General features: G+C 42.4%; 6 protein-coding genes across 6 annotated transcripts; 5 read left to right on the top strand and 1 right to left on the bottom strand.

The window, feature by feature from the left end:
- Positions 1–7,513: 7,513 nt before the first annotated feature.
- LOC102715196 lies at positions 7,514–10,380 on the bottom strand. The gene is made up of 5 exons (XM_040523177.1): positions 9,877–10,380; positions 8,642–8,776; positions 8,483–8,555; positions 7,886–8,391; positions 7,514–7,530 (listed from the first exon to the last, which is right to left on the bottom strand). The coding sequence occupies exons 1-4, from the start codon at positions 10,378–10,380 to the stop codon at positions 7,889–7,891; spliced, it is 1,215 nt and encodes a 404-aa protein (XP_040379111.1). The 3' UTR covers positions 7,514–7,530; positions 7,886–7,888.
- Positions 10,381–22,888: 12,508 nt separating this feature from the next.
- LOC121054185 (protein XRI1-like) lies at positions 22,889–24,944 on the top strand. Its single transcript, XM_040523176.1, has 8 exons — positions 22,889–23,006; positions 23,107–23,217; positions 23,298–23,434; positions 23,519–23,597; positions 23,696–23,777; positions 23,879–23,931; positions 24,265–24,345; positions 24,436–24,944. Exons 1-8 carry the CDS (start codon positions 22,889–22,891, stop codon positions 24,687–24,689), a joined length of 915 nt encoding a protein of 304 aa, XP_040379110.1. The 3' UTR covers positions 24,690–24,944.
- A 1,994-nt stretch (positions 24,945–26,938) lies between these two features.
- Positions 26,939–35,035, top strand: LOC102711696 (eukaryotic translation initiation factor 3 subunit H-like). The gene is made up of 19 exons (XM_040522979.1): positions 26,939–27,068; positions 27,173–27,282; positions 27,870–27,986; positions 28,099–28,202; positions 28,488–28,554; positions 28,969–29,102; positions 29,181–29,229; positions 29,309–29,380; positions 29,482–29,583; positions 29,673–29,740; positions 30,086–30,238; positions 33,045–33,097; positions 33,198–33,308; positions 33,389–33,525; positions 33,610–33,688; positions 33,787–33,868; positions 33,970–34,022; positions 34,356–34,436; positions 34,527–35,035. The coding sequence occupies exons 1-19, from the start codon at positions 27,059–27,061 to the stop codon at positions 34,778–34,780; spliced, it is 1,836 nt and encodes a 611-aa protein (XP_040378913.1). The 5' UTR covers positions 26,939–27,058; the 3' UTR covers positions 34,781–35,035.
- Positions 35,036–37,034: 1,999 nt separating this feature from the next.
- Positions 37,035–40,902, top strand: LOC102699561 (eukaryotic translation initiation factor 3 subunit H). Its single transcript, XM_040523682.1, has 12 exons — positions 37,035–37,159; positions 37,264–37,373; positions 37,961–38,077; positions 38,190–38,293; positions 38,579–38,645; positions 39,059–39,192; positions 39,271–39,319; positions 39,399–39,470; positions 39,572–39,673; positions 39,763–39,830; positions 40,176–40,328; positions 40,523–40,902. Exons 1-12 carry the CDS (start codon positions 37,150–37,152, stop codon positions 40,578–40,580), a joined length of 1,044 nt encoding a protein of 347 aa, XP_040379616.1. The 5' UTR covers positions 37,035–37,149; the 3' UTR covers positions 40,581–40,902.
- A 4,508-nt stretch (positions 40,903–45,410) lies between these two features.
- Positions 45,411–47,245, top strand: LOC121054273 (nod factor hydrolase protein 1-like). Its single transcript, XM_040523608.1, has 2 exons — positions 45,411–46,752; positions 46,850–47,245. The coding sequence occupies exons 1-2, from the start codon at positions 45,495–45,497 to the stop codon at positions 47,074–47,076; spliced, it is 1,485 nt and encodes a 494-aa protein (XP_040379542.1). The 5' UTR covers positions 45,411–45,494; the 3' UTR covers positions 47,077–47,245.
- A 3,974-nt stretch (positions 47,246–51,219) lies between these two features.
- Positions 51,220–56,263, top strand: LOC102711151 (3-oxoacyl-[acyl-carrier-protein] reductase 4). Its single transcript, XM_015835932.2, has 11 exons — positions 51,220–51,394; positions 53,215–53,357; positions 53,683–53,736; positions 54,439–54,519; positions 54,608–54,653; positions 54,735–54,829; positions 54,909–54,941; positions 55,252–55,386; positions 55,469–55,562; positions 55,736–55,818; positions 55,914–56,263. Exons 1-11 carry the CDS (start codon positions 51,241–51,243, stop codon positions 55,944–55,946), a joined length of 951 nt encoding a protein of 316 aa, XP_015691418.2. The 5' UTR covers positions 51,220–51,240; the 3' UTR covers positions 55,947–56,263.
- Positions 56,264–65,063: the final 8,800 nt, after the last annotated feature.

Genomic DNA, 65,063 nt, shown 5'->3' with positions numbered 1-65,063 from the left:
GATTGCACTGATATGTTGGTCACGAATCCTCACATAGTGGCCAACCCATATTTCCCACATTATTCATGGAAGTAAATACCATTAGTTACAAAACCAAGCCATCATAGCTAGTTATACACGCATCTAGCACACGACCATCATATATGGTCGAATAGTCGATGCTCAAAATTTCACACAACCATGTGTCTAAATACTGGACTTCAAGGGAAAAAAATAAACTTTTGCATGTTTGCAAATATATGATGCTGCAATTATCCACTAGCCATTGAGTTTTGGCCAATTCGTTGTGATGACACTCGTTCAGAGATGACATCGGCATATTTGTCACATCTACTATGCTAATAGCGTTTGATTGATTATATATTTATCGATATCTTATTATTGTCACTCTCTCGGACTATAAGATATCCCGATATCCCCTCATGCTAGACACAACTCTAGTTCATTAGTATGGTTGGTGGGAGTTCTTAATTTTATGGAAGATCTTGAACTTTGATGTTGATATTATTTTGAGCTAATATATAAAATCTCCCTTTCTCGATAAAAAAAGCAGCCTTTCTCACAGTGACTCATTTCTCACATTATAAGGGAACAATGTTAATGACATTTCCCACAATTTCTCAAAGGAAACAATGTTAGACTCACATTTCCACACTATTTCTTAAAAAAAAAACCAATCTCATCATTGCAATCATTATCATATGGTGTAAAAACCTTTTGCAACAATATGCCCAACTGAGTTTACAAATTCATTGTTGCCTACCCAATAAACACAAGACCCAATCAAACAATGGTGCCATCCATTCATCCTAGCACAACCTCAACGTTCATCCCTGAACCAATTAACTCCTTCCACACAGGATATATGCTTGTTGGGGAAAGTGTTCTAAACTCTCAAGGAACATCTACTCATTTATTGCATGTTATGTTATAAAAAATTAAAAAATTATGAAGATAGATTAATACTAAAATACAACTTCACAAACATGCAAGTTCAAATATGACTTCCATGATACATAGCAACAATAACAAATATATGATTGTGAGTACATGTATACTATTTATAATTTAATTTATTTATTTTTGTTATGGATTGTAGAAGTTATATTTTAACTTGCATGCTTGTGTAGTGATATATCTCATATTAATCTATTTTTATATTTTTTTATTTTTTAATGACTATTTAGATAAGTGGACGTCAGAATTTAAAAATCCACTCCCTGTTACTCATGTAACTTTTCCCTCGTAGAGTGGCCGATCCACATTTCCACACTATAACAAAACAATGTTACTCACATTTTCTACCCTATTTCTAGAAGGAAATAATGTTAGACTCACATTTCCCGCACTATCTCTGACAAGAAACGTCATCGATTGTCAAACCAAGCCATTGCAGTTATACATGTCAATCATATGTAGAGACAACCTCATGGTCTAAAATCCTTTTGCAACAAGAAGCTAAACTGAGTAATAAACCCTCCCAGAACAATAAAAAAAAGAGTCCGCCTAATCAAACGTTTGAAAATTTTAATTCCATCAATCAAATTTAGTCACTGCCGTTAGATAATAATTTAAAGACATGCACGCAAGTTAAAAATCTCATACACGCCCTCTCCCCTAAGCCCCCCATATATTGCGCGCGCGTTTAACAGAATAACGTTTGATAGTAAAAATGTAAAAAATAAATTACCCACAAACATGCCATCTATCCTAGCACAACCTCGACGTCCTCCCTGAACCAACTCCTCCCACACAAGATCTGCTTCTTGATGCCAGCCTCCTCCTCCCTGCTCCAATGGCGCTCTCCTCCTCCTCCTCCACCTTGCTGCTGCCTCACCACCTCCCACTCCCACGGCCCATCGTACCTGACGCCGCCGCGCCGGAGCAGCTCCACCCGCCGCAGCACCCTGCACGCCCTCACCACGTACCTCACGAACCGCACCTGCGCCAGCGTCCGCCCGAACCCGGCCAACACCAGCTCCTGCAGCCTCCGGTGCCGGAACGTCGCCGGCGGCCAGATGATCTCTCGGCCCGGCTCCACGTGCTCCTCCTCGTCCTCGGACGTCGTTCGGCGCCGGGCTTGCGAGGCGACGTGGATGTGTAGGGTTTCGAGGGATGGCGCGGCCTGCAGGAGGAGGCGCGGCCACGAGACGTCCCAGGTGGGCAGCACGTCGGCGACGAGGAGCCGCCTGAGGCTGAGCAGCCGCGTGGTGATCCGCGCCGGTAGGATCCATCTCTCCGGCCCGGTGAACCGGACGGCGAGGCTGGACATGTGCTCGCTGCGGACGTGCCAGCTGAGGTTGTACCTGCGTGGATAGATCAGGGGAGGGTACTGGGCGTGGTCGCCGACGGTGCCGCCGCCGGAGCTGGCGGAGAAGCTGAGGTGGACTCTCGTGAGGCGCGGCGCGTTCGTGAACTGAATGAGCACCGGCTTCGCGTCGTCGATGCACGCCAGGTCTTCCAGCGCGGCGGCTTTTCTCAGTTCGATCACGAGGAACGAGCAGCTGTCGACGAAGAGCTCCGTGATCGCCGTCGCCGTCGCCGGCGACGGCGGCGCGCTCACCACCAAGACGAAGCTGTCGCAGCGGCAGTTCTTGAGGTGAAGCTTCTTCAGATGCGGTAAGCCCAAGGTGAAGAGGCGGTCGTAGACGAACGTCTGCGTCGACTTCGGCAGGTCGTGCAGGACGAGCGCGGTGAGCGCGCGCAGGTGACGCAGCGACTCCGCGGGCGGGCAGTTCCGCAGCGTCAGCTTCGTCAGCCGCCGCGGCTCGTCGCCGACGTGTTCGACTTTGAAGAAGTAATGGAGGTTCCGGCGGCGCCGCGGCGCGGGCTTAACGGCGACTTCGAGCTCGTCGACGCCCCACGTGGAGATGGCCGTGTGGATCAGGAGGTGGAAGCAGCCCATGTGGCGGGGCTCCGGCGTGACGAAGAACTCCACCCCGAGCCTCCTGACGCGCCGGCGTTCCAGCTGGGCGGCCCCGCCCTCCCAGTCCCCGCCGTCGGCGTCGAGGACGCCGTCGATCGACTCGGCGAGGCCCCGCGTGGCCCGGCGCTCGTACCGCGCTAGGGAGGCCTCGAGCGCCCTGCTGACCGGCGCGCGGTCGCGCCGGAGGCGGAGGAGCTCGGCGGCGCGCTGGTGGTACCGCGGCGGGAGCGCGTCGCCGACGCGGAAGTCGAGCTCCTGGAGCTTGCGCGGGAGGTGCGCCCAGCGGCGGGACAGCGCGGCGGTGCGGAACGAGGAGCGGCTGTCGAGGCCGCGCAGGACGACGAGCAGGAGGTCGTCGGGCAGCGCGCTGAGGCGGTCCTCGCCGCCCCCGCGGCGGGTGCTCGACGCCGGCCGCGCGCTCCGACGAGCGCGTCGCGGACGTACAGCCATGTGTCGCTGATGCAGGCCCACGCGACACGAGGCGAGGCGAGGCGACGACGTCGAGACGCTATTTGCTGAGGGATTCCCCGATCCCGTGTCGGACTCGAGCCATCGTAGGGACACGTGGACAGCTGGACGTATGCAGTTCACCGAAGCTGCTTCGGATTGTGCTGGCTTGCCACGTCACTGATCAACATTCACCTCAGTACCTTGCCAGTCTTCCTGCAATTGCATGGTCACGATATTTGTTAGACAAAATTGGTTTATCTTTACTTAGAGCAACTCCAAAATTTAGGCATAAATCGTTTCCCAAATCTACTGTTTTAGCAAGTTTGTAAATAATATGATAAATAGAAAATTGTTTTATCTCCAACAGTTAAGGATATTCCACTTGCCAAAACAGATTAAGTTATTAAAACAGTTGTAAGTTGAAGGAGATCGTAGATTGCCGTCTCTGTTGTTGCTCTCGTCGCCCTAAGCAGTGAAAGTCGCGCCGCCCGCGCCTGCGCCCCGCGCCAGCCCTTCAGCGCCACCCCGCGACGCCGGCGCGCCACCGGCCCCGTCCCGCGCCACCCGTGGCTAGCCGTCCCGTGGTGGGCGAGCGAGGGCGCGGTGCGGGCGACGGCGGCGGGCGGCGGGCGGCGGGCGAGCTGGCGTGGGGCGCAGCGGTCGGCGGCGGACGAAAATGGACCTTGTCGGCGGCGGGACTCCGGGCGGAGACGGCCGAACGCCGGTCGGTGGCGGCGCGGCCACTGGAGGCGGACAGAAAAGAAAACAAAGCGCGTGAATTTTTCTGGCGGAGGAGAGAGAAACCCAACGTCATACTTTCTGGATGCCAAGTGAAATCAGGACTCCCATATATGCGCGCAAATGAGAGGATATGACAAATTACCAAAATATGAAAACCCGGATGGCAAACTATTGGAGGCAGTTTTTTACAATTTGCCAAAAAACCAAAGATATCAAGTTAAGATGAGGGATTGTTAGAGTTGCTCTTAGTTTCGTCCATTTGTCCACTGCGCAAACACGCCAACACAAAGAAAAAGAAAAAGACACATCATGGGCTGAGATGGCTTGGTTTGTGAGTAGGTTCTAGATGAAAAGATGGGCCTTGGACCTTGTAAGTCGACTGTAATTGTTTTTTATCCGTGTAATTTTTACTGTTGTCTAGTTTATTAAATATTTTTTTAAAAAAATTATATCTTTATACTACTTTTAAGGGATAGTTTCATCCGTTCGTCCACTCACGAAAAATAAAAACGTATCACACATCACACCAAAAAAAAATGCCATACACACATCTTTACTATTTTAAAAGGGGAGTTTTCGTCCACCCTGCAGAAAAGAAACATCACACACGGCGCACACACACAAAAAGAAAAGAAATAAAGAAAAGACACATCACAGGTTGAGATTCGCTGGTCTATGAGTCGGTTCTAGATGGAAAGATGGGGCAAAGATGAGCCTTCGGCCTCATAGGTCAATTGTAATTCTTTTCTGTCCGTGTAATTTTCATTGGTGTCTAGTTTTAAAATAATAACTTTGATCAAATCTTATCTTTATATCTTTATACTACTTTAAAGTGGGAGTTTCGTCTGTCCGTCCACCCACGAAAAATAAAAATGTATCGCACAACACACTAAAAAGGAAAAAAAATGCCACCCACACATGAAAAAAACACACGCAGCACCCTGACACACTCTACCACCACCGTCCACCGCCACCTCTTCCTCCGCTCTCCACTGGTGCAGTCCGAGGCCTTCTCTGTCGCCTCTCCACCCCCTCTACACCGGTGGGCCCATCGACCTCGCCATCGCGTAGACGCCCTCTGTCGCAGAGTGCAGCGGCATGAACGATAGGTTGTATTGGTTGCTAACATTGTTGTCCTTCTCGAAGGTCACCGCAATGTCGCGACGAATATGTAGGGGGCGTTTTTAAGTTGTCCCATGTGAGGTAGAAGTCGCCGGAGTCAGCTCCCGGGGTGATGGCCGTGTCGCCGATGTTGAGGCGGTACATGGTCTAGAAGGGCTTCTCAGCTCGGAGAGGTGCCTGGATCGGGCGGCCACCGTCAGCGAAAGTGGGCACCGGCGTTGTGAACGCATCCAACGTGGGCACAAGCTCAATGTCGTTCACGAATAGGTAGTAGTCAGAGCCAGAGGCGTCCCCCGACGGCTGGTGCAACGAGGGGGCGAAGGTGACATTGAGGCTTGTGGCGCTGAAGTTGGCGTTCAACAAGAACTCCTGGACGATGTAGGTGTAGCCGAGCAAGGGGGTTTTTAGGACATGTATCCACCGGCGCAGTCCACCACCGCCCTGTCCTAGTCACCGATCGGCATCGCTGCCAGCTCGCTGACGCTGGAGGAGAACGAAGAGAGCTTTGATTGTTTGGGAGCTGTGTTTTTTTGCCTTTTCTTTCCCTATCAGCCTGTCATGCATATTAATGGCATATCCATCTCAAAGTAATGCACATCTTTTTGCTAGAACCAGTAGCATGTCTTAAATCTGTAAACTGATTCATTTTAGCTATCATGTGGATTTTAGTTTTGTTACGAAGCACGAGAATGCAACTAGTCTACCCTATAGTGAACAAACATGTTTTACTCATCATCATCACGTGACACATCTAACGACTCAAAACATTCAAATTCATGCTTCACCTTCATGACCGGTGATTTCTCTAAAGTTTGATATAGGATGTAACAATTATATTGCAAGGTTGAAGGTAGGGGAGAAGGGGATTTTGGGCCTTGGGGACAGGCTGACTATATATTTTTGAGGCCCTATGCAAATTCCACGCCATTAGCCCTTTAGGCTAAATTTTTTTACTTGTAGAATATATTTTATAAACCATACATCCTCTAAAGCGACACAATATGCATTACTAACATGATAAACCAAACCAAGTAGTTCAATACGGTATATAATTCTCAATAGATAATAACATTAATAGTATAATCGAAAAACAAAGCAGCATCTAACACCTGAAATTGCGAAGTAAAATTAAACAACAAGAACAAAAACAAATCCTAATCTGATTTTCATATTAAATAGGTTCTAGTAGATGCAAAAGAGAAGCAACCTCACCTCCTCTCCAGTGTGGGGCACCCTGTTGCCAGCTTGTGTAGCTTGCCTGTCTGTGCCTCTGTGATCACCTCCTCACTGGTGCTACTACTTGTCACACCAAAGACCTAGAGAAGGAACAGTGGAGACACAAACGTGAATCGCCAAATCATGCACAAGGAACAAACCGCTTAGGGCTCGTTTGGCAGCATAAGAAAAAAAACCCTGGGAAATTTTCCCATGAGGGAATTTTTGGGGTGACATGTGCTCCCCTCCACTTTCCTATGGGATCCTTTTTCCCTGTGGAAATTTACCCAGCTGTTGTTTGGAAACAAAGGGAAAATATCCCCAGGAACGTGAAAACGAATTTTAAAAATGAAAAGACATGTACTTTTAGATTAGTGAACTGAATAATGATACGTTAGTGAACTAAATATGGCATAAAATTTTAAAAAACAAAAAAAAAGTCCACTTTCACATGAAAGATTGGTCCATTTATACGCTATATGGAACCATTCGATAATAACATGGGATTACTGTTCTGTTTATATCCCCCAATATTTAACAAAAAATGAACTGAAAACAAAAGAGTACGAGGAAGGAAGGTAAGTTTTTTATATTAGCAACGGTATCAGATCAACAACAGGCCTCTTAAATGTTAATGACGATAATCTGAACAGCAACATCATCAGATCAGAAACAGCATCAGATCGGATCAGCAACATCATTAGATCAGCAACAGCATCAGATCAGCAACAGCATCAGATCAGCACTACTCTGTCCAAAAAATAATGATGATAATCTGTGTAGCTCCAGGCTAAGACTTAGATCCATGCAGTATTGAAAAGAACAACCTCTACATGATATATCATATCAAATGATATCCTTAGAACACACCATGGACAGGAAATATATTAAAATGAAGAGTTACCAGTGAGAATTGAAGACACTAACAAAAAAATTGAGCATCTTCAAAACACCATAATCAAATTTGTACCTCCACTAATGCTTTTAGGATACTTTATTACTCTAGACAATACAAATTCATATATTCTTTCATGCACTGCCAGCTTATGACACGATTTGGAAATCTCTTGCTGAAGCTGAAGAGAGAAATGAAGAATTGCTTAGGAAAATTAGTGATAATGAGTACATGATCCACTTACTCCAAGACACAGCACAAAAGTTAGTATTTGTATCTTGTATATTTTTCTCAACTGCTTGTGGTTCTGCTGAGAGACAGGCTTAGTAGCATCTCCACTAACCATTTATTTTATCTATTATTTAATAAATAATTAGTCCTTTCCAAAACTATATTACTTTCTTATCTGAAGCATATCAGTTCAGCAAGCACAGGCGCACGCTAAGTTTGCTAAATTATTAACCTAACATATCAGCATGAATTTAAGTTTGCTTCAATTATTTGAAAGAACCATATCTAAAATAAAAACAACATACCTTCTATCCAGCAATTTGGCTCTTTAGCCATATCAGGCGCACGCTAGGGATGCTTGTGTTCATAAATATTTCCCTATTGAGTGGACATCTAAAGAGTCCAAGAGCTTTTGCTTTTTCTTCATCTGTTAACTCTTGGATCGATTCAATCGTAGCAATACACTTGGAGATAGAAGTGTCAATTTCATGCCTTGATGCCTCCACTATTTTACCCACTGCCCTTTTTGCTTGCTCTTTTTTGAATTCCAAGTAGTCCTCGAGTACCAATGCTACTTGATTATGCTTGCGCTTCTTTCCAACATCAACTTCTTTTTCTTTGTTTGGTGTTGAGCTCTCTTGTGCCTCCTTTGCCATGTTTGTACTTGAAGTCTCCGGCGCACCCATATTTGAAAATGGGTTTGTCAACCCATCTAGACTTAAAACCTCATGTGTCATTCCCATATTCTGATCACTTGAATGAGATATTTCTTGAGTTGATGTAAAACATAAATCACCTGGTGCAACACTTCCTGTTTGAAATAAAAAGATAGTAAGTTGCAATAGCATAGTTATAATTAGAATTAATAATCAATATGAAACGAAATTGTAAAGTTCAATGACCTTCATACAGTAAGGCCAATTGATTGAAAAGTGGGAATGGTTTGGAGCGAAACTTCTTGACCTTTGGATGAGCCTAATCAATGCAATACGAAAATTAGTTAGTATGATAAAATAATATTTTACTCTATATTATTTTTTCGAAGTGATAAAGCATCTCACCTGAAGTATCCTATCCCAAATAGCTGGTTCAGCAACAATCATACAAAGTGAATCATTCCATCCAACTCCACTTTCTTTTCGTGCATTTTTTATAACTTTGTAGTTCCCCTTGAGTTCCTTCTCCTTTTCTTGGATCTGTTATTTCGTGAAATAAATGTGTGAAAACTTTTCATTGAACTTGGAGGTGATACTTCTCCATCCTTCGGTATTCCAAGCATTTTGAGCCCTGAATCTTGGTAAATTATGGTCATGAAGTATATCGATAAGTCCTTTCTCTAATGCAGAATTCCACGATGCTCTTCCACCTTCCCTCGACATGGCTACAATTTCCATGAATATTTATATAATATAGAAAAACAAAATACAACAATATATAGTAGAGAGAAAGAAAGTGCATCAATATATAATAGAAAGAGAAAGTACAGCAATATAATTATCCAGTACACATAAACATTATTCTAGAAACATAATTATCTAACTAATATAGTCGGCCCACATTTGAATGGCTATCTGATCCCTAAGATTATTCCCATCCATTGAGTCGACATCATCGGGATATATCTCGTCAATCCGGAAGATCGACATAGTTTTCTTCTGGGATATAAATAGGTTGATGATCCAACCACCCCTCGTGACCATTTAGCCCTCTGATGATGTTGTGAAATACAACTGTTGCTGCTGGAATTTTAACTTGATTCTCTATGGTATGATGTGTTCCCACTTTTAGAATTGGAAATCGCTTCTTAAGGACCCCAATTGCTCTCTCAATATGGTTTCGAAGGATTGCATGCCGATGGTTAAATAACTCTTTGTAATCTGCATAGATAATTCTTCGAGATGATCGTTGCCTTGTAAATTCACTCAAGTGGTACCGAACTCCTCGATATGGTGCAATGCAGGATGAAGTATTGGCATATCCACCATCAACAAGATAGAACTTGCCCTCCGGGACACGAAAGCCCTTGACAAGAGCAGATTGAAATACTCCAGCATCAGATGCAGATCCTTCCCATCCACATGAGATAAATGTAAAATTCAAATCAAAGTTGCAAGCCAACATCACATTTTGTGACAAGGTTCCTTTCCTATTGCGATAAGGGGGGGCCAACTCTTCAGCTATAGTTATAGGGACATGTGTACCATCAATAGCTCCAATACAATGATGCACATAAAGAAGGGAAATTTAAGTCAAGGAAAGATTACACAAACCTAGGTTTTTAGTTTGTAAGGCTGACCTGAAAATATGGCCAAAATCTAGGATCCGATGCAATCTTCATATGGGTATGAGTTGAATCAGGAAGTTTGACAAATCGCTCAGCTAGGGTAGGGACAATATGAAAAACTTCATTTATCTTCCTACTTATTGTTTCGCCACTATGTTGGAATGCATTCTGTAGATCTTGATTGCTAGCATTGTGAGAAATCATATACATAAACATTCCTAATTGCTCCTCAACATCAACACCTCGCGTATCACATAGAAGACTCTTCATGCTAAGATATCTTGCTGTAGCTCTAAATATTTCTGGTTCCATCCGAAACTCAGCCTTAGACCAATTCTCATGTCCTTCTAGGATTTCCTTAACCTTTATAGAACCAGTTAGAATTGAGGTGTGCAGAGGTCTTTTTTCAGCTTGGAGAGCTGCAAGTGCAGCAGGGACCAACGCAAAGAAGAGTTCATCATCCTCTTCCTCTTCCTCTAGCAAAAAAATTCTTAATTGCTCCCTTGCAGAGTCCATCACTTCTTTGGTAGCAGATTACTACAAGAACAATGAGCCAAGAGGGTTTTGCAACTTTCATTTAGGAAAATAGAACAAGTTATCTTAGATCTGGGCTAGACCTGATCTTTTGCAATATAAAGATGGTTTTGGAGCTTGATCCATTGTGCACATATTCCACGCTAGCACCCTCTATATTGGGTCCTAGAGAGAAGGTAACCAACCAAACAAATTATGCAGTACCAGAGTTAACGCAGGCCGGCTAGTATATTGTATATAAGTTATAAACTATGCAGTAATAGCACACCATAGCAGTAATCTTAAAGCGCAGCAAAAATAGCATACTGTAAAACCCAAATTATGCCAAAAATAGCATACTGTAAAACCCAAATTATTTAACATTTGAAATAAGGTAAATCAAGATACGTTGTTTGACTATCCAAATAGTATATATGCATTACAAAAGGTATACCTTGGCTTGGCGGAGTTCGTATATCTCCAGGAATAGTTGTTTGAAAAGTTCTTCTAGTGCCTGGACCTCTACTTCCAAGCTTTTGATATATTCTAATAAACAAGTAGGATTTCATGCATATGATCGATAAATAAAAAATGGGGAATAAAAGAACATTACAACATACCCTGCTCAGTTTGATCTTCCTGCACAGATCGAACAATTGTGCCAACTATGTGCTTTAGAAATGACCTGGCTTTTAGTTTCTGCAAGTATTAAATTTTGTATTCAGTCAATCTGCACAGAGTAAACATCAATATAATAACTAACCATGTTCCTTGCAAATTGGCATTTTATTGAGTTAATGTGATCCGATATTTTGCAATGTTTATTGATAGAGCAAACCACCTATCCCTTCAATCACACCATATGTGAGCATTTTTGCATAGTTAAATCATAAGCATCTAGAATCTTAACCCATATTATCAAGTTTCTGGAAACAAAAGGCACTATTATACATTAACATTCCTGCTTATCAACAGTTTATACATTAACATTAACTCCACCATCGACGTTCGGTGTTGCAGCAGTGGCGATTCGATTGATCGATCATCGATCCAACCGGTTGCAATTCGGCACTAATCCATGCTCAGCTCAGCTGCTAGCAGCCATGGCTATGGCTAGCCAGCTTATCAGCATTAACATTCTTGCTTATCAGCAGTTTATATATTAAAATCAAAGCAAGATCATAATCTACTGCCACCTCTTACACAGTTACATAGTTAGACTTAGATCTAGAACAAGGTGTGTACCAAATCAAGAACCGGAACATGACCCAGTCCTAGAAGCATTACCCAAAACCCTAGAATACAAAGAGAAGGAGAGGAGGAAGAAGAATCAGGGCTAACCTCAGATCTCGAAGAGGAAGGTGTCGAGGAGAAGGAGTCCGTCGAGTCTCGCGAGGTATGGTGACCATCGACAGCGCTTGCGAGATAGGAGGAGTGGGGAAGGAGCAAGAGCAGCTCTCGTCGGGAGAAGGAGGAGGCGCAGCCGCCGCCGCCGCGGCGTCTCGTTGGGAGGAGGGGAGGCGGCGGGAGCGAGGACGGCACCGGCGGGGAGGCGGCGAAGACCTAGCACCGGCGGCGTCGCTCGCTCGCGGGGAGGGACGAGACGACGAGACGGGAGAAAAATCCCGACCTCGCGAGGTCGAGTATCGTTCCACGGGAGTTTCACGTGGATTGGGCCGGGAATTCCTCGTCCTATGGGCTTCCAAACTGTAAAATAAGTTACCGCGTGGCATTTTTCCCTATGGGCTGGTTTTCTCGGGAATGGGCCGGGATCCTAGTGGGATCCCGGCCTGCCAAACGAGCCCTTAACGATTGAAGGCCAAAGCAAGACCAAAGAGGAACCCCTCGTGGCGCCTGCAATCCGAATCATCATGGTTGTTGCACCTCCCTCACCTGCTATTGACATGGGGGTACTCTTATGGTACGGGTCCTAGGTAGTCCTACCTTCCATGTAGGCCAAGAACCGGCCCTCGCTGTTCCCAGAATTAAAACCTTCCCTTGGTTTTCCTTAGCTTATAAGGATGGCGATGGCGTGTCACATCCGGAGTTTTGTCCTAAGCCTAAGTTCGTAAAAGAAATCCGTAAATAAACATTGGCTTAATTAACTCAGGAAAAATCCCTCTAAAAGAACTTAATTTAATTAAATCGAGGTTCGCAAATCAACTAATAGGATTTAAACTCAAATTGCAAAAGTATAAAATTTGGCCAAACAAATTAATTTAAAACTCGGCAAAAGTGGGGCTTTCCTTTTTCCCTCCTTTTTCCTTTCCTTTTCCCTTCCTTCTCAAATTGGGCCGAAGTGCAATTTTCCTCCTCTCTCTTTTTCTTTTTTTCCCTCTTCCTTCCCGGGCCGGCCCAGCCGAGCCAGCCCATCTCCCCTCCAGGCCGACCCAGCCGAGCCGACCTCTTCCCGCCGCCTGGCCCGCTTCCTCCTCCCCTCTCCCGCGCGCCTTCCCCCTCCGCCTGGGCCGCCAGCCGCCGGACCAGCTCGCGCGCCCGCGCCCGCCCGTGAAGTCCGCCGCCACCTCCCTCCTCCTTTGCGCCGCTAACAAGCGGGGCCCGCCTGTCAGCGACCGCGCCTGCGCCCGAGCCGACCGAGTCCGAGCCCGCGCCACGCCGCGCCGCCGCCGACTCCAACTCCTCCGCCGCAACCGCCGCCGCCGAATCCGGCTCGTCGCCGACTCAGTCTCCTCCGCAACCGCCGCCCCGCCCTAGCCGGCGCCGCCACCCTATAAAACCCCAGCTCTCCGCCCCGCCGCCACTTTTTGCCTCACCCGTACACCGCCGCTTCCTCGCCGCCGTCGACCGATCTCGCCGTTGACCGTCGGACGTCGCCACCCACCCGCGTCACCACCTCCGCCTCGGCTTCGCCGACTTTCCGCCATCTTCACCACCGCCGGAGGACGTCCGAGTACCCTTGCCGCCTCCTCGCCCTTTTTGCCGTCGTGCCCGACTTCGCCGTCTGCGCGTCGCCGATCGCGCTCGGATCGACGCCGTCCTCCCTTCGTCCGCCATCACCCGTTCCTCCTCAACGCCGACTTGCTGCCGTCCTCCGTCGCCGTCGGTGAGCCCTCCCCTCCTCTCTTCCTCTCTTTTTCCGACGTCGCTGGGTCTCCTCGCCGCCGCGCGCGTGCGCGCCTTGGGCGTCGTCGTCGCCCCTCCGCCTGCCGTCTTCGTCGCCTCACCGTCGCCGTGGTGGCCCCGCCGCCGCCGAAGCGCCGCCGGGCTCGGCGCGTTGTCGCCGCCTCCTCCCCGTGCCGGCGCCGTCCTCCGTTGCCCTCCTCTTGGTGCGGCCGCCATCTCCGTCGTCGCCGCCGGTCGCGCCATCGCCGCCGCGCTCGTCGCGTCGTGGCCGTCGCTGAGCCGCGCCGTCGCCGCCCGCCACCGCCGCTCGCTCGTCGCCAGCGTCGCCTTCCCCTCTCGGCCGAGGCCGCCTCCCCCTCCTCCTTTGCTCTGGGCCACTGACGAGTAGGTCCCACTTGTCAGCCGTCGACCGCCCCTTCCCTCCTCTCTCTCCTCTCCGGGCCCCACCTATCAGCCCCTCATCCTCCCCTCTCTCTCACCGACAGGTGGACCCCACCCGTCAGCACCGCCTCCTCTCTCCTCGCTGACGTCAGCAGCCGCATTAATTGCGCAGTAATTGATTTAGGATTTTTCTGTTTAGTTAAAAACCCAGAAAACTTCTAAAATTCATAAGTAATTCATCTAGTCTCCGTTTAGGTTCATTCATATTTCATTAAATTCATAAAATTTTCAAGAATTCATTAAAAATACTTTCTTTTGCTGTTTCAGTAGAGTTTGTGCCTGTTTTATTTATTTTTGTGCTTTGTCGCTTAGATTCGGACCCCGTTTACTTCGAGATCGTCGCCGAAGTTCCCCAGGGGCCAGAGCAAGGCAAGTGGCACTCATCTTTGATCATATTGAACCTATTAATGAAAATTCCCCGCTTTATTTATTCAAACATGCATTGTTTTTATTAAAGTATTTGCTGTATTTTATTTTTCGGGTAAACATTATTATTATGTCGTTGTTTCTCCAACTTTATTCATGATGGACCAGGGGTAACTTGATTAGAGTTAGGACTAGGTTAATGCTTAGCCGTGCTTAGAACAAGTAGCTCATGGGATCACATTTAATCATGCTTAGTTCTGGATAGCTGTAATAATGATTCATCACCCGGTTCGGGTTAATGTCAACTAAAATATTGATAATGGTGGGCTATGGGTGCATGGTTTTGAGAGTCGCACCCATGGCAATTAAGGACCGGTTCACGAGGAACCCTGAAAGTAATTAAGTGCTAACCACATGCCGAAATGGGTAAGGTGGGATTTGAAGCATGGCTTCGAACTATTTGACGTACCAAGGCAAGGGTAGGCGTGATGGAGTATGGACGAGCAATCGTGGTGTAACGAAAGCCTCTGTTGCTTCCGGATCTACCAAGGCACAAGAAGGGACTGCCCGACTTGGTGTAAAGGAGGGGGTGAAACCTGAAGTGCGGTGCGATTAAATAGGGAGGGTTATGTGACGGGTCCTATCACGGTCTCCTTTCCGGTATACCATGGTGGTATGTCGGCGCACGTTCAAGTGTAGTGGAGTCGTGTCTTGTGAGTACAGTAGTACACCTCTGATCAGAGTATAATCTATTCGAATAGCCGTGCTCACGGTTACGGGCGAACTCCTAGCTTCACTGTGATTAGTGAACCTTTAATAACTTGAGTAAACTGGTTTTCACTCGGGACTACTGCAACGTGGTGTAACGTTGAGTAGGGGTTGGGCCTGTCGCAACGTGGTGTAACGTTGGACAGTGTTGTGGTATTTTACAACTGTTATTTACTTATCCTTTAATTTATTCAATCACCTTTATTCATTTAATCTCTGTTATTTGTTTAACTGCTGCTTTATTGCAACTAACCCTAGCCAGTCCTTGATGATCCCTATGCATCATTTATTACCCTCTTTTCCGTGCTACTTGTTGAGTACGATGGTTTGTACTCAGCCTTGCTCAATTTTCCCCTCCAGAGCTAGAAGTTGAGTCCGATGGAGGTGACTCTCAAGAGTAGGCTGGTCTGCCGTCGAAGCGTTGCCTGTGGACTGGAGCCGTACCCGCTGGAGCTAGTCTACCTTTTTTTTCGCTGCATTTTTGGTAGAATAAGTGTTATTTTCAGTTGTTTCTAAGAACGATGGTTATGTAATCAACATTGTCTTTTTGTGTACCCTGGCTGGTCCTGGACAGGGATTTTAATACACAATTAAGTTCAGAAATTCGTATGAGGAATTTCTGGGCATGACATGGCGGTGGTGTGGTGGTGAGGCAGCGGTGACGCCACCTCAGATGCAGGAGAGGAGGGTGGTGGGTGGGTTTTAGCAGTGGGTGAGTAGTGGTGTGGCGGTGGGCGGCTCGCTGCCACGCGAAGAGAGGTAGAGCAAGGAGATAGGGCGGCGAGGCCAATGGTTGTGGTGGGATCAAGAATCAGTGGCGACATCAAGTGGAAGAAGAGGGTAGGCTAGGGTTAGGAGTATTGCACGTATCTTAAAGCGATTAGACGGTCGAAAAATTGGTATGGGGAGGAAAGTAACCTCATACATGATAGCAATCCCCGCTGGGATTACGCGTTGGAGCTTTGGCAAGATATGAAAGAGGAGATTAAATGAGTTTCGACCAATCCTCGTGCAAATGGAAAATATGTGTGATGTAAGCTATGCAACGGTGATATTCATAGTCGCCACACCATACTTAGTAACCAGTAGTAGCATTCTACCTTGAAGATCACTAATCACATAGAAAATCAATGAAAAGTAAAACGGTAAAGAGTATTAATTAAGGAATGTCAGTTCGTGAGAGTGCATGCCACTCTTTAACCATTGTTTTCCCTTACCCTTTTTATCTTTTATTATGCCATTGATACGATTAGTGGTAGACTAGCATTCCAGTTTGAGCTCTGATATGATGGGTGAATTGGACCTTTCATATGGCATCGAGGTGAATAGGTGAACTAACATTGAACTATGTGACACTTTTACAATGGTAATGAACATTTGGTAATCTATAAATATAGATAAATTTGATGTCCAAGGGGCAATCTCCTCTCTATGATCCACTTAGGATATTCCACCTACACATGAGCAGAATTAGTTAATCACCAAAAAAAACTTCATCAAAGAAGCCACACAAGTGAGCTCTGACTAGATATTTGAGCCTACATAAGATCTATAAAAAAGGAAAAGAAAAACATTCCCACTAGCGCACAATATAAGTTGCCTACTGTCATTTTCAATACGGTCATCCGGTGTTCATGGAACATTCTATTTTTGACAAAGACACAATTGGTTGATAAAGAAGCTTTGACCAATTGACCATCGTATTTCCTATATCCGATTATATATATGGGGTCATCTTTTGGCTTTTTAGGAAAAAGTTAAATGATATATTTCCAAACGAAGAATAATTTATGAATAAAACTTTTATATATGTGTCATTAGCAATCTAAAAGAAAAGACTAAAAAATAAACTATGATTAAAAAAACCTAAATCAACTTTGAATTTAAGACAAATAGTTTATAAGCGTAAGCAGAAGCGAGACAATAAGGCTGATAATCAGATTACTGCGGTGCATTTGTGCATACATTAAATTTAAATTTAAAGAGAGATGAGTGATCTAATCCTAAATTGATTAGAATTGTTGCACGTTATGGTGCTATTTTCCAGATCTCATTGGCCATTGCTGCTTCAAGGCAAAATCGTGTCCATGACTCAGCACACTAACGTGGCACATGCTTGATCGGATGGTCAACAATCACCAAGGGTTTGATCCGATGGCAGCGAATGCTTTGGCACGGCTCAGCTCCCTCCGCTCCTTCTAAAATAAGGTTGTGACTTCAGAGTCACTTATATATGGCCTGTGTGGCATAGCTCTACTCTAACATTTTTAACTCCGCTCTAACTTTTCTCTGCCAGACGCTTCCGACTTTAAAAACTCCGGATCCAAAAAAAATTCTGGAGTTGGAGGTCAACTCCATATTTTTCCTGGAGCTACTCAAGGGGTGCTCCAAAAACCAATCTAATCAATCTAGACATGGAGTTGAGGGATAATTACCCACCAATGTCACCCATTACACACGTACCCCTTCACTAAAAAAAAAGAAAGACCCGACTCTCCTCCCCCGTTCGTCACTGTTCATCATGAACAGTAACACCACCGGCCCTCCCTGCCGCCAAACCCTAGGGCGCCACCGCCCCTTCTGTTGTCAGTGGCCCTCTATGGATGGCGGAATAGATCTTTCCAATCTCCGGGATCCCTCCAATATAAGTATGTCACTGTTTTTGTTTAATCTCATGTCAATTTTTCTCATCCTCTAACATGCTCCAAATCCATGGCAGTCCCTAATACTTCGTCCCGAGGTCGTAGCCCCTTCGTCCCGCCTGCCCCGGCCGAGCTCTACAGTACTTGCTACAGTAAAAGGGCAAATAAGTCATATAACACCAAACTCTTCTTTTTCTAGAGCTGAATACACGAATTTACCGAAGATGTATTTGGGATCCTGGATTTGCTAATCCGAAAGTTGTAAATCCTGGATTTGTGCTGATCTTGGAGTTGATTTTCTAGAGTTGGAGTGGCCCGTAGACCCGTAGCCAAGTAAATATCTACGTGCCATCGATACAAAATTAGGTGGGGACTCACGCATCCTTTCCTACTATTGATTCCTACTATTGAATCTATTCAGCAGGATTAAGACATGTGGGGTGATTGTTTAGTTTTTTGTCAAAGGAAAATTAATTTGTAAATAAAAATTATATATATATTCTACGCAATCTTAAAGGCAATGCTTTTGGTGAAAAAAAACCCTTAAAATCAACTCTAAATTTAAGATTAAAAATTTAAATTTTAGGTTATAAGCATAAACAAAAGCAAAAAGACATGGGGTGATCATGACTTAACTTTTCTCTAATTTGATCATCGACCGGCTCATATATCAGTAACAAGTTCAGGGAAGTTCACGTCCTCGGGGCTTACCGAACCGGTGGCCGGCCGGCGAGACGAAACGTACGCCTTCAGGCTGTCCGGTGACATCACGCGTCTCATGAGCATCCTAGTCCTCCTGCATGCTCAAGATCCACACCACCAAGTCCTGCGCCGGTGTGTGGAGCAAACAGCCGACGAAGCCGATCTCCTCGTCTATTCAGACTCTTTTCTTAAGATGCTTTTACTGTATCGATTCTGGATTGGTTGCTAGCTCAAGAAAGGTTGCTTGCTGCTCTGTAGAACGTACGATATGTTTTTTTTTTTGGGGTTCAGCTTTGGATATTGGGTGAACAGGGGAGGCAATGCTCACTGCTATAAATAATTTAATAGGTGACAGCTCAGATATGCTGGTTAGCGTGAACCGATACCTCTATAAATACCTATAGATGTCGGATGAAAGACCAAACCGGTACCTATACAATATGTGCTGGCTTAAAGTAGCAATTAGCACCTATAAGTATCACTCGGCACTTATTATGTGGAATTCGCAATAGTTGACATAGGTGTCTTGGTTCTTAATTCAAGCCAATAGTTGTTTAAAGAACTGACACCCATAGACGAGCCGAGTTGATAGTTTTTTTAACCCCCGACAATGGGAGACTAAAATTCTCTTAGTTTTCTTTTCTCCTTTCTTTTCCCCCATTCCCTTGCCCTTAGTGCTCTCTCTCTCTCTGCTTGATGGCACAACTCTTATTCTCAATTCCAACTTATGTAGAGTCGAAATTGTGTCAGATAGTCCAAATCCATCATTTTGGAGTGTAGTTGGGAGAGTTGCTAAAATAATTGAACGTGATGGGTGGAGCTAGAATTTTTGCCGCTTTAGAGCTCCACTCAAGACCAAAAGATCCACTACTCTTTAATTTTTTTCACATATTTATAAGAAAATACCGTTTACATACCCCTATCCTACCATATCATTGTCTTCATCCTCCACCAATTGCATGGCACCGCCCTTGCGCATCAACCCAATGACCCTTTCTGCTAGGTCAGTGGCTAGCGAGCATGACACACGGCCGTCTCCCCTCTCGCCGTGTCTGCGGTCGTGCCACACAATGACCGATTGGTCGATCTCCCTACCCCGCCCCGTCCCACCGCTAGCTGTGTTTGGACTTCGGAGCACACGTCGCCCCAACCACCCAAACAAGAGGCGTGTGGCAGAAGGCCTCTCACCTCGCACTCAACCACATACCTCGATGGTCGACGGCTCCTTCTGTTTAGCTGGAGTTAGGGGTGGACAGAAAGCTCGTGGCTCGTTAGCTCGCTCGACTCATGACAAACTCGGCTCGGCTCGACCCGGCTCGTTTCATTTTTCTAACGAGCCTAGCTAGCATTTTAGCTCGTTAGAGATAACGAGCCAGCTCGAGCTAGCTCGTGAGCTGCTCGCGAGCCTAACGAGCTAGACCAAAGACATGCAATTCACCGGCGTTTATTGATTCCACCCCGAAACACATGTGTTCAGAATTTCATAGGTTTATCATGTGATATGTTGATTCAAACTTTAGTATTTAGATACAATTTTATATGATTTTTATGTTTGAACTAAAAATTTGCTTGTATAATCTATTAAAAAATTGTTTAAATTCACTTTCAATGCATGGCTCACGAGCCTAACGAGCCAGCTCGAGCTTTGTAACAAGCCGAGCCAAGCCAGGTTTTTAGCTTGTTACGATAACAAGCCAAACCGAGCCAGCTTGTTATCTTAAGGAGGTAGACCAAACCGAGCCGAGCTGGCTCATTATCCAGCCCTAGCTGGAGGCCTCAAAACCGACAAATCCCGTGGCGCGTGCGAGTGTGACACCCTCTCGTTCAGCCACCTCGTCATCAGCCTGCCCTTGACGACCGGGGAATCCCATGCAGCCCTTATGCAGTAGTGTGCCTCTATAACCGGCGGCTTACATGCATAGTATGTACCATTCACAGAGATTGTACCTCTCCTGCGGTGTGTGACCTTCCACAAGGCTCTACCTCCCAGCGTTGTGGCGTCTTCTCAAGGGCATTCCCTTGTTGCTCTCCCGTCTTGCATTAGAGTATTAGACACATCTTTGCAGGTTCACATGATTTCATATGTACCTCATTCAATTGAAACCAAAGCAATTGACCTACTGAATTGATCATGATTGATGCTCAAATCAAATAAATGAACGATAAGTTAAATTATTGTGAAGGTTTTGTTCGATAAGGACTCAATGTCCCATTTTCTTTAAGGACCATATTTGTTGCATTTGAGAACTATATGAAAGTGTAGAGGAGACACTTGACATATTGAATTTAGTGAACCATTTGTTCGTTCAGGTTGGGAAGTGCACGGGCAGCGACTAGAGGGCACTGAAGAGGCGGCTAGGCGGTGCACATACAATAACAAGAATTGCACACGTCTAGCAGCTATGATATTATTGTCAGCCTATCATCTATCCTCTCTTTCATGAGTTCTTGAGTTGACCAGGCTAGCCAAACAGTTTTAAGCTGCCCTTCAACTTCCACAGGAGCTAGCACACACTAGAGTGGGAGTTTAGAGCTAAGAGTTAAATTTTGTAGTCCTACCAAACGGGCACAGGGGCTTGTGTTGAGTTTATTAGTGTCGTCCAAGGGGAGCCCTGGTAGCAGCGACAACAGGGGTATATGTGTGTTCAAATTCACTAACATTCATACAATATCTTATAATATAAAATAGGTGCAATATAATATATGAAACAAAGGTGTTAGTATTTACCACCCTTCCATTTATAGCATCAAAACTAAACATACGGCCAACCCATCCCATCACCCAAAGAAAGAAACATACCAACCCAAAATAGGGAACAGTGATGACAAAGATTCCCATCGTTCCTCTTCCGCGTATAGGCAACAATTTAAATTTTAAAACATAATTTTGGAGTTTATTTGTGATTTTTTATTGTAGTTTTATACACCATTTGCTTTCGGATCGCTATGAACACACACACATATATATATATATATATATATATATATATATATATATATATATATATATATATATAAAAGATTTACCCTCAACTTATTAATAGATCGTTTCACCTTTTCTTCAAAAAAAATGAAATGATTGGAGTAAAAAATGACAACCCCCACCCCAACACCAAACAATGTAAAACCGCAATTTGTGTGAAAAAGTAGAAAAATATTTACATGTATGTACATGGTTTGAAACAATTTATAAAAATATACATATACCGTGGGACGGGTTTGCGGCACCGCTGGGTGACGCGTCCCATCGTCGTCTTTAGGGTGGTAAAAAGAAAAGGTCAAATGATATATTTGCAAACGGAATATAATTTACGAATAAAATTTTTATATACATGTCATAGTGATCTAAAAGCCAAAACTAAAAAGTAAACATCGGTGAAAAAAACCTTAAAATCAACTCTAAATTTAAGATTAAAAATTTAAATTCTGGGTTATAAACATAATCCAAAGCCAGAAGATGGAGGTGACAATGCCGCACACACACCCCGTGGTACTACGTCCCTGCCAAATTTTGCTCATTGATAATCACACTAGTCTATCTACTTAATTTTCTTAATTGGTTAATTAAATTTTGGTTCGCATAAGTTTAGATGGCCTTTACAAAACATATATATATATATTTATACATGTAAAACGAGACAAAACTATTATATATCTTATAAAAAGAATTCATCAAACATATGCACTGGTGCGAGAGGAGCAATGGCTGGCTGGGCTTCTGGATTAGGAAGGCCATGAATACGAGAGAGATCCACCCATCCATCCATCCGGCCCTGTGCGCGTAGGCGTTGTAGAGAGAGAAATAATGAGGAGAGAGAGAGAGGTGGGAGCGAGGGAGGCGTTTGAGCACGCCAAAAAAATTTTCCATTTCTTTCTCTTTCTCCTCTCGCTTCCCCTTCCTCCGGGGCCTACAAATGCGGCTGCGGCTGCGGCGCAGGCAAAGGAGAGGGCGGAGTAGCGTGGAGTGGAGTCAAAGGAGACGGAGGGAGGGAGGGAGCAGGAGTGTGCGGGGACATTGTTAAACAACGGCTAGTTGTTGTCGTCGTCGTCGACCGGACCCATGGACCCGTGCGGCGGCGGCGGCGGAGGAATCGCCGATGAACAAATGTGGGTGGGGAGGTGTGGGTTCTTGTGGTTCTTGGCGGTTTTTTTTTCCGGGGGTTTGTGGCGGCGGCGTAGATTGGTGGGCGGGGGCGTTTGATTTGGTCGAGACGGCGATGGAGGGACTGGAATCCGCTAGGATTATCGCCGTTTGGGGATCTAGAAATGGTGGAGAAACCTTGCGGTCTGTGGCGATTTGGTGTTAGGATGTGGATTTTGGGGTGATCGGGTCTGGATGATACGCCGCCGCCGTCGAGGAGCACCAAGCGCCACCGAGCAGCCATGGCGAACCGTACGGGAGACAAAAACCCTAGGCCGATTCAGTTGTTCTTGTCGGGAAGGGGGGGCGCAAAACCTTTGGGCATTCGGCTGTTTCGATTGTCTGCAGAACTGATTACTGCCTGAAAATGGCATGCTATTTCACCGTGCTACTTAAGTGCTTTATATCATATTTTTGTAATTGTTGCTGCAGCCTGTGGGACTGGCAAGCCGCGGAGCATTGTGAAAGCAATGTTGCATCTCATGGTATGTCACTCAAAATCAGTAAATCATAACATTGTTTCATAGATTTGTAGTATCTGTTTCGAGTTTCCACTTACTATTGTCATTTCTTTTTTTACATCAGACGCGTCTAGATTCGTGTGGGATTGCCTCAATCAAGATGATGATGACCTACTGGGGTTGCTGGGCAATCAAACTCCTCTAAGGGACTGCCGTGGCTTCTTTGATATTGATGGTAGGAAGTTTCTTGTTCTTACTACTATGAATTGATATTCCTCTGGAATGTTTGCTGAATGGAGCTGTTACTTGAGTCAGATTTCACCTGCAAGGAGACATTAGACATAGAGGAATCTCGGGAATCGAAGCGGCGGCGCATATTGGAGTACCCTTCTGAGTCTAATCGGTCAGAAGATGGTAAACATGAAATAAGTTCCCCCTTGACCACATCCGAGGTAATCCATTAGCACCTAGCTATCTTCCAAGTTAGTGCATTGTGATGTTCATTTCATTTCTTCTTTTCCTGATCCGTGTCTCAGGCATCAGAGATATCATTGCTTTGCACTGATGAACCTCAGAGCTTCAATTGGGATTCACAGAACAGTTCAAATAATTTTGGTTTGTCTTTTGCTTTTCACATTGTATGTTTGACAAATTCTATTTTTATGCCTTTTGTTTTGCTAGCTAACTGAAAATTTTGGCATCTGATACAATAGATTCTTTGGCAAATGGAGCATTCTACCAGCCATCAAATAGTCATATGAATAATTGCTCTGATGAAAGTCAAGTGCATTTCAGGCATGACCAAACGTTAATTCGCCTCTATGTCCACAGAAATCACAGTATTTACTTTATCATTAATTTCAGTCGTAACAAGCTAAGCTTGGATTGATTTTTAGGCTTTCTAGCCAGGAGAGCGTTACGTATACCACTGATCAAGGTGGGATGTCAGGTCAGTGCAGAGTGTACATCTACAGTGTTGTTAAAGTCAATTTTCATTTGTTTTCGGACATAGTTTGTAATCTATGCATCAGCTTCCCATTTCACCACGGTTTGTCCTTTAGTCCCTTGAGATATTTCTAGAGAACATTTCATCACTGATTGTCCTTTAGTCCCTTGAGATATTTCTAGAGAACATTTTGAGTGCTGTGTTTCCTTCAGTGCAATGCCATATTTTCAGTTGCTCCAAAACTCTGTAATGATTGACGGTCATATAGTTTCAGTGTCTTGCTGCAACCAAGATTTTGTAACTTTGGTGGGCAACTTACCAGTTCTTCTATGACAGGAACAACTGAGAATGATTCAGTGACAGAGAGTCTTGTAATGCAGGAGACTAGGAAGCTTTCTACACTTAAAGTATCTAAAGGTATTTCAGTTTGACAACATCTTACTATGTAATCAGCATTTCTTATTCGAACTGACTTGAACTTTGAGTTTTGTCTCTGCTGTTACATAGGAAACTCACAGGTTAAGGTGAAGCAGAACTTAACTACAACTATAGCATACCCTTTTACCCTCATCAAACCATCTTGGGAGGAAGGAGATGTCATCACTCTGAAGGATATAAATCAGCGAATCCGTGCTCCTCCAAAGAAGGCTCCGGAAACACTGGGCACTTCAGCATTCTCTGGCAAGCCAGTCATTGGCAAGACAAGAATCAAAACTGACGGGGGCAGAGGCAGCATCACAATACTAAGAACAAAAGGTTGACAGTCTAACAACTTGTTTCTCAGCCATTACCTCAATTGCTCTCAGCAATTTGGTCTCCACAGCTCTTTGGTTTCCCATCTCAGTTTTTTCCCCATGGATTTGGTATTTAGGATGACTACCAATGGCTAACTTCTTCAAAGATTCACCATTCTTCCTGTGTACATTAGCGGCATGCGGCTAATGTTATATATGAGAGAGTTTTGCGTTCAGAAACAATTTCCCTCTACTGCATCTACTTAAGTCAGATGTTGTTCAGGATTTTCTCCCATTTTTTTCAAATCGCTGTCCATTCTGGAAAGAATGTGTAATCCTGACATTTTATTATTTTTTTTCTTACAATATATATTACACATACAATGGAGTTATTACATCCAGTACTACATTGTGTATACATTACAGACTGGCAACAGGAAGTACCTGAGGTAGTCCAATACTCCTATTGTCAGAAGACAGTCAATTAGGTTAACGATCAGTTACCCCCAGTCCCTGACGCAATCGTCTGAAAGTTGAAACATGTTAAAATATGTTCTGATGTAGCATCACTGTTATCTAAACAAAAATCTTCCCATAAAAGAAGGCAATCTCTTCTTTTTAAGAAGGCAATATCTTATTTGTTAAGAGTCTCATTGTTTTGTTGAAATTAAGCATAAACAAAATGATTTATTAATGATTAAAAAATAATTTATAAATAAAACTTTTACATATGTGTTTTTAACGATCTAAAAACAATATGTGGAAAATAATCTACGGTGGTACATTGAGATAAGGAACACGGTAAAGAAGGCACCGTCAATAGATGACAGAAGAGAAAGACAATCCCTTATTTGCAAGAGAAAATGGTGAAACACACGTTCCTAAAATGTAAATCGTAGTTTGAGATTTCCATTTGTAGCAAATAACTCTCTTGTAATTCACTTTGTTTCGAGATTGCCCTCTATCGTCACTACTAATGTATTTCGTGGTTATTTTCCTCACATTCTATATGACTTGACTTATCTTATGGCCAACGTGCATCAGTACTTCTACTATTGCAGGAGCTGGACGAGATTGTTGCACACGATGAGATGCTCTCTTGTGACGTTCGGATGCTTGAGTTTTGTCCACGTTGTCACACATCATTAGACTCGTGTTCCATATCAACAGTGGACAACGTTGTCCATGAGCGCGCTCGATTAGTGGACCTGGTGTTTAGCTACGATGCTGAGATAAAGATCATCGATGTCAACCTGCCAATGTCATAGCAGGATTTACCTAGCCTACTTTCAGAAAAGCTCGTCAAGAACAACCATAGTCACCTCTAGCTTGTTTGCTAGTATGTAAGGTGGAGACAAAAAAAAAAAACATAAACATTGACAATGGCAACTCTTCTCTTGTATAAGCTATAGGGCATAGTGAAGTTCACAACTTTGAGTTTGGTTAGATATGTTTGATTGGCATGACCACGGTGGGCATTATTTGTTATCTTTGTTGGGCTAAAAGTCTTAAAACCAAAAGCCTTAAATCATTGTGCACCCGAGAAAGGATATTATCATTTACCTCTTGGGAGGCCATAAAATACCATTTCTTTTTTCACGAATGTGTGAAAAACACGACAATCAATTAGAAAAAAGTAAAATGAGTATACGAATTGTAACACAAAGAAGCACACACAAAATGAGAAGGTGCTAGTCGAGAGCTTATGGAGCTATTACAAAAGAAATATCATTAGAACATATATATTATTTGATTTTTCAATCTTAAAAAAGATAAGAAGCAAAGTTTACACTTTGAGTTTGAGTGGAAAAGAAAAATGCGAGAAAAAATTGCAACCCTTGCCACGTAGCCCCAACAAAAATCATCTAGTGAAAAACAAGCTGACGACACTAGTAGAGAGCACGCCGGATGCTAGTAGATAGAAAGCTACGCCGAACGACCGGGGCTACGGTGCCCTCAGCAAGATGCGAGAAGCTTTGCAGAGCGGTCGGCTAGGCCGAGCTGGAGCTGCGCCGCGTACGTGAAGGGTCCAAGCTACTCGACCCGTCGTCACGTTGAGCATGCCCTGGGCGCGTACGTGAAGGGTCCAAGCTACTCGACCCGTCGTCACGTTGAGCATGCCCTAAGCTGGCTTCGCAAAGGTAAAACTGAAAAAGGAAATGGAAAAAAACAAACCATCGCTTAGATTAATTCCGGCCGTTAACCCTTTCATCCGACGGCTCCCAAATGAACACGTACCACTCGTAACACTAAAACCAAACCGGTTTGGGGGGGCCGGAGCAGATCTGCGCCGCATATCAAACCGCCGCAGGCTCGACCCAAAACCCTAGCTCTCGCCTCCTCCTCGACACCCGCCGCCGCCGCCGTCGACGAGCACCAAGCTCCACCGAGCAGCCATGGCGAGCCGTAAGAGAGACGAAAACCCTAGCCCCCTGTCTCTGTCTCTATCCCCGTTTTGTGTACGGCTTCTGACTCCGGTCTGGCTGGACGGTGGGTGGGTGTGTTTGCAGCGGCAGCAGCAGGGGCACCGGCGGCGGGAGTGAGGTCGTTCCTGCAGGCCGTGTCGACCGTCACCGAGGAGGCGCCGTCTCCGCTCCGCGTCGTGCAGATGGAGGGCCTGGTGATCTTTTCTTTTTGTCCCTCTGCTCGATCCCTCCTCCGCTCCCCCGTTGTTTTCCCTTTCGTAGGATTCCTATGTGTAGGCTCGTGAGATGAGATGTAGTGGGAAGCAATAGCTTTCCGACGGATCTGTTTGTGTGGTGAAGTTCTCTTAATTTGCGATTAGTGTTTGAACCAGCCGAGGCGTTTAATTTTTCTAGATCAAGCTAGTTACCTGATTTCCGTGATATTTGATCGGCAACCTTTGGGTTTAGAAGTGGAGGGATTCGTTGAGGTCGTTAGGAATATTGTGGCACTCTTTAAAAAAGATTGTAGTGTCTTTGGTTCTTTATTGATTTGCTGCATAGAGGGTAGTGTATAGACCGGGTTTGACGAAGGACAAGTTTTTCTCCCGTAGCTGATTTATCGTTATGCCAATCATGAAATGTAAAACAATAATTGAACATATAAATTATATTGAACCTTTAGATCAGATGCTATGAGGACCAACCACATTTTCTTTTAGCCTCTGTTTTAGGAAGCACGTTTGGTTCTGGTACTTTTAGGTTCGCACTCTGAAATCTCTCTCTCTCTCTCTCAATCATGCAGGCTGTCCTGAAGATCATTAAGCACTGCGAGGAGTTTGCACCCGCTTTGGTTACAGGGCAACTGCTTGGTTTGGATGTTGGCAGTGTTCTCGAAGTGACAAACTGTTTTCCTTTCCCGGTGAGTCTAGCATATGTTTATACTGGCTTATGTCTTTTACTATGACTTGATTAATTCCAGTATACTTGGGTCTCTTTCAGTTCATAGATTTAACACTTTAATTTTACCACAGATGAGAGAAGACGATGAAGAAGCGGATGCAGATGGTGCAAATTATCAGCTTGAGATGATGAGGTGTTTGAGGGAGGTTAACGTTGACAATAACACTGTTGGATGGTATGATGAGACATTTCATATGATAAGCCAGTGATATTTTTGTATATTTAATTAATTTATGCATAATTCAAAGTGGCCTCTTACATGTGCTTCGACGAATAACCTTTGAGTTTATAAGTGCTATCGCACTCTGTTTTGTGGTCTTTGATCTGCTGGCTTTGATTTATTCATAAAGAATTTTAGGTTTTAACTGCCATTCCTGTTGTATGGCCCCACTATCAGATTTAATACATTATCATAATAAGTTGTAATGACTCTTTATTTTTTCCGTACCTATGCTTACAGGTATCAATCTTGCTTGCTTGGGTCTTTTCAAACTGTGGAACTGATTGAAACATTCATGAACTATCAGGTATGTAAATATATATAAGGTGCATATTGATCATTTTTTTTTCCGTTACTGTTGGAATATCCTCTCCCAACTTTGTTGGCTTACCATAGAAGTAGCTGAAAGTAGCCATTCACATAGCATCAGCGTGTACAGACAAATAGGACAGCAAAAACAGTGTGTTCTTAGTTTACCTTCTTTAATTAGCATTTAATCTTTTTTGGCATGAATCAATCTTTAGTCCATTGTCATCTATTTGCGCCACAGTGTCCGAGAACTCATGTTGTACATCCAATGTAGTATATACACAAGATTACATGTAACAGATGTATGATGGTTACATTATGATCCTATATCAAATATATATGAGTATGTCTAAAGAATCACTTGCTTAATTTTCTTAAATGGCAAGCGGAATATAACAGTTACATGTTACAGGAGAATATCAGGAGGTGTGTGTGCATTGTTTATGATCCGTCTAGATCAAATCAAGGGGTGTTAGCTCTCAAGGCCTTGAAACTCACAGATTCATTCATGGATCTTTACCGTAACAATGGTTTAACTGGAGAGAAGTACTGTTTCTTTTCTATAACTCAATCCTTGTAATAATCTGTAAGATTGTACATACAAATGATTCCATATTTTTACAGGTTAAGAGAGAAGAAATTGTCATGGGTTGATATCTTTGAGGAGATACCGGTATGCATTTTTTTTCATCTTCCATGTCAATTTGAACTGATTTTATGTCCTGATGTGTATTGTCTTATTTGTCTCTTAGATTAAAGTTTCCAACTCTGCACTTGTCAGTGCCTTCATGACGGAGCTGGAACCTGAATCACCTGTTTCACAGGTTCATGGCTGAGAGTTTACCTGTGAAATTTCTTGTGTGGCCTTTGTTGCCGTCCTTCTTTAGCTACTCTGGAATTATATTACTTGTTTTACTTGTTTCAGTGTGATTTTGACCGCCTTAAATTGTCAACGGCTCCCTTTATGGAAAGGAACTTGGAATTTCTGATTGGGTGCATGGATGATCTTTCATCGGAACAGAACAAGGTTACCTTTTGAATTGAGCATTTGCACAAATTTGTGATGTTAATGTGATAAATCTACTTATCTAACTGAGTGTTGTCCTTGCGATGTAGTTCCAATATTACTATCGCAACGTCTCGAGGCAACAGTCACAGCAGCAGGCATGGCTTCAAAAGAGAAGGTGGAAAACAAATGCTTAATACATAATGATATTGATATCCATTAGTTCTTGTACTGTTGACTGTATTGCATATTGTGACCCTTTCATATTCTGTGGCTTTGCCATAGTCCATTGTCCATAGTATAGCTTTCTACACAAGGTGCCCTCATAGAAATTAGCAATACAGCTCTTCGCCATAGTCCATACTTTCTACACAAGGTGCCCTTGCAGAAATAAGCAAAGCAGCTCTTTGCCATAATCTTTAGTCTAACTTTCTAAATGAAGTGGTCTCCTAGAAATGAGCAAAGCATGCAACTTGTGTATGGCCATTTACACCCCCTCCTTGTTTTGTGCTACTACATTCAGGCAAGAGAACATGGCAAGAAAAGCTGCCGGAGAGGAGCCATTACCAGAAGAGGATCCATCTAATCCCATTTTCAAGCCAATCCCTGAGCCCTCACGTTTGGAGGGTTATCTTGTAACCAACCAGATCTCCAGCTACTGCAACCATATTAATGGGTATGGATTCTGTACTTCTGTAGCAATTTCCTGGTGCAGTATGGTACATAAAATGCCCTTCTTTTATGGAATCGCTTAATTATTGGCATTCCAGAGGAATATCAATTCATAGTAGTAAGAACAAGAAACTTCCTACCATCAATATAAAAGAAGCCACGGCAGTCCCTTAGAGGAGTTTGATTGCCCAGCAACCCCAGTAGGTCATCATCATCTTGATTGAGGCAATCCCACACGAATCTAGACGCGTCTGATGTAAAAAAGAAATGACAATAATAAGTGGAAACTCGAAACAGATACTACAAATCTGTGAAACAATGTTATGATTTATTGATTTTGCTTTCACAATGCTCCGCGGCTTGCCAGTCCCACAGGCTGCGGCAAGAATTACAAAAATATGATATAAAGCAACTTAAGTAGCACGGTGAAATAGCATGCCATTTTCAGACAGTAATCAGTTCTGCAGACAGTCGAAACAGCTGAATACCCAAAGGTTTTGCGCCCCCCCCCATCCCGACAAGAACAGCTGAATCGGCAGACGAAGAACGAATTCAGCATGCGAACCTGACGAAAGCACACGCTACACACGCACGCACGACCCATCCAGCCCCGATCACCCCAAATCCACAGCCTAACATCAAATCACCACAACCCTTCATCTGCACGACGTGGAGCGGCGACGGTGAACACGGCCTACAGGAACGACCTCACTCCTGCCGCCACCGGTGCCCCTCCTGCTGCCGCTGCAAACCAGAGTCAGAAGCCGTACACACACACACAGAGGCCTAGGGTTTTTGTCTCGTACGGTTCGCCATGGCTGCTCGGTGGCGCTTGGTGCTCCTCGACGGCGGCGGCGTATCATCCAGACCCAATCACCCCAAAATCCACATCCTAACACCAAATCGCCACTGACCGCAAGGTTTCTCCACCATCTCTAGATCCCCAAACGGCGATAATCCTAGCGGATTCCAGTCCCTCCATCGCCGTCTCGACCAAATCAAACGCCCCCGCCCACCAATCTACGCCACCGCCACAAACTCTCGGAAAAAAAATAAAAACCGCCAAGAACCACAAGAACCCACACCTCCCCACCCACATTTGTTCATCGGCGATTCCTCTGGCTCCAACACCAAACAATGTAATGTAAACAAAAAAAAATGAAATGATTGGAGCCAAAAATGACAACCCCCACCCCAACACCAAACAATGTAAAACCGCAATTTGTGTGAAAACGTAGAAAAATATTTACATGTATGTACATGGTTTGAAAAAATTTATAAAAATGTACATATACCGTGGGACGGGTTTGCGGCACCGCTGGGTGACGCGTCCCATCGTCGTCTTTAGGGTGGTAAAAAGAAAAAGTCAAATGACATATTTGCAAACGGAATATAATTTACGAATAAAATTTTTATATACATGTCATAGTGAGCTAAAAACCAAAACTAAAAAGTAAACATCGGTGAAAAAAACCTTAAAATCAACTCTAAATTTAAGGTTAAAAATTTAAATTCTGGGTTATAAGCATAATCCAAAGCCAGAAGATAGAGGTGACGATGCCGCACACACACCCCGTGTACTACGTCCCTGCCAAATTTTGCTCATTGATAATCACACTAGTCTATCTACTTAATTTTCTTAATTGATTAATTAAATTTTGGTTCGCATAAGTTTAGATGGCCTTTACAAAACATATATATTTATACATGTAAAATGAGACAAAACTATTATATATCTTATAAAAAGAATTCATCAAACATATGCACTGGTGCGAGAGGAGCAATGGCTGGCTGGGCTTCTGGATTAGGAAGGCCATGAATAGGAGAGAGATCCACCCATCCATCCATCCATCCATCCAGCCCTGTGCGCGTAGGCGTTGTAGACAGAGAAAGAATGAGGAGAGAGAGAGAGAGGGGTGGGAGCGAGGGAGGCGTTTGAGCACGGAGTGGCAACGGCCCACGAACGCTTGCATCTGCATGCCCAACTGCGCGTCGACCAAAAAAAATTTTCCATTTCTTTCTCTTTCTCCTCTCGCTTCCCCTTCCTCCGGGGGCTCTACAAATGCGGCTGCGGCTGCGGCGCAGGCAGAGGAGAGTGGCGGAGTAGCGTGGAGTGGAGTCAAAGGAGACGGAGGGAGGGAGCAGGAGTGTGCGGGGACATTGTTTGCAATGGCTAGTTGTCGTCGTCGTCGATCAGACCCATGGACCCGTGCGGCGGCGGCGGAGGCAGAGGAATCACCGATGAACAAATGTGGGTGGGGAGGTGTGGGTTCTTGGCGGTTTTTATTTTTTTTTCCGGGGGTTTGTGGCGGCGGCGTAGATTGGTGGGCGGGTGCGTTTGATTTGGTCGAGACGGCGATGGAGGGACTGGAATCCGCTAGGATTATCGCCGTTTGGGGATCTAGAAATGGTGGAGAAACCTTGCGGTCTGTGGCGATTTGGTGTTAGGATGTGGATTTTGGGGTGATCGGGTCTGGATGATACGCCGCCGCCGTCGAGCAGCACCAAGCGCCACCGAGCAGCCATGGCGAATGGGTTGTGGTGATTTGATGCTAGGCTGTGGATTTGGGGTGATCGGGGCTGGATGGGTCGTGTGTGCGTGTGTAGCGTGTGCTTTCGTTAGGTTCGCATGCTGAATTCGTTCCTCGTCTGCCGATTCAGCTGTTCTTGTCGGGAAGGGGGGGCGCAAAACCTTTGGGTATTCAGCTGTTTCGACCGTCTGCAGAACTGATTATTGTCTGAAAATGGCACGCTATTTCACCGTGCTACTTAAGTTGCTTTATATCATATTTTTGTAATTCTTGCTGCAGCCTGTGGGACTGGCAAGCCGCGGAGCATTGTGAAAGCAATGTTGCATCTCATGGTATGTCACTCAAAATCAGTAAATCATAACATTGTTTCATAGATTTGTAGTATCTGTTTCGAGTTTCCACTTACTATTGTCATTTCTTTTTTTACATCAGACGCGTCTAGATTCGTGTGGGATTGCCTCAATCAAGATGATGATGACCTACTGGGGTTGCTGGGCAATCAAACTCCTCTAAGGGACTGCCGTGGCTTCTTTGATATTGATGGTAGGAAGTTTCTTGTTCTTACTACTATGAATTGATATTCCTCTGGAATGTTTGCTGAATGGAGCTGTTACTTGAGTCAGATTTCACCTGCAAGGAGACATTAGACATAGAGGAATCTCGGGAATCGAAGCGGCGGCGCATATTGGAGTACCCTTCTGAGTCTAATCGGTCAGAAGATGGTAAACATGAAATAAGTTCCCCCTTGACCACATCCGAGGTAATCCATTAGCACCTAGCTATCTTCCAAGTTAGTGCATTGTGATGTTCATTTCATTTCTTCTTTTCCTGATCCGTGTCTCAGGCATCAGAGATATCATTGCTTTGCACTGATGAACCTCAGAGCTTCAATTGGGATTCACAGAACAGTTCAAATAATTTTGGTTTGTCTTTTGCTTTTCACATTGTATGTTTGACAAATTCTATTTTTATGCCTTTTGTTTTGCTAGCTAACTGAAAATTTTGGCATCTGATACAATAGATTCTTTGGCAAATGGAGCATTCTACCAGCCATCAAATAGTCATATGAATAATTGCTCTGATGAAAGTCAAGTGCATTTCAGGCATGACCAAACGTTAATTCGCCTCTATGTCCACAGAAATCACAGTATTTACTTTATCATTAATTTCAGTCGTAACAAGCTAAGCTTGGATTGATTTTTAGGCTTTCTAGCCAGGAGAGCGTTACGTATACCACTGATCAAGGTGGGATGTCAGGTCAGTGCAGAGTGTACATCTACAGTGTTGTTAAAGTCAATTTTCATTTGTTTTCGGACATAGTTTGTAATCTATGCATCAGCTTCCCATTTCACCACGGTTTGTCCTTTAGTCCCTTGAGATATTTCTAGAGAACATTTCATCACTGATTGTCCTTTAGTCCCTTGAGATATTTCTAGAGAACATTTTGAGTGCTGTGTTTCCTTCAGTGCAATGCCATATTTTCAGTTGCTCCAAAACTCTGTAATGATTGACGGTCATATAGTTTCAGTGTCTTGCTGCAACCAAGATTTTGTAACTTTGGTGGGCAACTTACCAGTTCTTCTATGACAGGAACAACTGAGAATGATTCAGTGACAGAGAGTCTTGTAATGCAGGAGACTAGGAAGCTTTCTACACTTAAAGTATCTAAAGGTATTTCAGTTTGACAACATCTTACTATGTAATCAGCATTTCTTATTCGAACTGACTTGAACTTTGAGTTTTGTCTCTGCTGTTACATAGGAAACTCACAGGTTAAGGTGAAGCAGAACTTAACTACAACTATAGCATACCCTTTTACCCTCATCAAACCATCTTGGGAGGAAGGAGATGTCATCACTCTGAAGGATATAAATCAGCGAATCCGTGCTCCTCCAAAGAAGGCTCCGGAAACACTGGGCACTTCAGCATTCTCTGGCAAGCCAGTCATTGGCAAGACAAGAATCAAAACTGACGGGGGCAGAGGCAGCATCACAATACTAAGAACAAAAGGTTGACAGTCTAACAACTTGTTTCTCAGCCATTACCTCAATTGCTCTCAGCAATTTGGTCTCCACAGCTCTTTGGTTTCCCATCTCAGTTTTTTCCCCATGGATTTGGTATTTAGGATGACTACCAATGGCTAACTTCTTCAAAGATTCACCATTCTTCCTGTGTACATTAGCGGCATGCGGCTAATGTTATATATGAGAGAGTTTTGCGTTCAGAAACAATTTCCCTCTACTGCATCTACTTAAGTCAGATGTTGTTCAGGATTTTCTCCCATTTTTTTCAAATCGCTGTCCATTCTGGAAAGAATGTGTAATCCTGACATTTTATTATTTTTTTTCTTACAATATATATTACACATACAATGGAGTTATTACATCCAGTACTACATTGTGTATACATTACAGACTGGCAACAGGAAGTACCTGAGGTAGTCCAATACTCCTATTGTCAGAAGACAGTCAATTAGGTTAACGATCAGTTACCCCCAGTCCCTGACGCAATCGTCTGAAAGTTGAAACATGTTAAAATATGTTCTGATGTAGCATCACTGTTATCTAAACAAAAATCTTCCCATAAAAGAAGGCAATCTCTTCTTTTTAAGAAGGCAATATCTTATTTGTTAAGAGTCTCATTGTTTTGTTGAAATTAAGCATAAACAAAATGATTTATTAATGATTAAAAAATAATTTATAAATAAAACTTTTACATATGTGTTTTTAACGATCTAAAAACAATATGTGGAAAATAATCTACGGTGGTACATTGAGATAAGGAACACGGTAAAGAAGGCACCGTCAATAGATGACAGAAGAGAAAGACAATCCCTTATTTGCAAGAGAAAATGGTGAAACACACGTTCCTAAAATGTAAATCGTAGTTTGAGATTTCCATTTGTAGCAAATAACTCTCTTGTAATTCACTTTGTTTCGAGATTGCCCTCTATCGTCACTACTAATGTATTTCGTGGTTATTTTCCTCACATTCTATATGACTTGACTTATCTTATGGCCAACGTGCATCAGTACTTCTACTATTGCAGGAGCTGGACGAGATTGTTGCACACGATGAGATGCTCTCTTGTGACGTTCGGATGCTTGAGTTTTGTCCACGTTGTCACACATCATTAGACTCGTGTTCCATATCAACAGTGGACAACGTTGTCCATGAGCGCGCTCGATTAGTGGACCTGGTGTTTAGCTACGATGCTGAGATAAAGATCATCGATGTCAACCTGCCAATGTCATAGCAGGATTTACCTAGCCTACTTTCAGAAAAGCTCGTCAAGAACAACCATAGTCACCTCTAGCTTGTTTGCTAGTATGTAAGGTGGAGACAAAAAAAAAAAACATAAACATTGACAATGGCAACTCTTCTCTTGTATAAGCTATAGGGCATAGTGAAGTTCACAACTTTGAGTTTGGTTAGATATGTTTGATTGGCATGACCACGGTGGGCATTATTTGTTATCTTTGTTGGGCTAAAAGTCTTAAAACCAAAAGCCTTAAATCATTGTGCACCCGAGAAAGGATATTATCATTTACCTCTTGGGAGGCCATAAAATACCATTTCTTTTTTCACGAATGTGTGAAAAACACGACAATCAATTAGAAAAAAGTAAAATGAGTATACGAATTGTAACACAAAGAAGCACACACAAAATGAGAAGGTGCTAGTCGAGAGCTTATGGAGCTATTACAAAAGAAATATCATTAGAACATATATATTATTTGATTTTTCAATCTTAAAAAAGATAAGAAGCAAAGTTTACACTTTGAGTTTGAGTGGAAAAGAAAAATGCGAGAAAAAATTGCAACCCTTGCCACGTAGCCCCAACAAAAATCATCTAGTGAAAAACAAGCTGACGACACTAGTAGAGAGCACGCCGGATGCTAGTAGATAGAAAGCTACGCCGAACGACCGGGGCTACGGTGCCCTCAGCAAGATGCGAGAAGCTTTGCAGAGCGGTCGGCTAGGCCGAGCTGGAGCTGCGCCGCGTACGTGAAGGGTCCAAGCTACTCGACCCGTCGTCACGTTGAGCATGCCCTGGGCGCGTACGTGAAGGGTCCAAGCTACTCGACCCGTCGTCACGTTGAGCATGCCCTAAGCTGGCTTCGCAAAGGTAAAACTGAAAAAGGAAATGGAAAAAAACAAACCATCGCTTAGATTAATTCCGGCCGTTAACCCTTTCATCCGACGGCTCCCAAATGAACACGTACCACTCGTAACACTAAAACCAAACCGGTTTGGGGGGGCCGGAGCAGATCTGCGCCGCATATCAAACCGCCGCAGGCTCGACCCAAAACCCTAGCTCTCGCCTCCTCCTCGACACCCGCCGCCGCCGCCGTCGACGAGCACCAAGCTCCACCGAGCAGCCATGGCGAGCCGTAAGAGAGACGAAAACCCTAGCCCCCTGTCTCTGTCTCTATCCCCGTTTTGTGTACGGCTTCTGACTCCGGTCTGGCTGGACGGTGGGTGGGTGTGTTTGCAGCGGCAGCAGCAGGGGCACCGGCGGCGGGAGTGAGGTCGTTCCTGCAGGCCGTGTCGACCGTCACCGAGGAGGCGCCGTCTCCGCTCCGCGTCGTGCAGATGGAGGGCCTGGTGATCTTTTCTTTTTGTCCCTCTGCTCGATCCCTCCTCCGCTCCCCCGTTGTTTTCCCTTTCGTAGGATTCCTATGTGTAGGCTCGTGAGATGAGATGTAGTGGGAAGCAATAGCTTTCCGACGGATCTGTTTGTGTGGTGAAGTTCTCTTAATTTGCGATTAGTGTTTGAACCAGCCGAGGCGTTTAATTTTTCTAGATCAAGCTAGTTACCTGATTTCCGTGATATTTGATCGGCAACCTTTGGGTTTAGAAGTGGAGGGATTCGTTGAGGTCGTTAGGAATATTGTGGCACTCTTTAAAAAAGATTGTAGTGTCTTTGGTTCTTTATTGATTTGCTGCATAGAGGGTAGTGTATAGACCGGGTTTGACGAAGGACAAGTTTTTCTCCCGTAGCTGATTTATCGTTATGCCAATCATGAAATGTAAAACAATAATTGAACATATAAATTATATTGAACCTTTAGATCAGATGCTATGAGGACCAACCACATTTTCTTTTAGCCTCTGTTTTAGGAAGCACGTTTGGTTCTGGTACTTTTAGGTTCGCACTCTGAAATCTCTCTCTCTCTCTCTCAATCATGCAGGCTGTCCTGAAGATCATTAAGCACTGCGAGGAGTTTGCACCCGCTTTGGTTACAGGGCAACTGCTTGGTTTGGATGTTGGCAGTGTTCTCGAAGTGACAAACTGTTTTCCTTTCCCGGTGAGTCTAGCATATGTTTATACTGGCTTATGTCTTTTACTATGACTTGATTAATTCCAGTATACTTGGGTCTCTTTCAGTTCATAGATTTAACACTTTAATTTTACCACAGATGAGAGAAGACGATGAAGAAGCGGATGCAGATGGTGCAAATTATCAGCTTGAGATGATGAGGTGTTTGAGGGAGGTTAACGTTGACAATAACACTGTTGGATGGTATGATGAGACATTTCATATGATAAGCCAGTGATATTTTTGTATATTTAATTAATTTATGCATAATTCAAAGTGGCCTCTTACATGTGCTTCGACGAATAACCTTTGAGTTTATAAGTGCTATCGCACTCTGTTTTGTGGTCTTTGATCTGCTGGCTTTGATTTATTCATAAAGAATTTTAGGTTTTAACTGCCATTCCTGTTGTATGGCCCCACTATCAGATTTAATACATTATCATAATAAGTTGTAATGACTCTTTATTTTTTCCGTACCTATGCTTACAGGTATCAATCTTGCTTGCTTGGGTCTTTTCAAACTGTGGAACTGATTGAAACATTCATGAACTATCAGGTATGCAAATATATATAAGGTGCATATTGATCATTTTTTTTCCATTACTGTTGGAATATCCTCTCCCAACTTTGTTGGCTTACCATAGAAGTAGCTGAAAGTAGCCATTCACATAGCATCAGCGTGTACAGACAAATAGGACAGCAAAAACAGTGTGTTCTTAGTTTATCTTCTTTAATTAGCATTTAATCTTTTTTGGCATGAACCAATCTTTAGTCCATTGTCATCTATTTGCGCCACAGTGTCCGAGAACTCATGTTGTACATCCAATGTAGTATATACACAAGATTACATGTAACAGATGTATGATGGTTACATTATGATCCTATATCAAATATATATGAGTATGTCTAAAGAATCACTTGCTTAATTTTCTTAAATGGCAAGCGGAATATAACAGTTACATGTTACAGGAGAATATCAGGAGGTGTGTGTGCATTGTTTATGATCCGTCTAGATCAAATCAAGGGGTGTTAGCTCTCAAGGCCTTGAAACTCACAGATTCATTCATGGATCTTTACCGTAACAATGGTTTAACTGGAGAGAAGTACTGTTTCTTTTCTATAACTCAATCCTTGTAATAATCTGTAAGATTGTACATACAAATGATTCCATATTTTTACAGGTTAAGAGAGAAGAAATTGTCATGGGTTGATATCTTTGAGGAGATACCGGTATGCATTTTTTTTCATCTTCCATGTCAATTTGAACTGATTTTATGTCCTGATGTGTATTGTCTTATTTGTCTCTTAGATTAAAGTTTCCAACTCTGCACTTGTCAGTGCCTTCATGACGGAGCTGGAACCTGAATCACCTGTTTCACAGGTTCATGGCTGAGAGTTTACCTGTGAAATTTCTTGTGTGGCCTTTGTTGCCGTCCTTCTTTAGCTACTCTGGAATTATATTACTTGTTTTACTTGTTTCAGTGTGATTTTGACCGCCTTAAATTGTCAACGGCTCCCTTTATGGAAAGGAACTTGGAATTTCTGATTGGGTGCATGGATGATCTTTCATCGGAACAGAACAAGGTTACCTTTTGAATTGAGCATTTGCACAAATTTGTGATGTTAATGTGATAAATCTACTTATCTAACTGAGTGTTGTCCTTGCGATGTAGTTCCAATATTACTATCGCAACGTCTCGAGGCAACAGTCACAGCAGCAGGCATGGCTTCAAAAGAGAAGGTGGAAAACAAATGCTTAATACATAATGATATTGATATCCATTAGTTCTTGTACTGTTGACTGTATTGCATATTGTGACCCTTTCATATTCTGTGGCTTTGCCATAGTCCATTGTCCATAGTATAGCTTTCTACACAAGGTGCCCTCATAGAAATTAGCAATACAGCTCTTCGCCATAGTCCATACTTTCTACACAAGGTGCCCTTGCAGAAATAAGCAAAGCAGCTCTTTGCCATAATCTTTAGTCTAACTTTCTAAATGAAGTGGTCTCCTAGAAATGAGCAAAGCATGCAACTTGTGTATGGCCATTTACACCCCCTCCTTGTTTTGTGCTACTACATTCAGGCAAGAGAACATGGCAAGAAAAGCTGCCGGAGAGGAGCCATTACCAGAAGAGGATCCATCTAATCCCATTTTCAAGCCAATCCCTGAGCCCTCACGTTTGGAGGGTTATCTTGTAACCAACCAGATCTCCAGCTACTGCAACCATATTAATGGGTATGGATTCTGTACTTCTGTAGCAATTTCCTGGTGCAGTATGGTACATAAAATGCCCTTCTTTTATGGAATCGCTTAATTATTGGCAATGGTCCTCACAGTAAGCTAAAATAGAACTTCAGGTGCCCTTTAACTCCTTGCGCCTATTCACCAGTCATATTTATATTTGCCTTTATTTGCCTTTACCACTACAGGGTTGCTGGCCAGAACTTCAACAGGCTATACTTGATGAAGGCTTTGCAGGAAGATTAGACGGCTAGGTGTTGAGTGGCAGTTGTGGGATTTGACTTTAAGCATTGTATTAGATGTCAATTTTGCGATGGTCTTTATGCAAGCATGCCCATAGCCTATTTTGCTAAGAAAGCCAGATATTCAGGTTCCGCTAAAAAGACACTATCATACTGTACCAATCTTCTGCATACGAAGCCTGCAGTGTTACCAATTGATTTTACCATTTCGTTGGTTTGTTGTGATGTTTAAATCATTACCAGTTCACTCAATTTAAATGACTGCGATATAGTAATTAAATGATTGTGGTTCTGCCAATGCCAAGTGGCAAGCTTGCTTACTGCTTGTTTGGGTCTAGAGTACTTGTTTCCAAACAGCATCTTAGACGACGTTGAATGGTTGATAACAATTGGTGCTCCATGAATGCAGCTGTTGTGACTGTTTGTTGTGTTGCTTACTAGTAGAGCACAATTATGACAGTTGATAGCAACTAACTGGATAGTACAGAACTTGAGCATCTACAAGAGAACGATCAAATGACAAATGACTCTTTATATTAAATTACAGTAATTATATTGTAAAAATGATCTTTCAGAAATTACTCATATGACTTGTTATGTTATTTGAATGGTTAATTTTGTTTCCTCAATAGTCAAATCAAGAGATGCAGAAAGTAAATATGAGAGTATGTAAGAGATGTTGGAGTTTTCAAAATTTGAATAATGGACCTCCTAAAATACATTCAACTTCATTAATCTTCGATGCAAGGATGCTCGTTTGGGTTTGGAGGGTTAGTTATCTAGCGGGAAAACGTAATAACAGAGTAGTACATGATCAATTAATTATTAATTATAAAAAATATAAAATACACGATTTAGCAAAATTTTTACAAAAAATACATGATTTAGCAATGATTTAGCAATTAGTGAAGCGTGTACGTGAAAAATAAGGGATTTCTATAACTTACCCTTGCTGCCCAACGCGGCTTAAGCTACTTCATATCCTCCCCAGGGTGGTGGGTGATAGTATGCTGCTTATGAAAGGTCTGGTCATTTTTTACTTGGTTTATAAACTAAAATTTGAATTAAATTTCAATATTAAGTTTAGGGTTCTTTTTAAGGTTTTTTTATTAAAGTTTATTTTTTGGCCTTTGTTTTTAGATCGCTAGAATATTTATAGAAAAATTTTATTCATAAATTATTTTCTTGTTTGCAAATCTTTTTTTTGAAAAGAGCCAAACGATGACCAGAGAATTTGGCCACTTGGATCTTCCATTTTGTCTGAATTTGAATCAAAAGAAGTCGAGTCAAACTTTAACTACTCACAATCCACGAACAGTGCATAGCTCAACTAAAAGGTAATTGGGGCGATTGTTTAACTTATTTATGAAAAAAACGAATGGTATATTTGTAAATAAAAATAATTTATGAATAAAAATTATATATGTATTCTTAGCGATCTAGAAGCCAAGGCTAGAAAATAAAGTTTGATAAAAAAACCAAAATCAACTTTAAATTTAAGGTTAAAAATTTAAATTTTAGTTAATAACCATAAATTTTAGTTAATAATCATAAGATGAAACAAAAAGATAACGGTGAATGAAGGGAGCTGTCACATGTCATGAGCAATCCACTGGCCTATCTCCGGGTCCTCCTCGATGCAAATTTTCTCACTATTTTTTTTCTTCCCTCCTAATAATTGACGATAAATATCACACATTTTATCGTAAGAGAGAAAATTGTGGCTAGCAACCAAACAACTACTTTCAAAATTGCTTAATGTTAGACGTGATAAAATATATGGTTAACACTTTAAAAGTGCCTACAAGTGTCTACTTAGCTTGGGTTTTACTACTTGGCTACTTAGGTTGAGTGAGGCACAATCCAAACAGCCTCTCCAAGGACATATGATGGTCTGTGTCCTATTCGGTGAAGGGTGAGGTTGGGCACATGCACATGCGTTCGCCGTGGACCATTCAGAGCCGGGGCAAGCAGAAACAACCAGAGTGAGACAGACAGAGCCGGCCCAGCTACAGCCATCCCATTTAGTTCACTTGTTTTTAGTATTTTGAACCAAATTTAGATTACTAAAATTTAAATTAAGATGATACATATATGGTGAAAATAGATATATTGTAGTTAAAAAAAAATTCTGAACCAGATGACTAGAAAACCCCCCAGACACTATATAGCTCTGCCTCTGCATTTACTCAAACTCAAGCTCACATTTCAAAAATAATCCCCTGCTCACTCCTTCCCCCCTGCCTCTTAGAAATATTCTACAGTAAAAAAAGAACTGTTCCAAGATGTTGAGATTTTTTTAAAAAAATTTAAGGGTGAGTATAGTAAGATGGCGTGAGCGAGTTATAAGAATGGTTACGGTAAAGTCGTGCTTATGTGAAGAGGAGAGAAGGGGGAGAGAAGACAAACATGTTACATATATATGCAACCAGTTGTAAGGTGAGATGACGGTTAATAACACACTATACTATATCTGTAGCTAATTACTCTATAGGTGAACTAAGTTGGCTATATGCAGCAATTACTGTATAGAATTAATTACTGGCTTTGCTTCAAACATACTACAGAGGTCATAAGCTGAACCATTACGAACTACAAAAATCAGGCATCATGATCATGGTAAGCTACTTTAAAAACAACAGCCTAAACACACAAGATAAACAAATTGCTAAACCTCATCTACTACTAATCCCTCTCCACGGTAGTGCTGCTGCTGCTGGGTTGGTCCGGACATACACGGCGGATGACCCACCCTGAAGAGTGGAGACAAGAGAAGCAGAGATGTATGTGCGCACTGCACGCACGGATTGTCACGAGGATCATCTCCTTCCAAAATACAGAGGGCAATCACGAGATGCAGAGTCACATATACGCATCGGCACTACTCCACTGTAGTAGTAGGCCGTGTGCTTTTACTATTCATTGTCCCCTGTTATTTTCTTGGTTTTTTGGGACGTTTTTAGTTAAACGATATATATTTTTTAAAATAATTATATATAGAAGTTTGTCAACTCATATGTATAGAGTAAAACTTTATAATGGTTAATTTTATTATTTGTACTTATTAAGTAGTTATTATAAAGATTAGAAAATCTTTTTTTTAATTACATTTACCGGTGGCCGGCCAGGAACAATTCTCCTCCTGCTCCTGGAAGATTCAGGCACCGTTTTGTTTCTAAAAACTTTTCTAAAAAACATCACATTAAATCTTTGGAAGCATTAAATATACATGAATATTAAAAATAATTACACATTTATGGGAGAAATCGTGAGACAAATCTTTTGAGCCTAATTAGCACTCCCTCCGTCCCTAAATATTTGACGCCATTGACTTTTTTTATACATGTTGGACCATTCGTCTTATTTAATTTTTTTAAAAGATGTAAAATTATATATATGCATAAAAGTATACTTAATAATAAATACATTGATATAAAAATAACTAGTAATTATGTAAATTTTTTGAATAAGACGAACGATCAAATGTGTATTAAAAAGTCAACAGCGTCAAACATTTAGGGATGAAAGTAGTACATGATTAGCCACACATGCTACAGTAACCAACATATACTAATAACGGATTAATTAGACTTAAAAATATTTATCTCGCGGTTCCGAGCAGAATCTAAAATTTGTTTTATAATTAGACTACGTGTTGATGTGAACTTATTTTCTAAAAATTTTTGGAACTAAACGCAGCCTCAGCCTCCCCGGCCTCCTCCTCTCTTGGATTATTGGGTCCTTGTGATCACAGCCTTCTGGTACGTCTTTCCGTTGCCACTTGGTTTTAACCACGTGAAGCTTTGCGGGATATACACGCAAGAGTTCCAAATAGTTTAGGGCTTTTTTGGAATGCAGAATTCAAAAACACATATGCATAGAAAAAAAACATAGGATTTATCATGCCATGCCAACTTCATCATACGGAGGAATTGCTCAACCATGTCGTTTAGTTGCTTTAAGGAAAATCGTATAGGAACTTGAAGAGAAGTTGGCATAAAATCGTATAGAAAATCGTATATGGTAGAATGAGCATATATATATATTTTCAAATAATTTAGACCTTTCCTCTATTCCAAAGGAGCCTTAGACGGAACTCGATCATCTCTGCAAAATGGATACTGTTCTTCTTCACAAGTTTGTTATTTTCTCCAACCTAAAATAAGTGTAATCGGAGGTAGTAGGTATTTTTTTCCTGGTTAGTATACACATCTTTGAGTACGTCGCTACGACGAGCACATGCTCGAAGAGATGAGATTAGTAGCGAATATCAGACCTTACTAAATTCCTATTGTAAGCACAACTAACATGGTTAGTAGATTCATGTAACAATGACTTTACACTCAATATCGGTAAATTCTCCATAAGTCTAATGACTTTACATGTTAGACCATCTTCAAGAGGCTAGTCAAATCTTACTAGCCAACTAGTTTTATGACTATCTACATTTCTTACTACTCCACTCTAAGAGACTAGTCCAATCCTACTAATATTTTTTCTAGGTTGCGACTGTCCATAGGTCCAATGGAGAACTCCTTCGTTAAGATATTTGAACCATGGATAACCTCATGACATAAGCACCGAATAGAAACATACTGCAATTTATTTATTTACTCACATACAATATAGAATATAAACTCAGAGATATCTAATTTTCCTACAGTAACTACTAGTTTAACCTAAAATGCCGATAAGGAAATATGAAAACATAATTTTGTTGCAGCAATGCCAACTCTGTCCATCCAACACTGAAGTCATCGACAAGCACAAAAAAAGTCCATGACCACAAAGCCACAAGGCTTTTTTTTATTTAATCTCGGTCTGTCACTTGAGTGAGTAAACTTGCATGCAAATGCAAACACTTGCATACCAACACAACCCAACCCAACCTAGATTCCCCTCACTCCCATGAGCGTCCATGGCACAAAAACAATGCCTTCTCCCCACCCACCCCCACCTCCGCGCCCTTCCTCACTCGCCAATGGCGGCCAAGAACGGCCGCCGCCGCCGCCACCTCCACCTCCTCTCCACCATTCTTGCTCTCACTGTCTCCTCGCTCTCGCTCGCGGACGCGGCTCCGCCGGCGGCGACTCGTAGGAGCCAAGAACCGCGAGAGGCGGTGCGGGCTGGGTACTACCTCGCCGCCGACGCGCACCTCCGGCCGCTCGCCGCGCTCGACGCGTCGCTGTACACGCACCTGTACTATTACGCGGTGGGCGTCCACCCGGCGAGCCGCGCGCTGCTGCTGCCGGCGGACCCGGCCGGGGCGAGCCTCCTGGGGAACTTCTCCAGGGCGGTCAAGGCGAGGAACGGCGCCGTCAGGACCGTGCTCTCCGTCGGCGCTGCCGCCGGCGGTGCGGTGGCGGGGTCCGGGTCGTCCGACCCCGCGTTCGCCGCCATGGCCGCCGACCCGGCGTCCCGCGCGGCCTTCATTGGCGCCGCCATCGCGGCCGCCAGGGAGAACGGGTTCGACGGGCTCGACGTCGCGTGGCGGTTCCCGGCGTCGGCGGTGGAGATGGCCGAGTTCGGGTTCCTCGTCACCGAGTGGCGCGCCGCGGCCCCCGCCGGGTTCCTTCTCACGGCCACGGTGTACTTCTCCAACCATGTGTTCGACGCGCCGTTCGCCGGCGTGGACTACCCGTCCGAGGCCGTGGCGAGGAGCCTCGACTGGGTGAACGTCATGGCGTTCGGGCTCCGGCCGGCCACCGCCAACGCCACGGCGTTCGACGCGCCGCTCTACGACAGGGAGTCGCACTACTCGGCGAGCTACGGCGTCGTGTCGTGGCTCGACGCCGGCGTGCCGGCGAGCAAGGTGGTGATGGGGATCCCGCTCTACGGCCGCTCCTGGTTCCTCCGCAACAAGGCCAACAACGGCGTCGGCGCGCCGGTCGTGGCCGCGGGGCCGAAGCAGCGAGGCAGCAACGCCACGGGCGCCATGTCCTACGCCGAGGTCCAGTGGCTCGCCGCGACGGTGACGCGCGGGGCGCGCGCGGTGATCACGGCCTACGACAACGCCTCCGTCGCGTCGTACGTGTCCGTCGGTGACGTCTGGGTCGCCTTCGACGGCGTCGCCGTCGTCGCCGAGAAGCTCGCCTTCGCCGCGCGCTGCGGCCTCCGCGGCTACTTCCTCTGGCCGGTCAACTACGACGACGCCAACCTCACCGTTTCCAGGCGAGGTTAGCCACGGAGCCACCCATGCTCCCTCCCAAGCTTTCCACTGTTCCATTCCCCGCGCGCCATTACTGAACACCGAGCTCCTCATTTTTCTTGCAGCATCACAAGTCTGGACTCAGAGCAAATTAGCCTCCTCTGAATTCAAGAACGTCACCGGCGGTGCCCGGCAGACGCAGGCGCCGGTGCAGCTGCCGCCGGCGCTCCAGTCGCCTGCGCCGACCGCGCCGACGTCGCCATCGGCGACCTCACGGCTATCCTGGACAACGCTGGTTCTGCTTGTGCATATCCACCTGGGTGCTCTGATTCTCTTCAGCTACCAAGTCTAGAAAAAAAAATATCACAAAATTCTTTGGTATTGATGAAGATGGCCGGCCGTGCTCGAATCCAGATTAGCCATTCGTTGTATTTGTAATTTCGTTTCAATTTGTACCATAGCAGCAGGTTCCAATAGGAGTTCACATCGACAAAATGGTTATCCCACCGTATTTTTTTATATGACGCCGTTGACTTTTAGGTTCATATTTGACCATTCGTTTTATTCAAAAAAATTATATAATTATTAATTATTTTGTTATAATATGATTTGTTATTATAGAAACTTTAATTATGCATTATAATTTTGCATATTTGGATATAAATTTTGAATAAGATGAATGGTCAAACGTGATTTTAAAAGTCAATGGTATCATACATAAAAATATGGCGGGAGTATAAAACAGTGTGGTTTAGCGACTGACAGTGAAAATGTTGGGAGTACTTCAGGTTGACATAACTCACTTAGCTGCTTCACTGAAAATGTGCAATGGGGGCACTGAAGCACTTACATTCATTAGTGGCAGGGATGGCCGTGATTTGGCATGCAGTTAAATTTAGTGACGGCTCTAATTTAACTAAATAGTTCTGTTACAAAAGAAAATTTAGTTCAACCCAGCCAACCCGACCCCTCCTGTGTAGTGTAGTGGTCAGTACTTGATTGCTATACTCACTTTGTTGTTGATTTCGGTTTGCCAAACATTTGTAACTAAGATACGTTATTGTCGCAATTTGTGTAACTAAAACATAACTAGCACAAGTTAGAGAAGTTTACTCAAATATATGGGTTTATGACAAGTGAGGATGCATAATCTAAGGGTGCATCATAACAAATATCTGATAACAAAACAAATACTAAGCTATATATGTTGGTCAAAGTTGCACGATAAAGTTACTGTAAAATGTGATCACTATCCAAACACCTGTTAACTCTAAGGCCATGCCCAATGCTCCATACTGGAGTGTGGTTTCAAGCCTCCAACTTGGATTTGAACAAGCGTAGATGAGAAAAAGAGAAAATACAGTGGCTTCAAACATGTTAGGCCGCGTTCGGCTGGATGAGGATAAGTTAACTCATCCCTGTCACGAAAAATATAGTAATAGATCAGTACATAATTAATTAATTATTAAAAAAAGATTAATATGATTTTTTAAACAACTTTTTTATAGAATTTTTTTGCAAAAAATACACCGTTTAACAATTCAGAAAGCGTGCGCGTGGAAAACGAGGGGGCATAAGTTATCTAACCAAGGCGGCGAACGCGGCCTTAGTGTGGTTCTTAGAAGACACATCTATCCTTTTGTTTCTGCTTATACTTATAAGCTAGAATTTAAATTTTTTACTTTAAATTTAAACTTAATTTTAAAGTTTTTTCATCATAGTTTATTTTAGAGATTATTTTTATATGTATATAAAATTTATATTTATAATTTTTTTATTTATAAATATGTTGTTTGACTTTTTTTTTTTACATAAAAAGTCAAATAATCACTCCATGATACTTCATGGGAGAAAGGAAGCGGATGATGTAAAGAGGGGAGGAAAGAACCGTCGTGGTAAGACGCCGCCGCCATCGGAGAAGAACATGTTGTTGCTGCCACCGTTGCCATTAGGAAGATCATCGCCGTCGTTGACTCACTGCCATGGCAGGCAATGGCATAGACATTGTTGCTCTGCGGCCGAATTGGGCAAGCCCATGGCTGGATCTGCACTGTTGCTGATCCTATTCCATGGCCAAAAGTACGGGGTGTTTGAGAGTTTATTCTCACTTAATTAAGAGTGAACAATTTGCATAGCCTATAGGAACTTACAACTACCTTAAAACACAGCGGAGGAATGTGCTTTTGACGCGACTCCGGCGGTTCCAGTTAAGTTGACAGAAAGGCTTATTTGTGCTCGTGACATGAAAAATCTATAAATTTGGACGTGTTCACAAAGGTTTAAATGGTGTATTTTTTTCTCCTCTTTGATCATGCGCACGTTTTTCAAACAACTAAATAGCATGTACTTTTAAAAAAAATATGAAAATTTCTTTAAAAATATAGAAGTATAGATTAATCTATTTTTTAAATTTACAATAACTAATATTCGATTAACCGTACACTAAAATTTCTCGTTGCGTGTACTAATTAGCCAAATGGAATTGGGGTTCGTGAACGCGCCCAAATAACGGAACACGCTGTAACAACACGGGCTTTTTAGCGCAGGTAGCTTCGGCTCAAATAAAATGAGGAATAATGAGCTGGATGTGTGGGAAATATCTGACCATATTAGCGTGGGAATACTTGTCCATTAATCACACCTATGCTTGCTTTTTCATGTTTCACAAGTGTAATGCATGACATATCCGTACACCTCGTGCTGATTTTCTTTCTTTTATTTTTTCTAAAAAGGACACATTATGCTGATTTTGTTTTGATAGGTCAATGTGGAGGGCTGTCCATATCTGAGTTATATATATCAGTTGATCTATAGAAAGCTGTGCAGTACTACACAACTAGTGGGGCTCAATCAGCAAGCGAATTGTCCAAATATCCAATCAACGCATAACTAGAAGCACGAGATCTGTTCCATAGGTTAAACAAGGAGGACATCATTAGCCACGATCTGTCGTAATATTGCCAACACTCAACTGGATATATATGACGCAGACAGTTCGCTCCTGCATTATTGGATCTTTATTTGTGGCATGTTGGTATACAAGCATGACCAATTAAAACACTTGGGAATTGTTTCCTAAAACTTCTGAACTCTGAGTTAGTTTATTTTCCTAAGCCACACCAACACCATCGTTTATTAAAGGAGCTCCTCTCGGTTTCTCCAACATATACACATGGCCAGAATAAAATCACAAAATTGTTTCAGGAAAAAATTTCGATACTGACTCCAAATCTAATATTCACTGCAAAATACTCCTACTTATTAAGTCACATAGTCCTCTCCCACTCTTCTAGCAGGCTGTAACTTGGAAGTTGTGTTCGGTAGAATACGTTAGACAGTTTTTCCCATCTTTGACAACTCGATCCTTTTGGGTTGCATACATCGTTGAGCGGTAGAATTCTACCATAGATCGTATATTATGGAGTTCTCTTCATATTCATGTTCGATCATATAGATCAAACTGTTCATTTCTTTTTCCTCATATTTGCTCTCTCTTCCATTGGCCACAACGATGGAGGCAACTGATCCAATCAGCATTGGGCCCATCAACATCGACATTCTCCATAGCCATCAACCACCGGTCATCGTCCCTCGTTGCTAAGCTCTAGCTACAAATCTGGTCATCATCTTCCTGGACTCCAGTGGGAATCCCAATCTTGGTTGGGATTTTGGTTCATGGAAGCTCTTTCAAGGTCGGATTTGGTCATCGTCTTCCTGGGTAATCGTGGCAAATGTGAGTCCATCCTCCTCTCAGAGTTCATCGTCCTCACCTCGCCGATCAGCTATTGAAGAGATATCAGACGAAACCTAGTGTTGCGTTGATCGTCCAATTCCAGCTCTATTTGTGAGGAGGATAGACAAGAGGGTGAATAATGTAATTTGAACTTAAAAATAATTGGAAAATGCTTAAGTGACCAAATACTGATATATCTATAATGTACGTGAAAGTTGTAACCGTACAAGTTAAATTCCATGAATTACAATGACATATTTTAATTCCAAAGAGCCTTCATCAATTTGATTAAAGAATATACTATGCTACAAAGGTTCTTCCTTCTTTCCAAAATATAAACATTCATAATATTTAAAATTTATAAAAATATAGACATTTCTATCCTGATTCTCATGTTTTTTGCCATTCAAATAATCCCGTAGCCAATCAGATGCTTAAAAAGAAAATCCAATTAATTTAAAATTTAACCATTAAAGTAATAAAAAGAGAATATTTTGATACGTATTTTATTATATTAAATAATATAGAAATATTTGACCATGGGAGCGAGCGAGAGTCAGATCCAACGCACCGCAGCAAAGCATAGGTCAAAAACACGGGTGGGCAGCCGCCCATCAGAAGGGGCCGAGATCTCCTCTCCTCGTGCGCTCCGCCCGGCGACACTCTCTTCTCTTGTTTATCAACCCTCCTCCCTCCCCCAACCCCCACCCCCTCGCCGTCGTCTCCTCCGCCACGCCGCTCCCTCTGGCTCACCTCCTCCTCCTCGCCTCCTCCGCCGCGCGCATGGCCACCTCCGCCGCAGCCGCAGCCGCCGTGTCCTCGGCCGGCGCCGTCCCGCGCGCGGCAGCCACCGCGGTGGCGACCCGCGGGTTCGTCTCCTTCGGCGGCGGCGCCGCGGCCGCCCGGTCGCGCGCGCTGCGGTCCGGCCGCTTCGCTGGTAAAATTCGCCCCCTTCCTCTGCGTTCTCTCTTTCTCTCTCTCTCTCTCTCTCGCTCTCTCTGTCTCTCTCGTTCGTCGTGCGGCGTCGTCGTCGTATTCGTAGTCGTTGTTGTGCTGGGTAGGCTCCGGCATGGAGATCTGGGGGCGCCCGTGCGGACGCTTTGCTGCTCTGTACTGCCTAGGATCCGCACTTGCTGGGTTTAGCGATATGCTAGGCACTAGCTATTTCAGTTTTATTTTTATTTTCTGATGTATATAAGCTGTAGTGGTATCACCCTATCATATTTGCCGAAATAAAATTTCATTTTACAGATACCAGTGTTAAGAGCAGATTTTCAGCAATGGGAGTATGATTTAGTTGTTTAGACTAGGTGTTAAAGTTTTTTCCTTGGGATCTTAACTACTGGACACTGGACAGACTACTTTGTAATTCACTGGGCAGTAGTTCCTCACATAACTAGTGGTTTCTGGTCTGATTTTGTTAGGAAAGTCGGTTCTATTTCCAATATCACAAGGGTTTGCCTAATCCTGCTGTCAGCAAAGTGAAATCTCTTGCTCAAATTGTTGCCTAAGAATTAGATTTTTTATTTGGGTTATAAAATATTGTTCTTTTGAATCTTCGCTTGCACCAGAAAACCAACAAGCAGTAAATCCAGTATTATCCGTGTTGCAAAGTTCTCATACGCCATGAAATGGATTTGGCTTCAATTATCTTCTTTTATTTCACTCTATTGTTCCTACGATTTCTAGTCTCCTATTGCCCTTTGAGAGGACATAGTGTCCCTACTTTTTTTTTTTTTCATTTAAGTCACACACAAACTCCTGCTACCACTTCTGTTGCTAGCCAATCTTCAAACTGTTACGGAGAAGTCATTCATGGATTAGCTGCTTGAATGTGTAAATATTTTGGCATACCTGCTCTTAGGTTAGTACGATAACTCGACTCTACTCGTCGAGGATGTACTTGCACTACCCTAAAGGGTTAGAGATATATGACGACCATATGTTCCAATTCTTTGTTTGTCCGTATTATATTTATCTGTAAATTATGCAACAAATCAACAAAACCTAATCGTTTATCATATGATGCTAAATACTGCAGCGTAAGAATGTAAACATTGAACTCTCACTTGGATATTATTTCTGACAAATCCAAACATACATCAAGCATTTGCCAATTGACAATGGAGGTTAAACCATGCTTGGTCCTCGTTACCTGAAGTGTGATAGGCATCAAAATATAGAACTATTAAAAAGTACAAATAGAACAACAGAAATCGTTTTCTAATTTTAGGAAACTCGGAATCATGCCCTTTCTAGAAGTACTTAGAAAGCAGTGTTAACATAATCACGCCTTCCACCCCTTAATAGTGTGTAACTTTGGCATATATACTTTGGATATCATCAAATTGAGGACAACTAACATCCAAAATAGAGCACATAGGGCAAATAGCCGTGCTTCACTGCTTCAATGGCAGGGTAGCTCAGCCTGTGGATGCCATTTCGTAATCATCATTGACCAAACATTTGCATGATATTTCGCATGATGGACTTTAATATTCATTGCCCTTGTTTTTTGGAATTAATAGCCGCTGATAGTTAATGTCTCTTTAAACCTCTATAGACTTACTGTGTCTTTGTTCTGCAGCTGGGTTCATATTGTTTTACTTTAAATTTTGACATCTTTTTTATATGCTAAATGTATTGCTTTTCAAGAGCTTTCATCAGGAAAGCTATGTTTTGAATGTACCCCCTCTTTTAAACTCATTAGAACAACCTTTGCTCATGGTTTGCAATGCTAAACGGTGTTATATCTAGGTGTGCGGACCCATGTTGCAGCTGTTGAGCAAACAATTGTGCAAGATGCTACAAAGTTGGAAGCTCCAGTAGTTATTGTGACAGGTGCCTCTAGAGGGATTGGAAAAGCAACTGCATTGGCTCTTGGAAAAGCTGGGTGCAAGGTGACTTTTTGACTTCTTTGGTGATAGAATAACACTAGCAAAAAAAATTATAATTGCAGAAAGTTTGAACAGTTTATCCAACAAATGTTGGTTTTGTGTACACATGCTTGCTTCTCTGTGTAGGTTATGTTGGATTTCTACTTTATTTTCTGCTTTTCCAATTTGTTATCTTTGATATTTGATAAGAGGGATAGACATGTGGTTACGTTTATACTTCTGCACACCCATTCAGTTTGTCACAAATGCAGAAAGACCATTTATATTTCTATTGTATTTTGTGTAATTCTAAGGTATCTCAGGAACTCACCACCGACTTGATTTTCAGGTCCTGGTGAACTACGCTCGGTCCTCAAAAGAGGCTGAAGAAGTCTCCAATGAGGTTTGTCAATGCTCCTTTTAGATCTGTCACTACGTGCCAAAATTTTAAGATAAGGATAATTCTAAGGCAGTTCATAACCATTATGTGGCCATTTTCACAGTCCAATGCTTTTTAGTTAGTCACTTCAGTTTCAGTACTGGCCATCAGTATGCCTCAGAGAACTTTTATTGCTACCTATTCCTCATCATTGTTGGATTTTTTAAATTGCGTTTGTCCTTTTAGCATTATACCGGAATTCGTTAACGTATAATCATTTACAATCTTCCTAAGTAAGAAATACATCATTATGGAGCACTGTCATTGTCGTTTATGAGAAAATGCAATTCTCAAACAACTGCGCATTTGACTGGTCAACCCAATGCAATTTAGAATCTAATTATTCATTCCTATTTTTGTCTATTTCATTGCCATCATTATAACTTCTTTTAGAATAGTAATAGCAATAATAATAATTAATAAGAACCAGAAAGATGATTATCTAATGTGGTCAATACAATCTCATTCAACAACTTTTTTTACTTATCAGGAAATGTAGTTATCTTTGATCAATTTGAATGTTCACTATGGCCAGAATAGTCAGTTCAGTCAAAATTTGTATATGGAGATCTATGTACAAATATACAAAACACAGTATAGAAAACTCCATTTGGCTTGCCACATTGTCCTAGATTCAGTCAGATAATTACATTGTTCTTTTTCCAGATCGAATCATATGGTGGACAGGCTATTACCTTTGGGGGAGATGTTTCAAAAGAAGCTGATGTGGACTCTATGATGAAAGCTGTAAGGGCAGTTTGTTTATGAAATGGAAATGCTTCTTAAAATTGACATCAATTCTTGACTATAAGCTCGTTTATGATTACTTCACCAGGCTCTTGATAAGTGGGGAACAATTGATGTGCTGGTAAACAATGCAGGTTGGGCCTGTCTTAATTTGCATATTTTTACATTTTTTAGCTTCTATATTGCCTGCAAATAAAATAATATGATGTTATTAGGGATTACTCGAGACACATTATTGATGAGGATGAAGAAATCACAATGGCAAGATGTAATTGATTTGAATCTTACTGGTGTTTTCCTCTGTACACAAGTAAGTTTCTATCGCCCTTTTCTTTGTTTGTGGTTACTTCAATGAACTTTATTCATCTTACACCTGCACATTCTTGCAGGCTGCTACAAAAATAATGATGAAGAAGAAAAAGGTATTGTTCGATTTGCATGGAATGCTTTGCTATTTCTGAACTGGATTGTAGTTTCTGATACATGCATTAACAGTGCTTGCTTCCATTTGGTGAGCTTTGATAATAACATAAAATCTGGAACAAGATTTATTTTATGATAGACATACCTTTGCGATAGCAAAGTTAGTATGTTAAATGACTTCAATCAGGCTTCATAACAACCACTAGCTGTATTTGTTTTGTGCTGACTTTATGATGTGCTAAAAAGAGATTGCTATTCATAATTATGTCACCATGAGTCGTGATATCCTTGTTTTATGTTGGAATGCAGGGAAAAATTATCAACATAGCATCAGTTGTTGGTCTTGTTGGTAATATTGGCCAAGCTAATTACAGTGCTGCCAAGGCTGGGGTTATTGGCTTGACGAAAACAGTGGCTAGGGAATATGCAAGCAGAAACATCAACGTCTGTCCTTCATCTTTCCGTTGTTAGCTCACACTTTTTTAGGTTAGCTTGACTTCTCAAACAACTCTGTATATTCTTTCAGGTGAATGCTATTGCGCCTGGATTCATTGCATCAGACATGACTGCTGAACTTGGCGAGGACCTTGAGAAGAAAATCTTGTCAACTATTCCCTTAGGTATGTGTGTTAAGACGCCCCCCCTTTGCTGATCCACATTACTATTTTCTGCGTCATGCACTAATTCTAGAGGTGATAGAAAGTCTCTTCTAATCTGAGTGAGATGTCACATCCCTTTACGCAGTTCAATATTTCCTGTCAACTAAATAACTAATGATTGATATGACTTGCAGGGAGATATGGCAAACCGGAGGAAGTTGCTGGGTTGGTCGAGTTCTTGGCTCTTAATCCTGCAGCCAACTACATCACTGGACAGGTGCGCATGATTCCTAATGCACACAACTACATCCTGGTGTCTCTGAAAGGATTCATCATCGAACTAACTACTTGCCGTTGGCTCACTTTATGCAGGTTCTTACCATTGATGGGGGGATGGTGATGTAGGCTGAACGCTTGAAGAAACTTGGTTGAGTTCAGGATTTGCTCAGTAGAAAAGGATGTTTTATATATACTTCTTGCATATGATTTTGGACTACACAGGTCGTTTGTCGCTCGATTTGTAACACCAGTGAATAAATTAGGTGTTGGAAGTTCAGTTATGTGCTTGATGTTCTGATGTCTCAATTTCTGTAGCGAAATCAGTTAGATTTCTTGCTAGTGCAATTTAGAGAGAAGGAAACGGCTGCTACTTGGTAGCAGAGAGAGTTTGTTTTGTCCTCTGTGACTTATTTTAATGAAAATGCTATATTTTTTTAGCCAAATACCTTGCACATCCGTGAGTTTTGTTTCATCCACATAGTGTTAACTTCTTGTCTTGATTCCCTATATGCCCATCATGATAGATGATCATTAATCTTAGTTAATTGTTAGATTTGCTAGAAATGTTCGTATTGCCCCTTGCTTTTAGCGTATATCTAACCTTTTCTTTTGGCCTTTGAACTTGGCCGAAAGTTATTTTTTATGCCAAAATTTGCATACCTCCTCTGGTCCATTCTAGGTAGGCATTTAGGGTAATTATTTGGCATATTTACAACCAAAAACTAATTTGTGAATAAAAATTTGATATACGGTTTCTTAGCTATATAAAAGTCAAAGGCTAGAAAATAAACTTCAGCTAAAAAACTTAAAATCAACTCTAATTTTAAGGTTAAAATTTAATTTTTTGACTCAGTAAGCAGAAGTGAAAATACGGGGGTGATTAGCTTTGACCGGTTGACTTGCCACTTAAGCTAGCTTTGACCGGTTGACTTGCCACTTAAGCAAAGAGTTAATGTGTGGCTTCACACATTTTTTGAACGAGCATCGCAACTTCACTGGACTGCGTAGTTTCTATTGACAAAGCATGAGAAAACATAAGATTATAATCCTAAGAAATAGAGTTCTTGTATCGTTGGACGAAGGGAGTAAATGATTGTGATTTTACCGTCAGATTTGTTAGAAATCCTTTGCTCGTATAAAAAAAATAAAGTGCTTGCTAGCATTTTAATCCAAATAGATAGATCTTACAAGGAAAAAAAAACTATTGTGGAGAAAAAATTGAAGAGGTAGAATTATCTCAGCCGAGTCTAAGAGCAAGCATTTTAATCCAAATAGATAGATTTGTTAGAATGTCCTTTTGTGATTTTAGATGACCTTTCGCCATATTTTACATGTGTTTTTATCTTGATCGAGTTTCCACCCTATACTTATACACAGATAGCATCCTAGCAATAAAAGTAAGCAGGAGAAGCCAGCAGCACAATATACACCCACATTTTTCACTTTTACTTATGTTTATAAGCTAAAATTCAAAATTTCAACCTTAAATTTGATGATTATAAGGTTTTTACACTGAAGTATATTTTTCAGCATTGACTTTTAGATCACCAAGAATAAGTATATAAAAGTTTTATTCATAAATTATTTTTCTTTTGTAAATATATCGTTTGACTTTTTTCATAAAAACCCAAACAATCACCCCCATAGGTTGTTTTCTTTTACCAAACATTTCGTTGATTTCTACACACAGGCTTTCCAAACTTACTCGCTAGTGTTTCCGTCTTCGCTAGGAAACAAGAAAGTGGTTCACTAGCGAAGATGAACCCTTGTGTGCTGCATATAACCCAGTCCCTCGGCTACATCACCTCACTTTTATTATTCTTCATCTTCCTCTCCCTTTGGCTGCGTTGCCTCACCCCTCTTCTTCTCCCTTGCTGCGTTGCCTTACCAACATGTGTGTTCTTTACGATTCAAAATTCCGTATTCGAATACACCTTGAAAAATTTGTGCATTTCGACTTATGCCAAATATGAGAATTTATCCAGTGAAGACAAGTAGGTGCATGAGCTTGCCTTTCCCCCGTCTCGAAAAATTGGCATAGGAGAAAGCATCTTTAGCATTCGAAGTATTCGAATACACCTTGTAACTTTCCACATTTCGACTTACACCAACTATCAGAATTTTTTTGAGCGAAGGCACGCATGTGTATGAGCTCGCCTTTCCTCTCGTCTCAAAAAATTGGCGTAGGAAAAAGCATATATAGTTTTGGAACTTTACTATTTGAATACAAGTTGGCATCTTGGTGTATTTCGACTTACACCAAGTAACAAATTGACAATGCTGATTACATAACTTCGTCCTTAAAAACAACTGAAATTGAATCGATAATCTAACGACATATAACGGAAAAAATATAAAAGCAGACTAGCTAGCAGGCTCTAGCGAAGCGACGCTTCAGTCCATAGGCAACTCTTGGCATATGATCAGTTTCATTCATGAGAGTTACCTCCGTTTGATTCGTACTCTACCTCTGGAGGGAGAAATTATGCAAGACTGAATACAAACCACAGTACTCAACAAGTAGTACGAAAAAAGAGTAACAAATGATGCATTGGATCACAAGGATAGGCTAAGGTTATTTTCATAAAGCAACATTTAATAAAGATAGAAATAGAATAAAATAAGTAAATAAGTAATTGAATCCACCCCTTCCTCTTCGGAATCTTAGGTCAGTTCTTGTTCTTTCTCATCTCCTCTACCCAGGGTTTTGGTTAATGCTTCTCTCCAGATCTGGCCAAGAGGAGGGAGAAGCTTGTAGTTGTAGTCGAATTTTTGCTTTTCTTTTCTAGGTAAGATTGTGTTCTTGGAACATTATATTAGGTGTAGACTTTTACATTTGTGGTTGGATTAGGCAGTTGAGCCCTTCTGCACCAGTTTTTATTAGAAATTTTTTATTAAATAAACCTTTTTTCAAAATAATTTTATTAATAAACCTAGGGGGCAAATACTTTTAAAACTAAACCTTTTGGCCACGCCAAGGAGGTTGGCGTGGCCAAATAGGTCTGCCACACCAGGTCTAGTGGCGTTGCAATGCTGACACGGTGACGGTAAGCGGCCGTCGTTGCTGATGTTGGAAGGATGAGGTGGCAGCTCTGCCACGCTAGGCTCACTGGCATGGCAAGGTAGACCTGCTGCGCCCAGCTTGCTGGCGTGGCAAGGTGAATTTGCTGGATGCTGAGGTAAATCCAAGGCATTAAATTTGTAAGGAATAGCAAGCCGTTGATGTGATGTAAATAGTAATGATACAGTAGTTGACTGCTCGAGATATATGTTTAGGGTACTTTTTAAACCATGACAGGAGTTGTGCCTGCTCAGTTGAACCGAGAGTAGGGGTAAAATCAGGTCTGGTATGGTCGGATCATGACATTCCAACATCCTAACCCAAATATTCTTTGAAATTCGGAACCGGATATGATTAATGGTGGATAATATATCTCTTGGGTCGTATTGTAACCAACATTTATTTATCAGAACTGGAATAAAAAACTTGTATTTGTTTTACCTCTAATATATATTATTAAATTGGATTAAATCTAGAAAGGTAAACAGAATTCAAAAAGACTGTTCGTTCATTCGATAGCATTAAACATGGTTCGTACCGTTTACAGAACAAAGGAGTATGAAAAGTAGTAGATGGAGAACGCATTCCCAAATGGCGACAACTTAATAATAAACTTGAAATAGATCCATAAGATTATTATTCGCGAGCCATCTTCCCTACGGTTCCCTTCTCCGACGTTCTGCATGTAGTGAGGCCTCTTCTGCTTTTCCGTCGCTTGTACTCTTTGTGTGTCTCTACCTCAGTTATTCTATGGCCATTGTAATTTGGAGCGACATCATCGATCCATAATGCGAATCCGCACAATCTGGAATTGTCCTGGTAAAAATTAACAAACGGTTACTAACAGAGTGCGTAGTGTGACTAACATTAATGTATAGGAAAATACTGAAGGATTGTAACATACGACGAAGTTGGTGCCAAAGTTGGGGCAAATGAAAAATCTTCTTCTAAATGTATCCTGTTCGAATGATGTTGTCACCTGGCAATGTGTTCTACAACTGCATCTTGGACGCTCTGACCATTCTGGGATAACTAAAGGATTTTGTCTCTAATCCAAGCTAGCAGTTTGTACGCGACGTTCGTACTCCATCCAAGCCTGAATGAACTGGGTAGTTGATTCTGGTTGCATTACCTTCCCTCCGGGGGGACGTACTCTAACTATATCGATCCACTGCTCGAAGCCACATTGCCTTTCTTCTTCCTGGGATAACAAATTCATTAGAATAGGTGCTTGCAGAAAGGAACAAAAACTGCTTGTATTGTAGGAGCAAATAAATGTCTTACCACAAAGTCGTCATCGATTATATGTGGACATACGAAGCATCTCTGTCCTAGAGTCTTGTGTCTTACCAATCTAATTACTTGACAACGTTCACCACAACGACATTGGGGACGCTCTCGCCATGTTGGTAGTCCGTTAGGATGTACCTGCCAATCTAATGCTTCCGCAGCAACACGTTGTTCGTACTCATTCCTTCGCCTTAGGTTGTCAATGTGTGATTCACTACGTGAGAACCGACAGATTCTGTCGTATGGCGGATTCCCCAAATCAACCCACTCGACGAAGTTGCACCTAGTTGTAAAGATCTATAGAAAATGGTATGTTTTCTTAAGTGCTATGAGAAGTCGACATTAAAAAGCATAAATAAATAGTGTAGGTTACACAGAACTTTACCCTAGTAATGTTCACGCACTTAAAGAATCTTCTTCCCCTAATTTCAGATTGGAGGGATGTCTGGAGTATGCAACGATCACCGCAATAGCATAATGGCCTGTCAATCCATGGGGGGACTAGTCCAGCGAGAGGATCACTTCGCCACTCTTAGATTCTCAAGGAATGGAGCTTCCATTTTCTGGTGACTCTTGGTAAAGAATAGAACTTGTCGATGTGGTTCGGGTTAACCTAATTCACGTCAATTTATAGAAGTGTTGTGAGGTGCCGAAGAGCGAGGCACCGAAAGTTGTTTGTCGTGTGAAGGAGTCGACATGGCTAGGCCGATATCGAGGCGCCGAAAGTTGTTTCTCGTGTCAAGGAGTGCATATCGGCACACCGATATCCACGCGCCAAAAGTTGTTTGTCATGTGCACGAGTGCACATCGTCACGCTGATATCAAGGCATCGAAAGTGGATCGTCTTGAAGCTGAGTGACTGGACTAGCATGTGTGCGGTACTCGCCTTTGGAGCAGTCGTGTGAATATTTATTTGTTTGTATATTTGTATTATGGTTTTATCACCCGAAGAGGCTCTATTTGCTTTTATCGTAAATTATTGAATGTAAAATTCAGTACTAAATTAAACTAACATTTCATTAAATTGTCTTTGTAGTTATGGTTTGTACCAACCATTGTTGTATATAATGATGTCATTACAAAAACTTTGAACTAAAGAAAATATATTGTACTTTATAATGTAAATCTATATACTTGAACATCCGATAATTTATATGCAGATGAAATGGTACTTACAACGAGATCGTCGTCGACAATGCAAGGGCAATGAAGCATCATAAAGCTAGGAAGATTCAAAAGTCCCTATCGTTGCTCTTATAGCATACTTGACATGACAGGGGCTTTGAATCTTCCTAGTTTTGCGTTGCTCCAGGAGTAAGCAGTCGAGATGTTCAAGGAATGGAACCTCTCCCATGGTAAAGAAGGAATTCAGGAGTAAGCTTGTTTGTTTAGCTTGTGTGTGAAGGTCGTTTCTCTTATAGCGAGGGACGCCAGAAGTTTGTTGTCGTGATGCGTTCATAGTTGATAGTGACAACTCGAGCACGGGTTGTCGTTCAGACGAGTGGGGTATGCTATGGTTGATTTAAATGCTTCGTCCTGTCGCGTCGAAAGTTTGTTGTCACGATGGGTTCGATATTTGATTGTGCCACCGATATCGACGCACCGAAAGTTGTTTCCCGTGTGCAGGAGTGCACATGGGCACGCCACGCCGATATGGACACGCCGAAAGTTGTTTGTCATCTGCAGGAGTGCACATCGCCACACTTATATCGAGGCATCGAAAGTGGATCGTCGTGAAGCTGAGTGACTGGACTAGCACGTGGGCGGTAGTCGTCTTTCGAGCGGTCCTATGAATATTTATTTGTTTTATATGTTTGTATTATGGTTTTATCACCCGAACGGGCTCTATTTGGTTTTATCGTAAATTATTTAGCATTACATTTAGTACTAAATTAACCTTACATTTTATTGAATTGGCTTTGTAGTTATGGTTTGTAGCAACCCTTGTTGTATATAAGGATGTTATTTTGAGCTAGCCAAGCAGAGCTGGTCGTAACGTATAAGGGGCCTAGGGGCGATGCAAGGTTACAGAGGCCCTTTATTTAAATATATTTATACTTGCAATGGTTACAAGATTAATATTTTAGTAAGTAAAATAGTTACAAATGTATGAATTTAATTATTAATTACTATAATACAACTAGAAAAAATATGCAGACGTATAATATTTTCAAATGTATTTTTCAAAACAAATCAAATCATAAGACTTTCAACAGCTGAATGAAACCATTTAAATATAAATTGATGATTGAAGCTTAAACATGATATGTGGAACTAATGTCAAACACCATTTGTTTTTGACTACAAGATAAATTATTTTTTGAGAGGAGGTAGTACAAATTGGTTTTTTACATGAAGTAGTGCAAGTCAGCAGTTACGGTCTATGATGACGAACTGCATAGTCCTGGAAGAACAATTTTAACATCTCCATTGACTGATCATCTTTTGCCTCTAGCACTCTCCCTCCTCAACTTCTCTGTCGATCGCCCCCACACTCCCGGCGCTCATCAGCCTCTAGAACCTCCCCCAACTTTTTCTGCCACCCTCTAGCCTTCCCTCCGCCACCATTCCCTAAAGTTTGAAGCGATGGCTACATCCGTTAACATCGGGCCATTGGGCCCCTGGCAGACATTGGTAAATATAAAAGAAAATTTGAAGATTATGACCAAGATTGGCCTGATTCTAGGCAAAGAACTCTTAGGCCCTCCGCCACCTTTCCCCAAAGTTTGAAGCGATGGCTACATCCGCTAACATCAGGCCATTGGGCCCCTGGCAGACATTGGTAAATATAAAAGAAAATTTGAAGATTATGACCAAGATTGGCCTGATTCTAGGCAAAGAACTCTTGGGATATCAGTGAGCTTTCGGTGAGCACTTCACTACTCCCAACTCTGATAAAATCGTTGTATTTGAACCCATTTTCAAATGAGGGTTTGGACTCCTCGTGTCTTTTTTTTCTTGGGTTTAATTGATTTCTATATCATTGAACTCCACTATTTAAACCTTAACTCGATACTCCATATCATTATCTTTGTCTATATCTGTGAAATTTTAATTGGTATTCCTCCACACTTCAACTTATTTTCTTAGCTGTTCACCGTTAACTCCTCGGCTACTTAACTTGTCGCGTGTGCTTCTGCTGCCGCTGGTTTGCAAAGCTAAATTATGCTATATGCAGGTGTGCGGACCCATGTTGTAACTGTTGAGCAAACATTTGTTTAAGATGATACAAAGTTGGAAGCTCTAGTTGTTATTGTGACAGGTGCCTCCAGAAGGATTGGAAAAGCAACTGCATTGGCTCTTGGAAAGGCTAGGTGCAAGGTGACTTCTTGACTTCTTTTGATGATAGAATAACATTAGCAAAAAAATGTAATTGCAGAAACTTTTAATTAGCTAGTGGGCACCGTAAGATCACGAATTTATTGCAGGGCACTACAAAAAGTGTTAATTAGCTGGTGTAGACACTTCGGCCATCATTTTATTTTTTTTGGAGTAAAACAAATGAGAAAATTGTCAAAATGCCAACAATGGTTTTGGTGCCCACATTTGACAGTGCCGAAAATTATGATGGATAGAAGTGTGTGTGCATTTTTATTCCTTCATTCTTTGTCGTATTACTATGGGTTAAAATTACTCCAAACTGAATAAGCCCTAAGACAGTGTAAAAAAACTTAATTTTCGACTAATGGAAAGAGAAGCCCGTCAAAACTAACATTGATCAGTGAAATAGTACTTTTAGCACTAAATTTTGGAGGATTATATAATCTGTATTTGATTTAAACATGTGAAATATAGAAACCTCAACATACCACTAGAAAATATAACTAAAACAACGCAACAATACATCATGTCCCTAAACCACTTGTTAAACCTAGCAAGTGCAATAGCCAAGATCTCCATGCTCGAGCTAGGTGAGCACAATGACTATGAGACTAACACAACGATCACATGCCATGCCCTCACAAGACGTGAGGGCGCTAGTGTGCTATAAGCACCATATAATGAAGAGAGCTTCAAGAGGAACTAAAAATAGGAGCAGACAACCAACAAACTTCTAAAAGCAGAGCACTTGTTAGAGACTTATTTCTTTCTCACATACATGCAAAAGATGTACAACCTATGCCTATTTATAAGCAAAACAAACCGACATGGTCATGAAGAAGGAAATTTCTTGAATACTCTTGATACTCCTATTACTAGCTAGCTATTGCAAGCTACTAGAAAAGACTAGACAAGTAACATATAGAGTAGTTATGGCACCCATGATGCATCTTTGATATTGTTATTTTTTTACTATTGTTTCTTTAAGAGAGTTTGAGTTAGTAAAAGTACGTTCCAAAAATGAAATATCATCAACAAGAGGGAAGGTGGTCTTACCGGAGTCGCCATCGTCTTTGAGAGGACCACTAGAATGAAAGTGCATCTAGCCCTTAAAGCGTGTTTTGGATGATTAATGACAATGCTAGTCAAGCATGTGTGCGCTAATGATTTGTGGTTGCGGAGAAGAAAATGATTCGGTTCATGTATGGATTGAGCGAGATCATTCAAAGTGAAAATGATCCAAAAGGCAAAAATTCGAAGGAGTCAAGGCGGTCAAACACATTTTTCTTTTTTGTTTTTAAGTCGTAGGGCACCCGAAGTATTAAGAGGGGTCACTAAGTCACTACATGCATCCATGTGTGAGCCGTGTGAGTTAGAGGCTTAGTTGTAGAGCTTTTCCAGAGAAGCAAGACTAGACAGTTCGGTCAGGACTGGATGGTCTATAGCCCCTGCTCATAGCTTGAGCCTAAGTGTTGGCCAGACGATCCGGCCCTTGAGCCTAGATGGTCCGGCCACTGGAACTTTTCTAATGGCTAGCTGACACGTGACAACACTATATATTCAACCTTGGG

Source organism: Oryza brachyantha, chromosome 4, assembly GCF_000231095.2.
Source record: "Oryza brachyantha chromosome 4, ObraRS2, whole genome shotgun sequence".
NCBI lineage: Eukaryota > Viridiplantae > Streptophyta > Magnoliopsida > Poales > Poaceae > Oryza > Oryza brachyantha.
Note: the sequence above shows the minus strand (reverse complement) of the source record. Positions and strands in the feature narration are given on the sequence as shown.

Excerpts from the sequence above, each read along its gene's own strand:
- LOC102715196 (XM_040523177.1), bottom strand. The coding sequence starts at position 10,380 with ATGGACTCTGCAAGGGAGCAATTAAGAATTTTTTTGCTAGAGGAAGAG. Across the intron at positions 8,777-9,876 it reads GATTTTGGCCATATTTTCAG|ATCCAAGAAAAGGAGAAGGA; the intron begins GTCAGCCTTACA and ends ACGAAATAACAG. Across the intron at positions 8,556-8,641 it reads TTTGGGATAGGATACTTCAG|GCTCATCCAAAGGTCAAGAA; the intron begins GTGAGATGCTTT and ends TGCATTGATTAG.
- LOC121054185 (XM_040523176.1), top strand. The coding sequence starts at position 22,889 with ATGGCATGCTATTTCACCGTGCTACTTAAGTGCTTTATATCATATTTT. Across the intron at positions 23,218-23,297 it reads TGGCTTCTTTGATATTGATG|ATTTCACCTGCAAGGAGACA; the intron begins GTAGGAAGTTTC and ends TACTTGAGTCAG. Across the intron at positions 24,346-24,435 it reads TACACTTAAAGTATCTAAAG|GAAACTCACAGGTTAAGGTG; the intron begins GTATTTCAGTTT and ends GCTGTTACATAG.
- LOC102711696 (XM_040522979.1), top strand. Across the intron at positions 29,381-29,481 it reads CTGAATCACCTGTTTCACAG|TGTGATTTTGACCGCCTTAA; the intron begins GTTCATGGCTGA and ends TACTTGTTTCAG. Across the intron at positions 34,023-34,355 it reads TGATCAAGGTGGGATGTCAG|GAACAACTGAGAATGATTCA; the intron begins GTCAGTGCAGAG and ends CTTCTATGACAG.
- LOC102699561 (XM_040523682.1), top strand. Across the intron at positions 39,320-39,398 it reads ATATCTTTGAGGAGATACCG|ATTAAAGTTTCCAACTCTGC; the intron begins GTATGCATTTTT and ends TTTGTCTCTTAG. Across the intron at positions 39,471-39,571 it reads CTGAATCACCTGTTTCACAG|TGTGATTTTGACCGCCTTAA; the intron begins GTTCATGGCTGA and ends TACTTGTTTCAG.
- LOC121054273 (XM_040523608.1), top strand. The coding sequence starts at position 45,495 with ATGGCACAAAAACAATGCCTTCTCCCCACCCACCCCCACCTCCGCGCC. Across the intron at positions 46,753-46,849 it reads CCTCACCGTTTCCAGGCGAG|CATCACAAGTCTGGACTCAG; the intron begins GTTAGCCACGGA and ends TTTTTCTTGCAG.
- LOC102711151 (XM_015835932.2), top strand. The coding sequence starts at position 51,241 with ATGGCCACCTCCGCCGCAGCCGCAGCCGCCGTGTCCTCGGCCGGCGCC. Across the intron at positions 53,358-53,682 it reads TTGGAAAAGCTGGGTGCAAG|GTCCTGGTGAACTACGCTCG; the intron begins GTGACTTTTTGA and ends CTTGATTTTCAG. Across the intron at positions 54,942-55,251 it reads TAATGATGAAGAAGAAAAAG|GGAAAAATTATCAACATAGC; the intron begins GTATTGTTCGAT and ends GTTGGAATGCAG.